The following is a 70034-nucleotide window of genomic DNA, read 5'->3' as shown; positions in this document are numbered from 1 at the left end:
TCAACACTGACTTCTGGTTCAAAACAAACTACCTCAATCTCATTAATACTACCGATCCAGACGTTTCGGGAACGTTCAAGTTCATGATCGACGAGCTTCAGGCTGCTGAGGATGCCGGCGAGCGAGTTTGGATCCTCGGTCACGTTTTGAGCGGTTGGGATGGATCGAACCCACTCGCGAACCCCACTGACCTGTTCTACCAAATTATTGATCGCTACTCCCCGCACGTCATCGCGAATACGCTCTGGGGCCATACTCACGAAGACCAAGTCATGATCTACTACGCCAACAACGGCACCGTGCGCAACTCTAGTACTGCCCTCACATCGGGTTGGATCGGGCCCTCGGTCACGCCTCTGACGAATCTCAATTCCGGGTTCAGGATGTATGAAGTTGACACCGGAAATTTCGAGATATATGAAGCGTACACTTTCTACTCGGACGTCAACTCATACTCGGCTCTGGATTCCACCGGCCCAACCTTCAGATATGAATACTCCACTCGAGAAGCATATGGAAAGGCGGTGGGGTGGCCAGCAGATGCCCCGCTCAATGCTACATTTTGGCACGGACTAACTGAGGCGATGGAGAAGAATAAGACCCTTGTGACGACTTTCAACACATATCAAGGCAAGATGAGCGTCAGGAGTCCTAACTGCACTAGTGACGCCTGTGCTGCTGCGAAGATCTGTTATATGAGATCTGGAAGCACGGCATTAGGGAAGCAGTGTCCGCAGGGATTTGCTTCAGTTCAGAGCCCATACACTGGGAAAAATTTCTAGGTGACGGGCTATCAGCTATGCTTTGGCAACTATTAAGTAATGAATAATGAAAGTTTTCACAACCACTTTATGTACTCTCCGCGAGTGAGGGCCCGTTTCGTACGAACGCACGTCTTTTGATTACTGGCGTTCGCCAATAACCAAATTCTAGCGTTCAATACTAGTGTTTGGGAGCTAGCTTTTAATAATTTAAAAGTGTTTTGCAAAATGCAAAAACTCAATAATGTGGGAGGGAAACTGCGACAAGACCAAAACCCATATAAAGTACACCAGAGCGCAAAACGTGACTTGACAGCAAAATAACAAGATCAAAGGCATAAATAGTAAAGCATAAATAGTATATAGTATGCAAAAGCTTAATTAATTAAATATAAAGAAGGGACTATTATCTAGAACTATAGAAAAGCCAGCTTTCTTATATAATTTCTGCAAGTTACATGCAAAAGGCCCCAGCCTTTATTATATAACTAAAACATTAAAACTATTAAAACAAAGCAATTTTAATAGAGTACGGCTTGCCATACCATATCCGACCCCCTATTTATTCGTACTTATTCCCTAAGTACCAAAAACTAATAGAAAATCCCTACTCAGAGCCCGAAATAACGAAATAGTTAGAATTCTCTTCTACTAGCATTTCTAATTTCTTTTTAATATACCTAAAATATAATCTATTATCCTCAAATAGTCTTATTTTATACTCTCGAACTTATTTAAAGGTAATCCGAACCCGCTTAACTGCATTCTTATATTAAATATAATATAGTTCTTCTTATTATTTAGTATCTGCCTTTAACTATTAATTAATTTTAGCCTTTATAGCTAGATACTAAAATGGCTTATTATAGTAAATTATATTATAAATTATACTAATATATTTCAAATAAATAGCTCTTTTAAATTTTATATTATTCTTAGTATCTTTAAATTAGCTATTAATAAAAGAGGAAAGCTTTTAATAAGAAGCTTTAATAACTTTATTAAAGACTCTATTCTTGTATATTCTGTCCTAAATAGTAACTAGACTTATTAGAATTATAATAAAAGGTTTTTCGAATAATAGATTATTATTAAGCTATTCTTTAACTACTATTTTATTCGAGAATTATTATTTAATTATAATTTCAGACTTATAAATTATCTAGTTAAAGGTATTTATCTATCTAGTTAAATATATTATATTTAAATACTTTCTTTCTGCTTTCTTTATTAGATACTTACTTAATTCCTTTATATCTTTCAAGTTAAAATTATTATAAATAGAGAAATAATTAATGCTTTTAAGAACTTTTTTACTAAGAGAAACTGCTTTTTTATAGTTTATAAAGAAAATATAGCTAATATTTCAATTTTTCTTACTAAGAAAGAACTTATTATTTAGAGCTTTAGTAATAATTAGATTATTAATATTTCCTTTATACTAATAATAATTAATATCTTTAAAAATATAGTATTAGGCTAACTAAAAGTAAATAACTAGATAAATAGAATATTTAGCTAATACTTTATAAAATCCAAGCTATATTAAGGAATCTGCTATTAAAAGTTAAAAGACTAAAATAAAATAGCTATTATTTAGATTTCTATATTTTAATACTTTATTCTTTTAAAAATAAAATTATAGTATCTCTATTTCCTTTATTAAAAGCTTTCGGATATTAAGTTTCTTAATCTATTTCAGGTAATCTTTCTTATAGATATAGCTATTTATATTTAGATTAGAAATACTAGACTCAGAAATAGAAGCTATAATATTGGATTAGAGCTATAAATTCGAGCGAAATTAATTAAAAACCCGATATTTATATTTATAGTTTATAATCTCTTTATTCTCTAAAAAGAAATCCCGTATTTCCTTATTTATTTAAGTAATAGAAATATATTTCTTATTCTTAATAACTTTATAGATCTTAATAACTATTTTTAAGATATCTATAAGCTTAATATTAATTATATAAATAGAGAAAAGATTAGTAAATTACTAAAAATATACTTTATAAAAAGCTTTAAAGAATCCGTTAATAATTCTATAATATTCTTATTTATAAATAAGTTCCAGAATACTATTATATAATTTTTTAAAAGTATAATTATTCTAATAACTAAGTATTAGCTTTTATTTAACTAGTATCTTATAAGTATAATATTTAAATATACTATTAATATTATTAGTTTTCTTTTTTTTAGTTTTAGGTATATTTCTCGGAATCTTTCTAAATAATATTTCTTTCTTGCTTTTCTTTACTTTATTTCCTAGTATATTATTAATTTTATACTTAAACTAGTATTTAGATCTATACTATTTATTGGAAGTTTTAGACTTAGTTTATTTCTCTTTCTTATTAGATTCTTAATTAGTTATACTAGCTCTATTAGTTTTACTAATAGTATTAGTAATAGGCTTTATTAAATTAGCTTTAGTTTTATTAGCTAAATTTAATTAAATTATTACTAAAATTATAATAGGGGCCCATTTTCTAGGCTTATTATAGAAGCCAAGAAAAGATTCGTTATTATAATATCCTTTAATAAGAATTCCGGAAGTATTAAAAGTATATTATTTAGCCTTAAGATTATTAGGTAATAGTAGCTTAAAAACTAATTTTTTAAGTTCTGAAATAGCTTTAGTATACTTAAATACCTTAATAATTAATTTAGTAAATATACTAGTATTTTAATACTTTTTATCTTTAATATATTCTAAAATAGCTTTATTAATTAACTAAATAGCCTTATATACTAAAGCTTTTATCTTAAAAAAAAAGTATAACTTCTTATAGATATTTTTACTAAAATTATTATAGATATTATTAATATATTAGCTAAAGGCTTTACTATATAATATAATTTTATTCTAACTCTTAATTTCCAGACTATTTACTATAGTCTTAATTTTATTAAGCTTCTCTTATTTGCTTTTAGTAATATCTTTAATAATATTCTCGAATTTCCTATTATTAGCTTAGTAGTTCTTTAGCTTATCTTTAATTAATTTTAGTCTAGTTCCGTCTCTAATAAAGGTTTTCTACTTTAAAAGCTTATTATATATATTACTTAGCTTATTAAAAACATTTGTATTAAATTCGGTAATTATAGCTATTTTTTCTAATATTAATAAATCTTCTATAACTATTTAAGCTTTCTTAATACTTTAAACTTTAATATTATTAATTTATAGGCTTTTAGTAATATTATAGCTTGCAAGAACTAGTTATTATATTTTACTAGATTAAGAAATTTATTCTTTAGCTATTTTATTATTCTTAAAAAAATTATATAAATATTATTAATATAATAATTATAGGTTATAAAATTAAAGATTTTAAATTTATAAGAATTTCTTTTAAATACTTCCTAAAATAAAAAGTAAATTAAAACAGACTTAAATTATATAAAAGTATTATATATATTCGAGTTTTCTTTTTTTCTAATAAGGAAATAAAGCTAAAATAATAATATATATAATAGAAAAAATAGATATAATAATTAGATATATTTAAAATAATATAATTACAAATTAGAAATAATTATAAAAGATAAAATATAGAATTAAGCTTTTATTATAGAAAAGAATACTAATATATATATTTAAGAAAATATAATCTAGAAAATAATTAAGGCGAATTAAACTAAATAGTAATAATAGAAAAATAAGAAAGTAATATAATAAAAATATAAATATAATAGTAATAATATTTGAAATATTAGAATATAGAAAAATATAATAGAATTTTTATAATATAAATAGATTCCGATTTTCTATTTATTTAGAAAAATTTCTATTAATTCAAAAAGTAATATAAAAAATAAAATATATAAATATACTAAAGATATTAGAAAAACATAAAATAAATATTAATAAAAAAGAAGCTAGAATAATAGAATTAAGAAATAATTTAGAATAGAATATTACTTCTTCCGAAACTAATTTATATCTCTTTCGAAAGCTAGTTATAATTATTTAATATTTATTAAAATCGATTTTATATAATAGAAAACTATTTAGTTAATTAGAACTTTAAAGTAGTATTTATATTAAAAAAGGTAATATTAAAAGAATTCTAAGACTATAAAAAAAAGAATTATAAAATAATATAAATAGAATTTATAGTATTATTATATTTAAAATAGTTAATATAAAAGTTAATATAATATATAGGAAAATTAGATATTTTAAATTAATATTAAAGATATAGAAATTAAAAATATTTTCTTAACTATTTAAATAATATTTAATAGTAAGAAATAGATTAATAATAAGAATTAATAAATTATACTAGCTTTTTAAAAAAGAAATAGATTTCTAATAAGGAAATAATATTATAATTAGGAAATAAGTTTTATATAAAAGAAGTTTCCTTTATATAAAAATAGAAATATATAATATATTAATTAAGTCTTAATATAAGTTTTAAATATAGCTATAATTATATAGAAAAGAAAATAAGTTTCTTAGTATAAAATAGGCTTTAAATAGGCAAATCTAGTTTATTTAATATTAAAGAAATTTTTAAAATTATATATTATTAAATATCTTCTGAAATAATTATTAGATTTAATAATATTTCTCTTTTCTTTTATAAGGCTTCTAGTTAGCTATTTTATTTATATATAACTTCTAATTAGAAAGTTTACTTAAATATTATAAATAAACTTATAATAGTAGTTTAAGTTAAAATTAAAATCTATAAGTATTATAATTAAGCTTTAGACTAGTATAAGCTATAAGAATAGCTAATAGAAAAAGCAAATAGAGCTTTTAAAAGGCTTCTAGTTTGGTATTTTTTTCTTTTTTAAAAATATATAAAAGGCTTTCTTTTTCTTCTTTTCTTTATATATTCTAATTATTTATATTACTAAAATATACTAAAAAGAATAGTATTTCGAAATTAAGAGTTTATAAAATAACTTCTCGATTCTCTATTTATTTTATATTAAAATAAAAGCTTTATTTTTAATTTCTAAGGCTCTAGTAATAGAATCTCCTATTAAGAATACTATCTAGTAAAGTATATAATAATAGTAATAACTAGATAATAATAAGAAATAAGTAATAATAAAACTCGTTTAATTTCTAAAATAAATAATTCAATAATAATACTTTTTAAAAGCTATAAATAATAGTTAAAAGATAGAAAATAAAAGATATATAAAGAATTAAAGGTAATAAGCTTTTTTTTAGATTAAAAAGAGCTCTTATTATTAAATGCTTTTTCTTAGTTTTCTATAAAGAAAATATATTTTACTTTTTCTAATTCTAGTAACTTTAAAATATATATAATAATATTAATAGCTTTCTCGATTTCTTGAATATTATTTTATTTATAGTATTCTATAACTATTTCCTTTTCTAATTTCATATTTATCTTAAAATATTTATTTATAAATATATATTTATTATTAATTTCATTTTTAGAAAAGTACTAGAATTTATTTCTTTTAATAAATTACTTAAGTTAATTCCCGGTATATATTTTCTAAAATATAATATTATTAAGCTCTTCTAGTATATAATATTTCTTTAGTTAATTCGTATATCTTATTTTATATAGGCCAAGCTAGTAATATAATAGCTTTATATTTCTTGACTTATTTTAATCTATTAATTTAATATTATATATAAGAACTAGATTCTTTTTAGAATTAGGCTTTAAATAAATCTAGTAAATAGTATTAAATTACTTCTTTTTCTCTTAGTATCTTTAGTTCTTTTTTATTCTAGCTTTTTTAATATTTTTATCTCTTATTTATATTTCCTTTATATATATCTCTAGAAGTATTTCTCTATTATAAGCTTTATTTTATTCAAGTATTCTCTAGATTAAAAAGTATATTTCTATAAATAATATAGCTTTTCTATTATAGATTATATAAAAGAAAGTAAATCTAGTTAATTTATATATAATAATTTAATTAGTAAATAGAATATATAGTAGTAAATCTATTTAGGGCTTTTTTCTATCTATTATAAAAGTAATAAATATTTAAATAATTAGTTAATATTTTCTTTTAATTATATTATTTCTCTTAAAATTATAAGCCAAAATAATAATTCTATTAATTTCTAGCTTATTAAATTCCTGAATTACTATTTCTTTAAATTTCGATTTGCTATTTATTTTAAACTATTTAAATAAACTATATTTATAAATAATTTCTTCCTAAATAAACTTAGTAATCTTTTTATTAGTCGGGTTCTTTAAAGATCTAGCTTTAATTTATTCTAAGAAATTATCTCTAATAATAATTAATAATTTATATTTCTTATAATCTAGTAATTTAATTATATTAATTTTAAAATAATAGAAAAGAAATATAGCTTTTATTAAATATAGAGCTTTTTTTATTTTTTTTTATTCTTATACTAATAGATTTTATAAGTACTAATATATCTTTATATATAATTATAGTAATTTTTCTAATAATAATAACTAGCTATTAAATAAAAAATGCTTTCTTTTTTAATATATCTAATCTTTTTTTGCTTTTAATTATTAATAATAAGCTAAGGTAAATATACTTTAAATATAACTTTCTATAGTAATTAATTTCTTATACTATAGTTTAAAGCTTTTTTATTTAACTTATAAAACTTGGCTTTTTAATATTTCTTTTAATCTAGAAAGTATTATAAGATATTATATAATATTCTAATATTATTCGAAATAGTTATTATCTAAAGATTTAATAAAATAGTCGGGTTATTAAATAAAATATAGGAGTTAGTATTACTATTTATGATTTTACCAGGAATTATATATAAAAGGCCGCGACCTTTATTATATAATTTCCGGATATTATTATTTCTTAATATTACTAATTTATTTCCAGATATAATAAAGCTTTAATTATTAACCTCTAATAACTAGATACTATTATCTAAATATCTAGTAAAGGTTTTAAAAATTTAATTTCTTAAAATAATATTAAATAACTAAATAGAAACCGCTTTCTTTAACTAAACTTTTTATTTAATAAATACTATTCTAATAATATTAAGCTCTATTACTAATTATTTATTAATATTCTTATTATTTTTAATATTATCTTCTTATTATAAGCGCCTAAATAATCTATTAGCTATAATATATTTAGTTCCCTTAATATACTTAACTTTAAAATCAAATAGTTAAATTTATATTAGCTAGTAAATAACTAAAGCTTTAGAAAGATTTATAGCTGCTTTATTTAGCTATATAATAAGTATATTAATATTTAGCTCAAGAATAAAATAAACTCTATATAGCTAGAATTATATTTTCTATAAATACTTTACTAGCTCTCGGTATTCTTTTTTAATAATATTATATTTTTATTTAATATTATTTCAGATTTCAGATTTATATTAGATATTTTTCTTTTTTTCTTTATTATTATATTAGCTAAAAGTTCTGCCCTATTTATTTAGGCTAGTATTTATTACTAATATAATTTATAAAATATTAGAATAATAATAAGCTTTTTTTAAAGAATTTATATAGCTTATATTTATTTATTACCCTATTTTTATATTATATCTTTCTTTATTAAGTAATAAATAGATTTAGTAATAATTATAGAGCCTTTAATTTAAATATAATAATAAATAATAATTTTAATAAATATTTTATTTTTAGTTATATTATTATAATATTTCTATTTTAAGACCTTAGTAATTCCTAAGCTTAAAGAACTTCTTTTAAGTATTCTATAAATAAAGCTAATAATAACTATTTTATTATAATAGAACTATAATTTTTCTCTAATATTAGCTCTAATTTATTTAATTTTATCTAAAATTATATTCAGGTTATAAAAGTATTTAAATATAAAATACTAAATACTAGATAAAATAAACTATTTATTATAGTTTATATAAGATTTCTTTACTCTAATATTATTAATAAATAATATAGTAATTTTGGGAAATAGATTTTCTAGAATAGTTATAATAACTTATATAAACTATATAATAGAATTAGTAGCTTCTTAAAATAGTATAGCTATTTTTAATAGCTCTAAAAGTATTATAAATATAATTAAATCTTTATTATAAATATCTAATATAAATTAATTATATCCGGAAAAGAAATTAATTAGAAAAATATAAATATATTTAATAAATTTCTTTGAGATCTTATTAGTAAATAGAAATAAATTAATATTTTATAGAATTACTAAATTTATTTTTATAGTAGTATTAATTAGTCTATAAGTTCTAGTAATCTTTTTAGTAATTAAGAACTATAAATTTTAGTAAGATTTATTATATTTCTTAAGAATTCTATAATTTAGATATTCTAATAATATTTTTACTATTATTAATACTAGAGCTTTAAAATATAGGAAATTCTTCTCTTATTAGGCTTTATATTTAATAGTTTTAATTAGAATAGATAAACTAATATTCTTATAAACTTTTTTTATTTATTTCTAATTAAATATAATTATATTTTCTTAATTAATTATTAATTCTCGGAATATAGCTAGTTCTTCTTTCTAGAACTAATTACTAATATCTAATTATTTAAAATATTCCGAAATAAATTATAAATCTCTTAAAATAGTTATTATTTTTAGTAAAAGGCAGTTCTTATATTTTCTAATATATTTCTATAAGTATTATCTAGCTTTAAATCTCTTAAACTAGTTTAAATATTTACTAAAACCTTCTCTAGTTCTATTATTAGTATTTACTAGTTAAATCTTTTTATTTTTTATTTTATATATTCTTATAACTAGAAATAAACTATAGTTATTTTCTCTAGTATTATTTTCGTTTAATTTCTAGAATTTATAACTTTTCTATTTAGTTTCTTTTTATTTAGATATAAAAAGCGCTTTTTTATCTAGTATTCTAAAATACCTTTCTTGAATTTTTATATATTTCAGAATTCTTTCTAGTTTTAGATTCTAGATTTTATAACTTTAAAAATATATTTTCTTATTATTAAAAGATATTATTTTATTTCTTTTTTAGAAATATCTTTATTTATTATTCTTTTTATTTCTTTTTCTATTAAATCCGGAATTACTTTTAATAATACTTTAACTAAAGCCTTTTCTATTTTAGTTTCTTTAAAAATATTATTAATTTCCTAAACTTTCGAATTTAAAATAAAAGAATTTATAAAAAATCCCGGTATTTTCCTATTTCCTCTAATATTACTATTAGTTATAATATTAGGCTTTATTTTTTCTTTATATTTTTAGTTTCCGGTTTTATATTATTTAATTCCTTAATTCTAGAAGCTTAATATTCTTAAATTATTTTTTTTTTCTGCTTTCTAGTATTCTTTAAAAATAAAATAATTATAATAGTATAAATATTCTAATTATTTTTAAAATTAGTAAATCTTCTATTCTATAAACTATTATTTTTATTTTTATTAAAAATAATTAACTAAATAAGATTTTTAGAATTTCTTTAATTAGAAAAAAAAAAATTTATATTCTATTTTATTTATAACTTTAATTCTAAGCTTTATTATTTTTATAAATTCAAATTTAGTACTAGTAATAATAAATATTTAATAATCTATAATATTATATACTATTTTACTAATATTTCTAGAGATTCTTTCGGGAAAAATATTAATTTTAGCTCTAGTATTAATTATTTCTTTATATTTAATATTATTTTATAGTTCTCGAAATATAAATTAAAGATATAGAAATTATATAATATATTTATAATATAATATATATAGGGTTATATATAACTTAAGAATATATAATAAACCTCGGATATTATAGGTATTAATTAAAGAAATTAGTGGCCCTTTAATATTATAACTAATTACTATTTATATTATATATATTAGGCTTATAAATTACTAATTATATATATATTATCGGGGCTTTCTATTTAGAAGAGGCTTCCCTAAACCTTATAAAAGAAATAGAGATTAGTTCTATACTAAATTTAATATTATAGTTTTATAACTCACTAATTTATTCTATTATCTTATTATCTACTAATAAATACCTTATAAGCTAATCTCTTTACTCTTAAAGGAAATAGTTTAATAAGTAATTATATCTCGAAATCTGCAAAATATATAATTTCTTACTAGAGCTATTTCTATAGAGGAAGTTAACTAGATTAATTCTAATACGGGTAATAATAAAGGCTTGTCTAATACTTTTAATAGAGCCTCTTAAAAGCTTCTAAAAGCCAGTAATAATAATAGAAATAATTCTAGTAATAATTAAGATACTAAGATTAATACTTAAGTTAATATTACCTAAACTATAGAATAAAGCTTATATACTAAAGTTAAAGTACTCTAATAAAAGCAAGAATTAGTAAATATAATTAATTAGTATATTTTATAATTAGAGTAATATAAAAATACTTTTAGAAATATCTTATAGTTTACTATATTTTATAGAAACTCTATTTATAAATCTATTTTATTTTCTTTAGTAATTCTTACTAAAAAACTTCCTGAAATAGAATTAGAACTTATTTTCTTTCCTAATATAATAAGCTTTAAAAGTAATCTTAATACTATTTATTAGAAGCTATTATATAATATTCTAAAGATATATTTAAACCAAAAAAAGCTTCTTAAAATCCGGATATCTAACTTATATTATAGAAAGTTCTTTAAGAAATAGAAAACATTTATATCTTTTTAAAAAGTAGTTTTAGAACCTAATCTTAGACTTATAATAAATACTTTTCTAGAGTTAATTCTATTATAAGTACTTTTAGAAACGAATCTTATAATACTTAAAAAGCTATAATAAAATAAAGCCTACTATTATATAAGGTTTATTAGAAGTAATTTAAGGCCTATTTAGCTAATATATTTCAAATACTTTAAACTCATTAATAAAATACTTTTAAGGAACTCCGAAATCTTTATTAGAAAAATAGTAAAATAGTTACTAAGTTATATATTCAGATAATTAGTTTTAAAGTTAACTAGAACCTATATTCTAAAAGAGACCGAATTCGGACTTTTAATACTATTTTATCTAATTATAAAATTTATTAGATATTTATATTTATTCTTTTAGGAAATAAAGTAATATCTGTTTCTAAATAGCTTAAAAAGCTTAGAAAGCAGAATATACTACTTATCTCAAATTAAGAAAAATAAAGGCAGGAAAGTCTAGTAAAGGCAATTCTATTTCTAAGAACTTTAATTTAGTAAATTTTAATTTATAAGGCTATTAAAAAAGAAAGAATAAATTCCGGAAATTATATAAGAAAACCTCAGATAATACTTTAGTCTTTTTAAAGCCTTAATAGAATACTAGTTCTATTTCAGATATAGTTTATTAGACTTATAAATAGAAAGAATATTTTTTAGGAAATATAAAGTATTTCAAGTATATTAAATAGATTTAGTAAAACCCTAATAAGGCTAAAACTATAGAAAAGTTAAGATATTTATAAAAGCAAATTAATACTATTATTATAGAGAAGTATTTTAGAGGAAACTCTTCTAAGAAATAAAGAAAAGAAAAGGCTAAATCTTAAATATTAATAATTTTAGCTATAATAAAAAAGATATATTATTTTATATAACTATTTAAATAAGATTAATATAGCTAGAAATAGATATTTTAAAAATATATAATAGATTTAATAATACCGGATTAGACTATAACTTCCTTAATAATAATTAGACTTAAAGCTAGGGCTTTATTACTTTAGCTAAATATAATTAAGAATTTGTAATCTTTTATAAAAATCGATTTAAAATCTATTAAGTCTATAATCTTAAAGTATTTATTATAAATAATTATAATAAGATATATTTTTTTAAGCTTTAATTCTATAAATATAAGAATATTAGCTCTTATAGTCTCGTTTTTAGTATAGAATTTTATAAAATAACTCTTATATAATATATAAACTATATTAAGAAATAATAAATATATATATTTATATAGCCTAATAATATTAAGATTCTAATATTAAAAGAATTCGGTAAGAAGCTTAATTAGTATCTTAAGCTAGTATTTTAAGTCTTATTATTAATTAAAGGCAAATATAACTATTCTAGATAATAGGCTTTATATATTTATAATAGTTACTAGATCTCTATTTTATTATATAATTTTAGTAATACTAAATAGAAGTTTTTAATATAGTAAATTAATATTTTCTGGAAAGAAATCTTAGAAATATTTATTTATTTCCGGAATAATAAATATAAAGACTTTTTAAAAGTTTTTAATTTTAATAAAGCTTTAGAACTTCCTAATTTTAGTAGTATTAAATACTCTATTAATATAGATAGTATAGTTCCGTATAGACTTTTATATAATCTATTAGAGACCTAACTAGAAGTATTATATTTATATTTATAAAATATACTTTATAAATATTAAATAAGGCCTAATAAAAGCTTAGTAGAAATATTTATTCTTTTTATTTCTAAGAAAAATAAAAGACTATATCTTTATATTAATTATTATAGACTTAATTAAATTATAATTAAGAATTAGTATCTGCTTTCTCTTATTAATAAGACTCTTAACCGGCTTCGAGAAACTAAGATCTTTATAAAGCTAGATCTTAAGAATATATATTATTAAATAAGAATTTATAAAAAATATAAATAGAAAATAGCTTTTAGAACTTATTATAACTATTTTAAATATCTTATAATATTTTTTAGGCTAGCTAATATACTAGCTATATTTTAAATATATATTAATATTATATTTATAGAACTTCTAAATTATTTTATAATTATTTATTTAAATAATATTCTTATTTATTCTCGAAATAAAAATAAATATTATAATTATATTTACTAGATATTTATTAGGCTATATAAAAATAACTTATTTTATAAACTTAGTAAATACAAGTTTAATATTAAGAAAGTCGAATTTTTAGGCTTTCTTATTAGAATAGAAAATATTTATATAGATTCTAAATAGATTTATAATATTATTAAATAGCTAGAACCAGAATTATTCTATAATATTTAAGTATTTCTTAGATTTATTAATTTCTATTATAGATTTATTTATTATTATTCTCAGATAATTATAGGCTTAATAGATTTTTTAAAAGAAATAGAAAAGGGCCAGAAATCCGGTTTCTTTATATAAATAAATAAAGTAGCTAAAAGCTTTAAAACTTTAAAAAAAGCTTTTATTATAATATTTATTCTAGTCTATTTTAATTCTTCTAAGAGAATTTATATTAAAACTAATATATTAAAATTCGTAATTACTAGTACTATTTTATAATAAATTAATTCTAGTAATAGCCCGAAAAAATACTAGTATTTAGTAATATTCTAGTTCCGGAAACTTTCTAGAACTAAATATAACTATAATATTTATAATAAGGAACTACTTATAATTATTAAAGTCTTTAAATATTAGTACTATTATTTTAAAGAGTCCAGATTTATAATCGAAGTTATTATAGACTATAATAACCTCTAATACTTTATAGAAATAAAGTATCTAGAAAGCTATTAAATATATTAAATAATATATCTTATAATATATAATTTTAATATTATTTATTATAGAGGCATCTCAAATCTAGTAAATAGATCTAATAAAAGGCCTAATTATAAAAAAGGTTCTATTAATATAACTTAGCTTTTAATCTTTTAGAATAAACTAAAGAAAGCTTTTATAATTATAATTTAAAAGTTCTTATAAATATCTAAAAAGTTTCCTTTTTAAAATAAGTATTATTTAATATTTATTATATTTATAATAGCTAAAAAAAGATATTTATTATAAAACAAGTAAATAGATTATCTTATAGATTCCTTAATTATAGAATTAGTTAAGAAATAAGATATAAGAAAATGCCTTAAAAGCTTTATTACTATAGCTAAAATAATAAAAGTATTTATAATTATATTATTTAATAAAATTAAAGATTTCTTAGTTTCCCGAGTTTTTAAATTAGATAGTTATAAATATCTAATTCCCTATATATAAATATATATAGCTACTAAAAGAGCTATAATACTAGCTTTTTTATCTAAATTCCTTCTAGATATTATTTAGATAGCTTAGAGAAATAATTCTCGATATTAGAATATTATAAAATAAAGGCTTAGTAAAAGAATTACTAAAAAAAAAGAAATCTAGAAAAATAATTCGGGCCTATTTAGATATTATTTAAAAATTATTATATCTAATAATTCTGCTCTATATTAAGAAGTTATAAAGCTTTATTATAATAATCTAATAGCCAAATATTATAGAATAGAAAAGACTTTCGAGCTTCTTAAAAAATTCTAATATTAGAAGAATATAAAAAGAGATATTTATAATTATTATTAAAAATATAATATTTATTAGAGAGTTAAGATAAAGAGGTATTTACTATATAATCTACTTAGTAGTTTATTATAGCTTAAGAAATCCTGAAATAAAATTTCTATAAATTTTATTATAGGTTTACTTTTATATAAGAATCTAGTAAAAGATTCCGATTTTAATATAATTCTTATAGTTATTAATTAGTACTCTAAAATAGTAAGATATATTATATATTATAAAACTATTAATTTTCTAAAGCTTACTAAAATTATATAAGAATATATTTTTTTAATTTTTAGCTTCTCTAATAAAATTATTTCTAATTAAGAAATAGTATTTACTAGCTAATTCTAGTCTGTTTTTTATTTCTATTTAATATATAAATAGTATTTAAATATAGCTTATTATTCTTAGATAAATAATTAGATAAAAAAGTAAAATTAGATTCTGAAATACTATTTAAAATATTATTATAATACTAAAAAAAATAACTAGTTTAAGAAATTATTTTTTATAGAATTTATATATAATAACTTAAAATATTAGGTTTTATAAAATATATCTTTTTATATATATTATAAATATTATTTTTAACTTTTATAAAATCCTAAAAACAGAATTATAAGAGAAATACTAGCTATATATAAGAGGCTAGAAACCCTTAAAATAGAATAGAAAAAGCTTAAGAATTTATAGTATTATATATAAAATAATCGGGAAATCTATTATAATAAATACTAATTAGCTAAATATTATTCTAAAAAAGCTTAAGCTAAAATTTATAAATCTATTTAGAATTCTTAAATATATTAGTAATTTAATATATAAATTAGAACTACTAAATATATATAATTATTTATATTTAACTTTTTATATTTCTCTTTTTAAAAAATATATAATAAAAAAAAGTTAGAAGCTATATTAGTATTTTTCTAAAGAACTTCCGGAATTAGTAAATAATAATAAAAAATAAGAATAAGAAATAGAGGCTATTATTAATTACTAATAAAATAATGGAAATAAGAAGTAATAGTATTTAATTAAATAAAAAGCCTAGCCTAAAAATTATAATATCTAGTTATTTACTTTCTCTAATCTTGAAAATTTCAAGAAATTTCTGAAATTATATAACTAAAATTATAGCTTAGAATCCGAAATTATCTTTTAATAATCTTTTAAGATTAAAAAGAATTCTGAATTACTAAGAAAAAGGCTATTTAAAAAAAAAAGAACCTAAATAATTAAGAAAAAGTCCGAAATAATAATAGAAATATTCTTTTTCTAGATTTTTTTACTTATAAAAGTTTTTTAGAATTTTATTAAAGCTTATAAAAATTATATTTAAATTATTAGAAAAAGATTTAGAATTAAGAAAGATTTATTATAAGTAAACTAGCTATAGATATCTCAAATAAATAAACTCTAATTCTTATAAATTTCTAATTTCTAAAATAAAAATACTAAATACTAGTTTTATTTAGAATTTAGTAAAGAATTAGCTAATATTTTCCGGAATCTACTTATCTCTTAATAGAATATAATTATATTATAATAATATTAGTATTAAAAATATTAAGAAAAGTGAATAAAGAACTTATAATAGCTATATATATTTTATAGAAAACCCGAACTTCTAAAATCAAGTTCTAAATAGCTATAAATATTATATTATTAATATTTAAAATATTAGTAATAAACTATTTAGTAATCTCGGTAGTAGTTTTGGTAATAAAATTAATATCTTAAAAATAGACTTTATAGTATTTCTTTAAGGAATTAGTAAGTATCTAAATATATTAGAAAAAACTTATTTTTAGAATACTAATCTAAATAGTATTATTCTCTGCCTTATTAAGACAGAAAAAAGAATTTCAAAGCTTACTAGTATTTTTCTAGTTTTCGAAAATCTAATTAATAGTATTATTTATATTAATATAATACTATTTAGAATATTCTTTAAGAAATTTCTTAAAAATTATAATAATATCTTTCTAGAACTAGTAAGCTTCTAATAAATAGTAAGGAATCTGAAATTATATTAGCTTTAATAGATATTAAAGCTAAAGAACTTACTAATATATAAGATTTAGAATTCTTATTATAATAGTTATAATTCTTTTTACTAGATATTATAATATATAAGATAAAAGAATTAATAAGTAAATACTTAAAGTATTTCAAATATCTACTAGTAATAGAAAAGAAGGCTATAAAATCACTTTTATATTTGTAATTATATTAGTAAATAATAAAGCTAGAAAAAGATATTATAGAATTAATTAAAAATAATTAAAAAAGACTTGAAAAAAAATAGAAGAAAAAGCTAGAAAGTAATAATAGAAGAAGTTATTATATATATAATTATTAGAAAAAAAGAAAATATATAGTAATATAAAAAGATTCTTTTATAGAAATAGAAAACTACCTGAATTAATTACTAGTTTTTATACTAGTTCTAATCGGAATTTAGTATAACTAATTAATATATACTTTTAGAAGTCTATAAATAATTTCTAGAACCTGAGAAATATTTATATAGGTTTCTTATATAAATATTTATTAAATTCTTTCTATATAGCTATTTAGATTATTCTAATACAAGATTTAATAAATAGTATTAATTTTATAGAATAGTATTTTAATACTTTAGATTAAGCTAATTAGAATATTTAGATCCTAAACGAAATTATAATTACTAGCTAGCTCTTATATCTAGTATATAATTACTTTTCTTTCTTACTTATTTAGCTCTAATCTAATTAGATAATTTTTATATCTATTATTTAAATTATATTAGTAAAACTACTTCCTAAAATACTAGAAGTTTATCTTAATTAAATAATTAATTAATTAAATATTTACTAGAATAAATTAATAGATCTTAGAAATAAGATTCTAGAAAGAGGATATAGTTATAATATATATAGAATTATATATAACTTAAAGGCATATAATAAACCTCGAATATTACAGGTATTAATTAGAGAAATCGGCGGCCCTTTAATATTATAATTAATTACTATTTATATTATATATATTAGACTTATAAATTACTAATTATATATATACTATTAGGGCCTTCTATTTAGAAAGGGCTTCTCTAAACCTTATAGAAGAAATAGAAATTAGTTCTATACTAAATTTAATATTATAGTTTTATTACTTACTAATAAATACCTTATATATAAGCTAGTAATATCCGAATATTAATACTATTGCCTTTAAATTAAATAATTCTATTAGTATTAAATATTTAAATTAATATCTTTAATTCCATAAATATTTTATTTATTATATAAATTATAATTACTAGTTTTATAGATTTTCTAGTCTATTTAACTATATTTAATATAATAGTATTTCTTATTTATAAGATAATAAAATAGAAAGTATTATTCTTAATTTATTAGTTTTAAAATATAATAACCGGATCTAGTATTTTTAAGATATTAATAAATATTCTTATTTTCTTTTAAATCTTTAGAAATAAAATAGTTATTTTCTTAAATAGTTTTATTAAAATATTATTAATTTTAGAAATCCTATACTTATTATAATTAAGGATATACTAGATTTCTAATTTGTTTTATTTATTTCTAAAAGCATTAATATTTATATCTTTAGCTAAATTATTTCCTTATTTATTATTTCTTAAAATAGTATTTTTCTGGCCTTTTATATAAAATAGCTTTTCTTTAGCTTTAGTTTGTTTTTAGAAAATCTCTTTAGCTATTTCTATTTCTTTTCTCTTTCTTTTTAATAAAAACCCTATTATAATATTAATAAAAATCCTATTTATAGCCAAATTTTAATACTATTTACTAATTCCAGAATCTAAAATATTAGTAATTCTAATATAATTTCCTTTAAAGCAAAGCGGTTATTTAGATTTCCTAGATATAGTTTATTTGCTTTTATATATAAATTCCGATTAGCTAGTTCTCTTATTTCTTTTTTATCTAATAAATTAGATATCTTCTATTTCTTTCTTATCTAATAAACTAGATATCTTCTATTATTTTCTAGATATTTCTAGATTATACTTTTAAGTTATAATTAAATTTTTCTTTTCGGACTTAGAAAATAATTTAATTAAACTACCGGTATTTACTAGTAAAAAAAAAGGAAATACTTTTTTATTTAGGCTTAAATAAGCTTTTATACTATCTTCTATTAAACTAGTAAATATATCTATAATTTATAAGATCTTCTATTAATAAATAATAAAACTAAGAAATATAAATATATTTTGAATTAATATTATTATTATTATTTCTATTATAGTATCTATAACAAATTTATTCTTTTAGTTCTGGATCTATATTATAGGCTATATTAATTTAAATAGTATTCTCTAATTATATTTAAAACTAAACTTTTTCTAGAATATAATTATCTAAATTCTTTATTTATTTTAGCTTATTTATTATAGCTATTATAGTATTCTTTATAACTTTTATTATAACTTTTAGTATATTTTCCTTAAAGATTTAAATTATATTTACTAGATTATTAATACTATTATTTCTATTATAATTAGCTAGTTTATATAAATAGGCTATAGATATTTTCTCGAATTATAATAGTAGCTATATTGAGTTATTTTTATAAGTTCTCTTAAGTTATAATAGTAATAGATAGTTTTTTCGGATTCTTTACTAACTAATTAATATTATTTCTTTTGGATTTATTACTTTTAATAGGCTTTATATAATTAGTTATAAATTAGATTCTCTTTTTACTTATATTTATAATAGCTTTAGAAAGTATAATAAAAGAGACTAGTAAAATATAATTATTTTCTGGTTTAGAAATTATATTATAAACTATTATATTTAAGTATTCTTATCTAAATCTAGATATATTTGAATTATTAGTAATATTAAAATAAAATAAAAAAAATTTATATTAATAAAATATTATTATCTTTTTATATATCTTATTATATTTATAAATAGAAATATTTATAGGCTTAAAATTCATATCCTTAAGAATATAATCTTTTATTAGAATAAATAATTCCCTTATAAATTCTCGGTATTAACTAATTTTATCTATTTTTTTTCTTTTTAGTAATTTCTTTAATATTTTATTAAATATATTAATATAAGACTTAGAAGAGATTTCTTTATTCTAGACTTATATAATAATCTAATTAAGAAAGTTATAGCTAATTTTAAGTATTTTCTAGTTATATTCTCGAAATTTCTTTAATAAAGCTTTAAAGAACTTGGTTTTCTAGTAACTTTCTAGATTATTAGTATAATACTTTAGTATAGCCTTAATCTAATTCTTATAAATAGAAGAAATATAATAGATAATTCTTTCTTTTTTAATATTATTAGAAATATAATAGTTTTTATATATATCTATATATTATTTCAAGAATATAGAAATATTACTTCCCTAAAACTATAGTATTCTAGAAGTTTCTATAAGTAATAGATTTAAATCCGGTACTAGTATATATTTATTTTTAGTTATATTAATCTTAATAATTTCTTTTATAATTAATTATAGAGTTTCTATATCTAAAACTTCTATTAATAAGATTCCTAAAAAAACTAACTTTTTATTTAAGTATATTTTTTAGTTTAGAAACCGGAATTTAAAAGAAACTAGTTAATAATAATAGATATAATCTAGATTTAAGTTCTAATACTAGTAATAATAAAATAATAACTTTTCTAGTTTTATTTCTATTACTTATATTTTCTTTTCTATTCTATTAGCTTAATATCTATAGTATTTTTTCTTAATTTTACTAAACTAGATATATTTAATAGTATTATTAATAATAATAATAATAATAATAAATATAATTTCGCTAATTTCTCTAAATTTTCTAAATTTTCTTTTTTATTTCTATTTAGTATCTTTTTCTTTTCTAGAAGTTTCTTTAGATTATTTATATAATTTCTTATTTCCGATTTCTTTTTAATTCTTATTTCCGGTTTCTATTTATTATTTTATTTAAAATTAAGAGTATTTCCCTTTTTAGATATTTTTTCCGGACTTAAAAACAAGCTTTATTACTAAAACTAAAGCTATTTTTATTTCGGTTATTATTATAACTAAAAATAATATATAAATTAATAGTATAATTTTATTTCTATATATTAAAGTCTATTTCTAACTAAGATCTAATTCGTACTATTTTAGTATAATATTTTCTATTTTTACTATTTCTATATATTATACTAGTAATTATATCTTATAGCTAACCTATATTCAAATTACTAAATATATTAGAAATTAATATAAAATACTAAAATTAATATTTATATATTCTTAATATTTTAGCTTTAGGCTTAATATATTATAATAGCCCTTTTTTCTCTAAACTTACTAAGCTAATAATCCGCCTTATAGAAATCTCTTAGAATTTTATAAAAGTATTACCTTAACTATAAAGTTTTAATTTTCCTATATTACTTATTATAAAATATATAAAAGAGAAACTATAATAAAATAAAAACTTATATAAAATATATTAAAGTATAAAATATAACTTAATAGTAAAATAATAAGATTAAAGATATAAATAGTAAAATATAAATAATAAAATATAAATAGTAAAATATAAATAGTATATAATATATAAAAGCTTAATTAATTAAATATAAAAGAGAGATTATTATCTAGAACTATATAAAAGCCAGCTTTCTTATATAATTTCCGCAAGTTATATATAAAAGACTCTAGCCTTTATTATATAACTAAAATATTAAAACTATTAAAACAAAGCAATTTTAATAAAGTACGGCTTGCTATACTATAATAATTATTGCAATTACGAAAGTTTTAGAATAATCTCTAATAATCTTAAATCTTAAGTCTTATTTTTTTAGTAACTTCTTTCTATAATTATAAGATATTATAGTCTAATATTTATTTCTCTTCTAAGACGAAAGTAATTAATTAATTAATTACTTTATTATAGCTTTCTTACTAAGAAAAAATTTATAATTGAAATTATACGAGAAGTGTAATATTTATATAATAATTAAAATTTTATACTTTAAGAAGTGCTATAAAGGTAGTTAAAAGCCAGTATTCAAAAGCCAGCATTTTTAGAGCCACTTACTATAGGTGGTTCTGAAAAAACTACGATTTGTATGGGAGTAAATGCTAGTAATTAAATCCTAGTATTTGGTTGCTAGCATATAAAAAAATGCGAAACACTTATTTTCGTAATAACTAAAAGCTAGTGTTTGATTACTGACAAATGCTGGTGTTTGAAGTTTACGAAACGGGCCCTGACTTCCTCATCCATCCTATCATTCCCCCTTTCTTGTTCAAACTCCCATTCGCCTCCAATACCCCGTCTATCCTACAAGTATTAAATGAGTATTAACATACAACCCCACCGTATCACTAGAACCGGTTGGATTCCTTCACAGGGAAATGGAGTATTGAATATTCACATCGAGATTTCCTGAGACAAGATCCACAGACAAAGTATCCATGTATACAATTCCAATAGGTGAACTCTCCACCCGCTGTGCCAAATGGGGATTAATGCACAGACAAGAAAAGGCCCAAACAGGAAGGAGCTAGCTAAAGTTCCCACCCCGGCACCCTAAAGCGAGTGCCGAACTCGCGGGGTTCTTACCCCGAAATCCCACATCCAACTTCATCCCTTCCCCGACATCCCTTCCCCGACATCCCTTCTTGACATTTTTTTGTCTCACAACACAGCAGCAATGCCTGATCCACAACTACTCTCAGCTATAGGTTTCGGGGTCAATATCGAAAATAACCCCGAACTATTGACCCCGACTTCAACCACGATAGCAGCACCAATCCGCAAACGCCGCAACGGCCTCACGCCCGCCTGCGAACCCTGCCGCAAGGCCAAGGTGCGATGTGATACTGACGCCCCCGGGTCGTTGTGTGGGAGATGCAGGAAAAGGAAGACGCCGGAGAAGTGTATTTTTCTAGGTGCGCCAATGCCCAGGCGGTTTCACGAATTCTCCAATGATGCAGCTGGTTCCTTGTCGACACCAAAGTCACCCACCCGAACGGCGCAGGGGCCGACGGGACAGGCTTCATCAAGCTCTGTTATCAGTCCGGGTTCTGGGGCCAGCCCTGGGCTGAGCAGGAAGGTAGCCGGCCCGTCGGGGTTCCTCGGGTCAACGAGTTTTTCCGCTACGATTCATGACCATGAAGCTGATACTTCCGACAATGAATTCGAGGAGATGGATGCTGTTCCTAATATAGATCTAGTCCAGATTGCGATGGGACTCAATGTTCTAAAGGTTTTGCCCGGACATGAGGACTGCCAGAGCTTAGTCAAACGCTACCTTGATGGTCCAGGCGAAGTTGGCTTTCTGAAGGCAAGTATACAGAAGGTTCTTGACTCACTATTTGCTACCTCTCCGTATCGCGAGTACCTGAAAGAACCGAGAGAGGATCATTATTTGGAGAATTTGTCTGAAGATATATGCAGGCGCAGTGTCGATGGGCTGGTCCTGCCTGATGATGCAGTGGGCTGGATGGCAGCTTTCTCTGGACGGAACACCAGATGGGAATCCATGGGCATCCTCCACACTGCCGTTGCCCATGGTGTCTTAGCAGTGCCCGACAGGGAATATTGGTTTCTTAGACTTTCGAAGGTTTATCCGGAGAAGAAAAGGGCTGTTTTGGCCATCAAGGAAGCGATCGAAGGGTGCCTGGAGCTTTGCAAGCATTCTCTCAATACTTTGGTGTGCAATTTATTGTATAAGAACTTCTTACTAGAGACAGTGCTGCATGGAAACTCGAGTAAGTGGTTCCTGAACTTACATAATCGATGCATTAGCTGATGTACTACAGGTTTATCAGTCTGGAGATTGCATCACGATCTCATTGCTGTCGCATCTGCCATCGGTTTGCATTGCTACAACCCCAATAATCCGCGACGGGAACCAGGTGCACTTACTGAGTACTGGCACTTGATTAGTCCCAAAGATCCTCGCGTCCCCGAAGTTACTCTCCGGACCGAAATGAGAAAGCGGCTGAGTGCGAGCTGTTTCTGGAGCGATAAGGAGCTTGCGATGTTCACGGGTAGACCGCCAGCCTGGAGTCATCGATATCATTCTTGCCCTTTGCCGCTTGATCTAAGCGATGAGGTGTTGACGGAAGGGGGCGAGAGACTGAGATGTGAAATCAGGGAGCTTGATGAGAATGGATGGAATAGGAAGTGGGATGTGCACGACGCTACGATCTGTCGCACTATGGTCCTCACGGCAATTATTATTGATGAGATCATGGAAGTGTTCATTGGAAATGCCAACCAGTGGTCGGTGGAACGTGTCAGGTATGTTCTCATTATGCAATAATTATCATTTGCTCATCTTCTTTCCGGAAACTTGAAACTTAAAGCACAAGAAACGTACTCCCATATTCCTCAAATCATGCAAATCACAAAAGAGAGCCTGAAGCTTTGCAGCGAGGATGTGAAGATGTGGAAACTGATGTTTATGCGACTCGACTACCTTCGAATGAACTTTCTTCTCGAGAGACTCTCTGCTGAGAGAGGTGGAGAAGGCAGGCAAAAGCTGGTTGATGTTGCTCGAGAGATCTTGGACATGGTTGTGTTCTTATGGCTTGAGCGAGACCGTTCCGGACGTCGTTACTACGATTATGATTACATTATAAGTTGACAATCATCTAGCTCCATGAGTTTGCAGAAGCGCTTGGAAAGAGATTTGTAGCTGATAAATGGTGACAGATTATGTGCTACGGCATGCCATCCACTGGGATCCTCTGCACGGAACTTCTCAAACAAACGAAGCAGCCAAACGACGTGGACGTCCGGATGCCAGTCTCGGAAGTGGTGCAGAACTTGAGCCTCGTGATTGGATTTCTGGACTGGACACGACCCATAGCTGGCAACTGCAAGCTCTGCCGTCGGATGTCCCAAGTCATCAAGCGAGTCCTCGACCAAGTCTTCACTCCGGGTGAGAAGGGGAGCACACTAGACAGCAAGGTTCCTCTGACTCAAGACACGTTGACAGATTTTCTTTCATTCAATGGCTGGACGATTTTGAATGATTGAGCAGCATTGATTGGGGCCGGGGTCCATATGTTGACATGATTCACCTGAACTGAGGAAAGCGAAGCGAGGTCGTCGCCGACTCAGGACAACAAAGGGGCTAACACCACCAAGATAAAGCGGCACGGATTTCTGCTCCCAAATCGCATGCTTCAGAGAAATGATATCAGCGAGAAGGGAAATGACGCTAAGGAATCCCGCCCGAAGAGGGCACGAAGACAAAAGCCCGTCTCGCATCTTTTCCAGGATTTCCTCCTTCAACACCATCCACCTTCACGACAAAGAAACCTGCATCAACAACAAGACAGAACAAGATGTCTGACTCCAGCAGCATTAAGATGAAGGAAATCCCTGAGAATGAACTCCTTGGGTACGTCCATGACCTGTCCTATTGCCCTTTATGCTCTCCCCACGGCGTGCACGCTTGAAGACGATCCCCTGACAATTGATGTTGTAGCAACGAGGTGCCCATGAGATACACATGCACTCTTCTCTTCTTCGCATTCACGACTACGGCCTTGATTGCGACCGTCTGCTTGACCACTTTCCTCGTCGTTTTGGCGGCCCAGCACTCCTCCCTCGTAACCAATCTCGTTGGACAAAATGCTACAACCCACCATGGCCTCCCGTCCATCACCTTCCCACGCCTTCACCGCAACCCGACTGAGGTCATCGCTCCTCGATCAGACACGGCCTTGTCTCTCTCGGACACAGCTCTCATTGACACAATCTTGAATGACCTCAATACCACCGCTTCTCGTATTCACTCCGCCTCCAAGGACCTGAACGCTACCGCCTCGCTCTCCCCTCGCGGTTTCCCACCCACCGTTGCCGACTGCACTCCAAACGGCCCCGTCTGCCGTCTCAGTGTCCTCACTTGGGATAGTCCCGGCCACAATACCGCTGTCCTCGGCATCTTCGACTACTACTGCAACTTAATCGGCTACTACGATCATGCTCCTTACGGCCAAATCGTCGACTTCTACTCTCAGCTCCCGTACACGGTCGTCACTCGGGTCAATGGTGTGAACGATGTCGTTTTCAAATACGATGGAGTTCAGTTTGGCACTGGTTGGTCTGAGGCAATTTGTTGGGAGGATCCTGCTCCGCAGTTCGGTAAGTCCAATCCCTCCTGTAGCAATGCCCAACCGCTCTTGGGACAATCAGCTGACTCCGTTAACAGGTTTCCCGGCCTACTGTGTCGTCCCTTTCTGGTGCCCACCCAAGTGATGGTACGTTGACGGCATTGTGGACTCTGTTTCGGATGGTGGGATGCGGATCGAGTTCCTTTGCAGCATGCTGCCGGTGGAGATTCATACATGGTAGATTTCGATAGGTGGCAGATTGAGCCTGGCTCTCTGATACTTTAGCGTTGATTCCGTTCGGGGTAGACAAATGGCATAAATTGCAGCGGCATCCAACTTTTCTCGCATGACTGTGACAATAGTGATCCTTCTTGACTGAAATTTTGAATGGTTCGTGATCGGCCGATGATCCGGTGGAAGCAGGGATATCGCAGAATCCTCAATCGTGAATGGTCTACAGGTCGAGGGACGTTCAATGTTTCCAGGCTGCAGCATTCCAAGCAGCTCCAACGGCTCGATCTTCAATATTTCAAGGCAATTTTAGGAGGTTGCCGAGTTCTAAATTTGCAGTCTTCCAGGATAGTGTGGCATGTTGTGAAAGATATTGACGGCTTCATGTATTGCTGCAATGCTGAAAAGGGTATCTATCACAAACACAACCTCATTTGTCTCCTTCCCCGGTGCGCGACGCAAACTGTGCTGCATTTTCTGCCCGTATGCTCTCTCTCTGACCCATAACATCATCTCTCCCTTACAGCTGCCTTCCCCATCAGTCCATCCAAGCCTTCATGTCCTTCGCATGCAGCCATGCTTACCCTAACCACCCAAGGTCCCCTTGACACACTTCTCGCAGACGCGGTGTCCGCACTTCTTGCACTCCTTATGCAACCTATGATTTTCGGTCTCGCACTATTGTCTGTCAGCCCCCACCCCTTTCTCACCCGTTCGCTTCCTCTCCCCTCCCCCACCGAACCCCCTCATAACGAGAGCAGCGAGGCCGAAAAGGAATATGGAAAAGAATACATACCTCCGCACCGTTTACCAAACCACAACAGTACCACTGCGTCCACGGCATCTCGCCCTTCTTCACGTGATCGAGGACGAATTTGCCATACTTCATCGCTGAATCCTTTGCTCCCGCAAACGACGTCGGCATTGCTCCCTTAGCCTGCTGCAAAAGTGAACCAATGGGCTTTGGGGGACCCCGTGGATCGGCTGTGGGAACGGGTTTCCGTGGCATGTGGTCGGAAGCTGAGGTTGAGGGCTGCGTTGGAGAGCGTGGGGGAAAAGGTGAAGAGGTTGAGGCTTGCGTGGCAGTTCGCGGTGGAAGCAGTGGTTTGATTGCAGCAGCGCTTTGCTCGGCTTCAACGGATTCGTCTTCGACGGTTGGTCGAGGAGGGTGTTGTGCCAGGGCCGAGGTTGCGGTCTCAGTATACTTTGGTGGTGGAGACGTTGGGGTTGGTTTTGATTCGTCGGCCATCTTTTCTGTCTCCTTGGTTCGGCTTTGTGAAGATGCGCAAGGTGGGCTGGGCGTGAATGAATGTTGAAACGTTTCTTGGTAGAGAGATCGCCTCGTGGTGTTGACTGATTGAATGGAGAGCGTGATGTGACGTTGTTGTGCCTCGTTTGCTTTTATAAAGTTTTTCGCGGGGCGGAGTCAATCAACGTGGCGTGGTGGCAGCGGGAGTGACGAATCAGGGGCTGTGCATTAGCGAGGTACCCCTTTTCCCCTTGTTGACATCCGGAATCTAAAGATCACGATTATATCTTCATCGTGTAATAGATTTAATGTGTATCCTGCTTCATAAGACTGTCGGTGGCCAGATGCTAGTGAGTGGTGCAGTAGCAGGCGCAAGGATAAGGTTCGGCTTCATACAGCCGAAATTTCCGAAAACAGGAGTGGAGTTTGTTCTAGCGGCAGATATTGCATCCCATAACATTGCATTTGAGCCCTGCCATAATGGCTCCTTTCGTGCCTTTTATTAGAGTCATGTTGCCTTTTATCTCTACTTCATCCCCTCTAACGAGAATGTTAAGTTGTTCAGTATAAATCGCTCGGCTTCAAACTCGGCTCACTTAGGCAACTGCAATAGGACACGTCCACAATGCCAGTTACTCGCTATGGAATCTGTGACGCAGACCCCAGCCATCTTTGGCAACCTCTTGACTTTGCATTTTCTAAGAGAACAGCCAAGAACCGGATCCTGAAAGCAGCAATGGAAGAGCGACTCTCAACGTGGGATGATAAAATCCTAGAAAACCGAGGCGTTCCAACAAAGGAACTCATCACTTTATATCAACGGTATATTCAAGCCTCTTCCCCTACCTTTCTACACTCAGTGGCGGTCCTTTATTGATTATTCTATTTCTTGCTATAGTTGGGGAGAGCACAAAAACAACTGGGGCATCATAGTAACAGGCAATATAACCATCTCCTACACGCACATCGCTGCCTCCGGAGACGCCATCATTACTCCATCATCGCCACTCCACGGAACGCGTTTTGAAGGATTCAAATCCCTCGCTACAGCTGCAAAAGTGAACGGAAGTCTAATAATCGGACAAGTGAACCATCCCGGTCGACAGGTGAGAGAGAAATATAGTGGGGAAGCGATTTCTTCCTCCGCTGTACCATTAGGTACGTCTCTTTCCATTAACGCATCAACCCAGAAGGATGTTTCGCGGATTGATGGGACCACAGGCCCTCTATTCGAGAACTGGACATTCGGCACTCCTCACGCTGCAACACAAGAAGAAATAACAAACATCTTGGAAGGTTTCGCCCACGCAGCAGACTATCTGGAGAAAGCTGGGTTCGACGGTATCAATCTACACGCTGCACACGGCTACCTGCTCGCACAATTCCTCTCTCCAAGAACCAATAAACGAACTGATGCTTACGGTGGCTCATTGGTAAACCGCATGCGTTTGATCATGGAAATCTGCCAAGGGATTCGCCGCCGCGTGCAACCGGACTTCATACTGAGCATCAAGTTAAACTCTACAGATTTTCAAGAAGATGGCTTCAAGCTGGCCGAAGCGCGGGAGCTCGTACGAGTTCTACAAGATGATATAGGGTTAGATTTCGTGGAGTTAAGTGGAGGAACGTATGAGCATCTTGGTTTGCAATGGACAAAAGATAGCACGCGGGAAAGGGAGGCATTTTTCCTTGAGTTCGCGGAGATGATCGTTCCTGTACTTGGGAAGGAAGAGGAGAGGAAGACGAAGGTACTTATTACGGGGGGGCTGAGGAGTGTGGGTGCGATGGTTAAGGCGTTGAGAGTTGTGGATGGTGTTGGGTTGGGGAGACCGGCGACTCAGGAACCTGATCTTGCAAGGGATATTCTCCAATGGAAGGTAAGCGGGGCTGTGAAGCCGAAAGAGCCATTTGATAATAGAAGTGGGCTAGGGATGTTGGCAGCGGGGATGCAGATTAGGATGCTAGCGGAGGGGAGGGAGCCATTTGATTTGAGTGATAGAGAGGATGTTGAAGTGCTTTGGGAGGTTATAAATGGTTTGAAAGAGGGAAGCGAAAAGGAAGAAGAGAAAGAGGTGGTGGGATTCCCGGAATGGAAGAGAAGGCCCAAGGCTTTGGAGACTGTGGAGTCTTAATGTTGGCCGTGTTGAAGGAACAGTACAAGGGAAAAGTTTACAAACGAATTACTAGACGGGAACTTGCCACCTGACCCGCGTTCAACTTCGCCATGGCTGAGACAGGAATCGCGTTGAACACCTGACCCAACAAAATTCGCAGCGCAGAATTTATAATGACTTGACCAGGAGACGGATCGTATGTTACAACCCGCAGCTCACAACCCAATTAACTCCATTCCACTAAATCCCTCAAGATTTCTTCTTTTAAGCTTGTCGTGCAGCCCGACTGCCGCTGAAATTTTCCCAACCTAGAGCAGCCAATGTCGAAAACACACAAACAGCCTCAAACTCCGCAACTTGCAGCCACGGCCCTCCATGTCCCAGGAAGATAGGTATCGCAATAACGCGTCCAAGTATCATCCAACATATCGCGATTTTGTCTCCACGAAAAGCTGCATTGAGGTAGAAGGTCCTAGTGAAGGATTCAGTTCGGGAAACATGTGGTGAGGATGAGCAATGAGAAGAGGGCTCAGTAACCCACCCGATTGTTAGAGAGCCAAGAGCTATAGCATGCAATGCAGGTAGTGAAGTCATGTGTAGGGTGGCCATATCTTTCTCTGCTATGGACGGAATGAGCAGATATCTGGCACCGTTGAGAATGCCGAGGAGGCCTTGGATGGCGACTATGATTGATGGGAGGGGTAGCATGGCTGTTGTGTTTGCTGTCCTGGCTAGGGAAGAGATTGGGAATGAGGGAGGTGGATAATAGAGCAGGAAGTTGGAGGTACGATGTGGGTTGATTACTGATCAGTGGAAGGCAGCCCGAAATTCTCCGGTGCGGGAATGAGCCGAGCTGCAGTTCATTGGGAATTTAAGAGCCTTGCTCTCCTAATTCGGGTTGCTCATAGAACAGACAGTATCTGAAGTATTGAATATGCATCCATTCTCCGCGAGACCATCTAGTCTGGGTATCATGACTCCGAACACCAAATCAACTTGCATCTGCTACCTCAACTCCGGCTCTCCCATCCAATCCGGTTCCACGACCCAACCCCTCTCCAGCCCGTTACTGTCGGCCCTTACAACGACAGCTTTCCTCTTCTCCATCTCTTCACGGCCCAGATCCAAATCGCCAAGCATACCCCTCACCCTCTCGTCCCTTGCATAAACCTTCAAACCCCTGACATGTGTATCTTTTCCATTTTGATGATTCTCTACAACTCTGACCTGGACAAGGAATGCCCTGAGTGTTTTGCCATCCTCACCGCCTCCTACATGGTCGAGCGGGACGTCGATCCAGCCTTTCGGTTGTGCAAACTCGAGGGCAGAGAAAGGTATTAGGTCGTGGTAGCCTGTGCCAGCTAGAAGGGTGATGCGTGTTGGGGTGTACGATTCGTCGGCTTCGAAATCGAGGAAGATGCGTATTGAGACAATGGAGACGAGCCGCGAGAAGTGGATGTTTAAGTGATGGGGTTGAGGGCCGTCAGATCTGCTTTCATCAGCATCCCGCCCACCTTGGATCATTGCCTTAGAACTCACTGCCAAAACAGCCCTGTATCTTCGTCCCTCAATGCCTCAATACCACACCCAGGTTTACAGCTGCTGACGGTCCAGCTCGCCAGGTTCCCAATCTCCTTCAATCCTAAAGCTGACGGGTCGAACGGGGTATCGATTTCCATGGGCACTGGACGACGACGAAAGAGTCCGTTAGCAAGCTCTACAACGCTGCGGGCAACGGCTTCTCGATTTGGACCAAGGCGGAGTTGAGGGATTCCTCGGACAATGCGGTCCCGCCTGGTGGCAGCAGGGACCAGATTGACGGCCGCAGGAGGTGTACGGTCCATTCTGGTGGAGAAAAGATGCATGCAAAGGAGGTGTAGGAGAAATGCAGACAAACCGTCTTCGATGCCGCCTTCCTCCTCATCTTCTCCGTCGTTTCCATCTTCGTCGAGGTTACTGCCTTCATCCTCATCCGCTCCTTCTTCACCTTCCTCGTCTACGTCTTCATCCTCGATTTCTGCATCCGCGCCTTCGTCCACGAGTGGAGTTACGGCTGTTTGTGAGGGCGGTGTCGCGTTGTTTGATGCATCGTATGGGATTGCATTTCGCGATCTCCGGAATCTGAAATGCGAGAAGGAAGTATTGGACGGCGGTGTGGGCGTCATTTTGTGATCAAGAGATGCTGTAATCTTTCCTGGGGAGACGCGGCTGGGTTCGGACAAGGAAATGTTCGCGCCTCAGATGCAAGGCCGCCGGCGGGGTTGATGAGTAATCCATTCTCCTCGGGATGCGGCCGGGAAAGTGAAACTTCCCACTTCACTCCAACCTTCTCATGACGTCTGCTCACTTTCAGATATCACTATCACTATTCCCATTGCCTTGACCACCACCACACGTCGTTCTCAAAGGTAGAGGGTTCAGTATTCTTCAAACTCAATGTCCAATCTCAGGAAGTTTTCTGCGCACCCCCGCCCAGGTTGAAAAACATCTCTTTTCCTTCCTCCCTCAAGTGCGGGAACTTGGGGACGAAGTGCAATACTCGCACGATACCTACAGAAACTCGGGAAGATGGAGATCCTGCATGGTCCCCTGATCTCTCTCGATCCCCTCGTAGGCTCACACGTATTCCCGGCCAGGTCATCCTTCTCATTTCCGGGGATGATCCCACTGCTTCTGCAGATTTCCGTCTTACCTTGTAGATCCTTCCTCAAATAGGTCGCAACCCAACCTAAAGCAGCCCACGCTTAACCTACGGTCCTCAGGAACCATACGTTTTCGCTTCCGCCGTTTCCGTGGGACGGCTCTGAGATTGGCTGAGGTGTGCTGAGTCAAGCAAATATGGTTTAGTTTGCAGTGGAATCGACCAATGCCGGCTTTGACGGAGAAGCAGCAGAGTAAACTCTGTGGAGTCTCCACTATTTTCGAGGTCTTGGTGACGTCTCACCTGATTTGAAATGAAGTACGACGAGAGGTAATATATCACCGAAGGGTCATCCGCATACGCAGTTCGTTTCCTTTCCATCTTTGAAGGTGGAAAGCGGAATCAGCTGCAGTAACCATTCTCAACACTCGTTTAAGACACTTCAGCACAATAAATAGCCACCAATATCCTTCGATACCCCACATCTCCTATGTCAATATCCGCTTGAGATATTTTTACGTCTTCCCTTATCAGCAACTCCCAGTATGGTTCTCAAGAAGTGGAGACAACGCCGGGCCTCAATCCGCGAGCTACGAGCCAACTCCGACGACATGTACAAAGAGTACCTCAAGCTCTGCGCACAAGACAAGCAGCTGCGAGCAAATCAACCACCCCAATACGATGGCGCTCTGAGGGGAAGCGGGACCTCATTGTCCAGTGATGGCAGTGGCAGTCGAATTAATGAGCTTCAAACCCAGGCCAGGAGGAGTCGAGGGTCAACAGCCTGTAGCATGATGGGGAACTCGAGACCGGCGATTTTGATGGAGGAACCTCTGTGAAGACTGTCTGCAGGAGAGCGGACAGAGATCATTATGGTGCAAGAACTAGATGAGCAAGCCAAGAGCATTTGGGTTGGAATTGCAAACAGAAGCAAAATACTTTCGAGGCGGTGGACAGACGGAGAGCAGTGCTGACAGCGGCATACTCGGAGCAGCAGTGAAGCTGCCTGCGGATTGGAAAATGCGTAAGCCGAAGACACGTGAAAGTGTGGGGCACATCCCATGTACTGTATTTATTTTTCTTGCACGATATTTGTATTCGTCTCAGCAATTCATGGATCCCAGTAAGCATCTCTGGTGCAGGAACGCAATTCCATACTGTCTCAAGCCTCATTCTGTAATCATCCGTGTGCACTTCCAGTTAACCCATCATTCCCAGTCCTTCGACAATCGCCGGTTCCATCCTCACAAATGTCTGCTGGTGCTAGCGCACTAATACCGTCTACAGTCTCTCAGTCTTTGTTACACTGCTCCACCTGGTGTGGTGTTCGACTGTGCGAGTTTGACACAATGTCTGCAGTCGATGTGCTTCCAGTAGTTCGCATATTTCGTGCTGTATGTCCAGCAACTGTTTCAGAACGTCAATATTAGGTTCAATGCTGCTTCTGCAAAGCAACCTACTCTCGAGCATAGAAGAAGATGAAGCCAATCTCTAGGAGAAACAAAGACCATCGTAGACGTCTTGGGTATGGATCTTTTTCTCTGATGGCAAGAAGCAGCATAACGATGCAGGCGCCGGTGGTGGCCAGGAGAAGAACAGCATTGAGAATAAATAAGATACGAATGAGGGCCAACTCGCTCGGATATGGGAGCCAGGAGAGGTGGCAGTGGTGCCGTTGTGGTCGTCGCTTCAAGGATTCTAGTTGCGGGTCCCTGACGTATGAAGGTGGTTGGACATCTGCAGCAGCAGGCGGTGCTGGTCGTCTCTCTGGATTCTCTGGTGAAGCTTTCATTGCAATCTAGACGAGCACGCAGCGTCAGATATATGCATGGCCTGATGATGGAATCGGGGGTAGCTTGCATCCGTCTGTGGTAAATCTGCAACTGCGGCAGCAGTCTTTTCATGATCTGGCTGTGGCGGCTGCTTCGGAGCCTGGATGAAAAAGGCAAGTCAGCTTCAAGGCTTTGCCACTAAATGCAGTGGCGAGGGCGGGCATACCTCAACCTGTTGGCCTTCTCCAGCAAGGGTAGAAACTTCAGCAGTGGAGGTAAGAAGGCCTGATTCGAGGTCTTGATGCGCTGCAGGACACTCAGGACAAGTGGCGTGCTCGACGGTTGCAGACATCTTGCCGCCGATGATATTTGAATGAGGATGCTGCGGATGGAAATACTGGTATAGAATTGATAATTTTGGGAAGAAGTGGAGAAGCATCTGCGAAGACGATGTTTTGTTGATGTTGGCTGCTGCAAATGGAAAGCGCAGCCAGCAGCCGCTGCTGGGAACAGGCTGCATCAACAAGAAGGTGCGCACCTTCCCTCCGTTTCCCGAGAAGAGTGGGGCTGATCCATTACTGCGTCCCAATCGATTTCTCTTGATTGCTCTTTCCTTCTCTCCAACATCTTGAGGTGTTCCATACCGGACTATCCAACAAAATGGGCAACCTCCACAAAGTGGACTCTTGTCTTGCTCCCCATGTCTGCAAATCCTCTAGTACCAATGTATGGTCAGCCCAACGTAAACTGATTCTTCACCTTGACCTTCCTCGTCTCCGTTCCCCTGATCCACCAGGTTCGTCTTCTTTCTCACTGCTTTCATATCCCCCATTTTTGGTCCTCGTCCTCTCCATCTTGTTTCTTCCTATCCGTCCCGTATTCTTCTTTATCCACGGCCAAGTTCTTTTCCAACTCCTCGGTGACACGCCTGCTCTCGACCTCCCGAGTCTGGAACTGCTCCTCACTCCTCGTAACCTGCCACATATCACGAATCATAAACCAAAGGTTAACTGTGGAAGAGGCAGCCCAAAGCCCTAAAATCCGGGACTTTGGATACGTAAGGTCTCAATCCAGTAGTCAGTTGCAGATGGATAAGATCCAATCAGCCGGGAAGAAAGATAATGCACGGTTTTTGCGGGTTCGTTGGAATGGTATGGACTGTGTGGTAGGAAGCTGGATCCATTGATATGTTAACCCCTGAGCTTGGAAGCGTGTTTAGCCAGGCAACGTGCGCGGGAAAAGCTCTCAGGAAAAGATATTCTTTGTCTTGGCATTCCTCTTTGCAAATACAACCATGAAGGAAAATCTTTTTCCCCGAATTACTGCATTTTCACAAACCCCATTTGTAACATGATAACTGGGAGCAAGGGAGGAGCGGGGACTTGGAGTGTATCATCAACCAACAAGTCCTTGAACCTGGGGTTTTCCATCAGTTGATGAATGTTCAGCTAAATTGCCCCAATAGTAAGAACTAGCAGGACCATCTCACCTGCGAAACCTCTGATTGCAAGCCTAGTGAGCTGTCTGTTCCAATTTGCCATGTCTGGAGGACTTTCGACCATAATTGAAGTACCAACGAAGAGCCTATGTTGCCACAATGTTATGAACAATCCCCAGAACAATACCGTATCGGAGAACAGCTTCAAGGCAAGCAACATCATAACACAATTGATTCCAGATGCCCTCGAGTTATATTCAGGACCTGTAATTCTTATTAAATATCATCTCTATCTCAAGAGTGCAGTACCGAGAGAGATTTGCGGGGGTGAAGCTTGCCCCTTTTTAAGCGATCACGTGTTCCGTTCAAATAGTAGGAAAATGTTGGAACTGAGTGTACGCTGGTACACTGTAGTTTATATACCAGATGTATATATGGAGTGCTTACCCCGCGTGAGCTGAAAAATCAAGTCGTCAACCTCCAAAACATTGCAACAGAAAACTCAAGATTGAGGTTTGAAGAAAGTCTCGAACCAAATAGATTGCAAGTAACAACTGTATTTCCGGGACATCTGCATGCCAAATGCTAATCGTTTCTATCCTCTACGAGGACATAGCTACCAAACAAACGAAAATCAAATCTCCAAAATCTATCCCTCAAGATGCCTCTGCCAATTCTCTCAGAGCAGCCGCATCGCAAACCCATCTATATGCATGGTACCAAAATATTCTGACCAAGGTTCATTATTGACGCCCATATTGTGTTCCGACTCTCGATTCTTATCTATCTCATATTTCACCTGTCCATTCCACCAACAATCCCACTCATACACGCCGAGAGCAGCCCCGTGCATCACGACCCAAGCAGGGAGGAAGATATTAATACCCAACAACCATAACGGTTTGCTCAAGCTCTCTTGGCCATCCAAGATCGAGATCGTAATCACGATACAAAAGCCGGGAGTGCCAGAATTGCTGCGAGGCAGAGCAGGCGCAAGTCGAGGAAGAAGGCTTGGGAAACACTGCGAGGCTTGACACGGGACTCGTCCAGGTTGTGATAAATCAGGACAGGCGCTCCAGCACAGACAAGCGCCTTATATCTTTTTCTTCGGGACATCCTCGGACCTCTCTGTGTGACGTCTGATGTAATCGTCTGTATCCCCTATGTGCAAGCAGTGTGTAGCGAACCTATCCATGCTTGCTCAGCCGAATATCAAACCATTCTTAATGAGATAGTCCAGATCCAGTAATGCTACAATCCCCGGGGGTTTGCCACATACGTATGCATAGACGGGCGGGAATTCCACGAACTTATTGTATGGTTATACAACGGACGGATAGACATACGAAGCAGCTGATTTGGGGTGTTGGATCTCTGTCCAGCTCGAAAGTGAGTGGTGTTTTGAAACGACGAACTGGGAGAGAAGGGTAGTGTATCTTGACAGTTGATTGGTCGATGGTAACTGATGCCGATCCGGTGTCTGTGGTTCCCACAAGTGGGATTCCGCCTAGGGTGAAGAGTCTGGTACCTGAATTCGAGTTGAGAGGATTCATAAGATGAACTTTGGTCATCGCACCGAAGCCGACCTGTAAGCCATAATGAAATCAAGCAAAATTTGGTTACGAAGTCATTATTATTTATACCGAAGCCACAATTCCACAAGAGATCTATTAGTCCTCTCTGGATCGTAAACGACGACTGGCGACCGCTGTCCAGACCGCTGTCCATTCTGGCACAAAACGCATGCTATGCGGCAAATTATCACACTAGAGAGCCATGTCTGTCGACTAACCTATTCCAAAACTCTTCCTCTCGTCTCGCGTCCCTGATGTGGATCTGGATAGCTACTAGAGATGCCAATCCCCAGGTCAAAAGAAAGATATCAATACCTAACAAGTATTGTTCCTTCATCAAAATACCCCAACCATGTACTACTATAGCATAGATCTCCATGTAAAAGATGGTTAATGCTAGCGCGAGAGCCAGGGTAAGAAGGCGACTATCGAGGAGGAGAGCGTGCAAGGCATTGCGTGGCTGAATGGCCCTCATTCGTTTCTCCACGATCTGTGGAATGGAGGCATCCTTGGGCTTCAATGTATGCAGATAAACGGGTTGCACCTCCACTTGATGGAAATGCCGGTTGGGATGTTTCATTTCACCCAGACCAAGCTCGACGTCGAGGAGCTGGCTCAGCGGCTACTTCTCCGAATCCGTTCTCGCACGCTGTAGGTCCGCCCTCCAAGAGACACTCTTTAGATGTATTTGTGAATCACCGTCGCTGTGTATCCTGTAAGTGTTGATTGTTTAAGAGGTGTGGGACGTCAGATAATGCTGCGTTTCGAGGAGGATAACCTGGAAGGAAGGTGGAGGAGGTAAGAGAGCTTATAAAGCTAAGGGTAGCATTGTTAGATATTTCGGCATTGTTCTCTCAAAATCATTGTAATCTATAGAAGCGCAATTTTGAATTTCTTTGAGCTATGCTGTGGGAGCCTTCTCGAAACAAGGTTTTGTCTGAATCGCCGCTTTCCCACTCACTGTACTGTTCCGCTCATCTCTACCCCTGTCCTTGTTCTTCGAACTTTTTGAGTGAGTACCTGATTAATCAATGATCTCAAAATTAGACAAGCCCAAAGAAGCCTCCAATCATGAATTTTAATATTCTACACAGTTTACATGGACAAACATAATGGTATCACGTATTCTCATATCACATTATCCCAGCCCTGTTTCTCATCACGAAAACTCACTCGCCCCATCCATCAGTGCTCTATTGTTTTTATCCCCAGGCACCACATCAACGACCCATCTAACCCTACCATCCTCCTCCCGTCTCCACCAATAAGCATAGCTCTTCTCCAAGTCCCTGATGGCTCGGTCGCGCTCCTTCCTCTTCAGCTGCTCCAGCCCGTTGAAGTCTCTCGTCATGCTCGTGCCCGCCACATAAGTCATGACTGCCGCAATGCTTTCTGGTGCTCGTGGTAGGTGAGGAAGTTTGCGTCGCCAGATCGCGAGAATAATCAGTTGAATGATCATGATTGTAAGAATAGCGAGGCAGGTGATGCCCCAGAAGAGGAATTCGCCCCGTGATTGTCCGGTTCGGTAAGGGAGTCCTGATAGGGCCACGATGAGGAGTTCAGCAATCAAGCCGATGAATGCTACCATTGCGGGGGTGTAGTGGCAGTGCCAAAGTAAAGGAAAGAATGCTGTAAGTGGTATGCTGTGCCGTCTGAGGAGGATGGTGGCATCTGGGTTCGAGGAACCACGGGCAAGGTCGATATAAGGGGCAAACGTTTGAGCGTCTAGGTGAGTTAGCACGAATATTGTGGGTTTGGAAGGGAAAGTAAATATACCTTGGAAGATTTGCCCCCAATAGTAGGAAACGATGACGCCCAAAAGTGCTGTGAAGATTCGCCATCCTGTGCCGTTCGCCGAAGCAGTCGCAAGGAAGACGACCTGTGTCTTATTGTACCGGCTCACCGCATCAATCGTAAGGCCGAGAAGAGCGATAAGCAGCATGACGAAAAGTATATCGAACAAGAACCGATTGTTCTTCCAGTTGTGCAGCCAAGCAAACTTGGTTTGAAAATTCGTCCACCAGCTACCGATTTTGTCCTTAATTCCTTCCTTCTTATTCGGGTCATTCTCTTCGTCTCCTACTGGCATGATACCATATTTGACAATACCTCTCTCTGTGGCAAACTGCCCTAATCTGAACTTCTTTCCTCTCAAACGTTTCTTCAGCGCCGCGTAAGTGATTTCGGTTGGGATCTGAACAAACTCTTGCTCGATTTCCGGGTGGCCCATGAATGCTGCTATGCCAGCCACGCTCGTTGGGTCAGCTGAGAAACCACCAGGTTTCTTCCACCACTGAGAGATCACATATATAATGGTCAGGACCTGAAGAACAAGTGTGACGATGACTACGTCACAGACCCAGGGATTGACGCTCAGTTTTGGCGGACAAATGATTGGGTTATTCGTGTTTTCAGCGTTGCAATAACCGGTGTCGAAAAATGTGAGCCCTGCGGAGAAAGCTGTCCCAATGTGCGCTGAGATGATAGCAATTCGGAGTGGTGTTAAGACGGAAGAATCGACGAGGGATCCACCTCCAGGGGTAAGCATTTGACGAATAGGCTCCCATGTTAGAAGCTGTTCATACATTGTTCTAAGGAGCATGTGAAATGCTCGGCTCATGACAAGGGGCGTGTAGTCGCCAAGAATTGTTTGCGTTATGGGCCAGATGTCGGGGACTGCATCGAACTTCTTTGGATTGTCTGTTTGGGATGGACCACCTCCGCCTCCTCCACCGCCACCACCACCTCCGGTTCCTGTTGGGGCCAGATTTCCAGTGGCTTCAATGGATTGAAGGATGCCCGATGAAGCAGAAATCAGGGAAGAGGCTTGGCTTCCAGATGCCGTTGTCGCAGATCCGGACGGAACGGAATCTGATGGAACACTGCTACCACTTGGTACCGTTACTAGCGTGCTTGGAGATATAGGAGGGATCGTCGGAGAAGGACTGATCGATGGTGTTTTCAAGACACCGCCGACGGGAAGTGGTATGGAAGACCCTGGAGCGCTTGATATACTGACTGGAATCGCGGGGACTGATGTGGCTGGCGGTAGAGAAGTCGATCCAGAAACAGGAGGAAGCGGGAGAGAAGAGCTCGACGGAAAACCTGCTGGTGGGGAAATTGTTGATGCTGGTATGGATGATGGTGGCCCAGATGGTGTAATGACCGCGAGAATAGGAAGCGAGCTTGACGAGGTTGATGACCCAGAAATAGGAATTGTAACCGGTCCTGTGGGTATCAACGAGCTGGAGACAACCACGACTGGAACATTCGAAGAAGAAGTGGGGAGTGAGGAGGGTGGACCTGTTGGTGGAGACGTCGGAGAGGAAGAGGACGAGCCGTCGGTAGTTACACTAAGTGGCACAGTTGCTGGACCGGAGCTCGAAGAACTCCCAAGCGGAGAGCTGGTTGTAGAAGATGAGCTGCTGTTGGCCGTCACCACTGCTGGTCCAGAACTCGAAGAATGTCCTGTGGTAGAGCTGCTCAAGGAAGATGAACTGTTTGTGCTTATGCTAACTGGGTCGATGACAGCACTTGGACTCGAAGAAGACGAGCGGGGGCTCGTTATCGGTGGTGTGGTTGGCGTGGTGCTCGATGAGTTCGAGGTTGTAATCCCACAGGCGGAGATCGTTGAGGTTGAAGTGTCGCAGGATGAGACAGTCCCCAACTCTACGTCAATTCTTGTTATGCAGGATACTTCGGTTGCGATACACGAATTGCTGCTGACCGTAACCGACGGTGTTGTAGTAACTCCACAGCCAGAGATTGTTGAAGTTGAAGTATCGCAGAATGAGATGGTCCCCAACTCTACGTCTATTGATGTCATGCAAGATACATCAGTTGCAATACAAGAATTGCTGCTGACTGCAACTGAAGGCGTCGGAGTACTTGACGAATTCGAGGAAGTTGTCGATCCACAGCCGTCGATCTTAGAGTAAGAAGTGGTGCAGAAAGTGTCAGTAAAAGTGGTTGTGCAGGAAACTGTCGTTCCCATGCAAGAGTCACTGCTGACAGAAACTGGGGGAGTCGTTGTTACCCCACATCCAGGTATCGAAGTCGAGGAAGTAGCACAAGAAGTTTCGAATCCTCTGTCGACATCCCCGACAGTAATACACGAAGTTGAAGTGGCCATGCAGGAATTGCTACTGACTGTAGGAGAAGGAGTGGTGGTGATTCCGCACCCAGGAATTGACGTTGAAGTAGTACCACACGAGGTTTCGAATCCTCTATCAACATCCCCGACAGTAATACACGAAGTTGAAGTTGCCATGCAAGAATTTGTTGTAATTCCACAACCGGGGATCGAAGAAGATGAAGTTGCACACGAGATTCCAATTTCACTATCGACATTCCTTGTAGTAGTACATGAAGTCTCGGTTGTCATGCAAGAGTTTGTTGTAATTCCACATCCGGGGATCGAAGAAGATGAAGTTGCACACGAGATTCCAATTTCACTATCGACATTCCTCGTAGTAGTACATGAAGTCTCGGTTGCCATGCACGAATTGCTGCTGATTGTTGGAGTCGGTGTGCTTGTAGTTAAGATACACCCACTTTGGGTAGTCGTCGAATTTGAGCACACTTGCTGAGGGCCGATATCGACATTCAAGACGGTATAACTGCACTCCTCGAGGATCGAGACGCAAGAATTGACTGGGATAATGGTAACAGGCGGCGGTGTCGGAGTGGGTGTGCTTGTGTTTAAGGTGCAACTAGGTTCGGTAATAGTAGAATTTGAGCACACTTGCTGGGGACCAAGATCGACGTTTATTTCCGTAAAAGTGCATTGTTCGAGAATCACGCTGCAAGAATCAACTGTGATGGTCGAAGTCGTAGGGCAATCCCCAAGAATGGTCGTATTGCAACTGGTATCTGGTGTCAATTCCTGTCTCTTTGCCTTCTCGAAAATAATCGGGGTGACAGTGCATTCGATGTCCATACTCGTCCCGTTGATACATGTTGTTCCCGTGGGAGTTGGAAATGTGGTGGCGAAATGTATTCCTGTAAGAACTTCGATGGGCGCACTGCCGCCAAACCTGCCTTGCCGCTCAACGATTGGTGCTATTGTTGGAGTCGGTGCGACTGTCAGAGGTGGCGCGAACCTTCCTCTGCGTTGGATTGGAGCGGCGGGTATTCTCATCCCCTCTGTTTACTGTAAGCTAGGGGAATTGAACGAGGATGACGAAATCACCTTTCAGAACATCTTCTCGGCGCTCAAGAACTGAACTTTCTACTTCTCTTCGTACGGGGATATGAAAATTCGAAGCGGCTCCAGATGGTAACTTCTTTTGGAGAACAATAAGAAGTGCAATCAGTGCGAGACTGACGATCAGGCAACCAACCATGCCATATATGCGAGTCAAAATCGGTCGCTTTTCGGGATCACCACGTTCTGAAGTAGTTGCGGTAAGTATATGTAGGAGATAGAAGAAGCTCACGGTTGGCACTCACGGGAAAGTTTCAGTTTCCTCCCCTTAGCATCCCGGCTGTCCCTCGAGAAAGCAAATGAGGACCGCATCGTAAACACAATACGATCAAAAACGAACGTCACTGACAGTCGGAACCAAATGAATGTCTGCTGAGATGTACAGCTCAAAGGAACGGATTATCGACACATCGCAGTCCAGTTTTCGAGGCAAAAGAGTGACGAATAGAGAAATAGTTCAGGTGAGGCTGCACCGGCAGTGCCAAACATATATATGGCCTGGACCGGACGTGGACTGGAAGGGTGCACCCAGATACCAGCATTTGATTGGCTAGGCACCGAAAAGGAGGCTTGAATTTCTAGGAAGGGCTTGAAAATTTCCCGCACTTGCATCAGGAACAACAACAAAGGGGGCTGTGTCTGGAAGCACCACCTGTGGATTTCATGCAGCAATCGCAGCCAGCCAAGTCTCCAGGGCCAAGAGGAGGCTTCCGAATTTACGCTTTCTTTTTGCAATCCTCCAAAACAACGCTCTTTCTACTTGGGCGACAATTTCGACCCAAGATGAAGACTAATTATTGACGAACGATGACGGCCATTGGAAGCAGCCGTTGACATGCTACACGTCGGTCAGAATTTCCACATCTCAGCGCAAAACTCGCAAGTTCCACGAAAGAGCGTATTCCGTATTCGAACCTCGGAAACTCGAAATACGCAGGTATTCGGAGAATGGCGTTCTTTCACCAGGCACCACGGCAGCTTCTCACACAAGCGAGCCACTCCCCATGCTCGACCCGAGAAGTTCAGGACAGTTGGTGCGCCCATGTTCTCAGCCTTACCGGTCCGGGGAGATCTGGATCACCATTGGGCGGCGCGGCATCGAAGGTTATCTTTATCGGCCAATCGTTGCGGGCTGGGGCCTGGGCTGGCTGCAGGTTGTCGGACTTAGATGCACCCAAAAGGGTGGCTCGATACTCTCCGCCGAGGAGTGAAATTGCATTGGCGGCTGCACAGGCTGTCTGGAGTTTGCATAACAGAATCGAGACCCCGTGGTCCCTTGGGGGCTTGGGCGGACCGTGGAAGCTTGTAAAGCTGAGATCTGATCTGATTAGAGTGGCCTTCTTGGTTGGCCGACACCTGCATCTGAGAATGTCTCGACGCTTTTAACGCCATGATGTTTCGAAATGGGCCAGCATAAGAAATGCTTCTGCGTTGTGATAGGGCAGTTGCAGGAGTTTGGAACCCCCTTTTTGTCTTCACAAGTGCTTCGTCGGAGAGGGACTGCCAAGGATCGCGCGGTTGCTTAAATGCACCTCCGCCAAGCGATTCACAGCCCAAGCTCTCCCGTGTCCACCAATAAAGTGCTGTCGCGCCAGTAGTACTAGCCTTCTGTAGAAGCTGATTTGGTCAACACCAAAAATGTGTATCGATGGTGGAAGTTGTTTGGATGGCTCAGCACGTAAAAGATGTTAGAATCAAAACAAAGGGGTGGAAACAGGAGTAGAGTAGTGTGCTTGTTGTGGGGGTGTTGAACTTTTGCCTCACAGACATGGTGATGCTCATTCTTGAACTGTTCAAGGACTCGTCGGTCGCAACTTGGCCTCACACTGTTTCCATCCATATCTCCCACGCCAGCAACTTATCGGATATGATAGCCAAACACAGGGATGTTTCGTCGAATCGCACGGCCCAGGGAAGGGGAAAGGGGGAGATGGAAATGATTTGAAATTCTGAACATCAACATGACTCTCGATTTGGTATTTCCTGTGATCCGCTTTCCCAATCCCAATCTTTTCGCGCCACCAATGCTATGCCTGCGCCCACTAATGCATTTCCAACACCTGACTGTTACGCCTTCAGCCTCAGTGCTCGAATATCTGATCCATCTCTTGTCTCTGCAATTCTGCCAAAACTTTTAAACCTTCTCTACAGCCTCATTCCTCACAGCTTGTTCCCTCGTACTCCTCTGTCTCTCCAACTCCACAAGCTCAGCAGCTTTCTTCTCCTTCAAAAATGTACAGAATCGACTCCCATCCCTCAGCCTCTGTCCCTGCCAGCTGAAGACCCAAGGAATAAAACACATTGCCAAACTCAAGAACCCAAGCAGACTGCTCGCCCAAGGCACACCCAGCTTGTTATACATCGGCTTCGCCGCAAACGGCAGAACTGCGCCTGCTAAGCTTCGAGAACAAGACGTAGCCGCCATCGCACTCGCTGCGAAGATTTCGTATGCGTCGGTGAGATAGTTGAGCAGCGCCATGAAGATGAGGATGTAGCCGGCGCCGAAGGGGATTCCTGCAAGCATGGGAACGTAGAAAGGGATCGAGGGCCGAGATGTCCAGCCTAGCCAGAAGAGGCCGATGACCAGAAGAGGACCACCAAGGAAGGCGAGAGGTAAGCGACGAGACTCTTCTCTCTGTGTCCAAGGTTTGCGCTGCGCTTGCGCTCGACGTAAGAAGCCGTCATACCAGAGAAATACACCGATCGAAAGCAGGGCTCCCCCGCCGATAGGCAAGAACATCAATCCTGAGATGCCGGGTGATTGCAGGTAGATGGCTTCAAAGACGAAAGCAACCTTACAAGCTAATATTCTGCTATTCCCATATCATATCTACGCTAGAGTGTATGCACATTTTAAGAATGACTTTTCCGACTACCTACAGGTCTTCTACCTCTAAGTCTTCTACTTCTTGACCGGCGTTATAACGATGCGTAATCTTCTGAGCTTCTTCTGTACTCAGACTATGGATTCCCCTCATCAAGTGACGTGTCAAGTCTGCGCCCCTCTTGAAAACTTTCGAGCAAGCTGGTGAACCCCCAATAGGGCATGTGGTTGATTGGAAAGAAGCAGCCGATCTCTTGACATCCGATACGTTTGCGGGTAAGTACGGCTTCTGCGCCGCTACAAACACGAGGTGGTGGCGAAGTTTGAGATGCTCCTTGTAGTTATGCATCTGGTCCCACATCGTTGTGGATGCGCATTCGGGAAAGGAGCAGCGCATAGGCGGCTCGATAGGGTTATGGTAGTACTGCATGTGGTTGGCAAGTCGAACCTGTGTTTCAAAAACCCGATCACTTGTGCATCCCGGAATGGTACACTTTCTAGGTTTCCACTCACGGAGATGGACGTTGTCAATGTGTACCTGGAGAAGTCGAGCGGTTGTAAAAGGTACTCTGCAATCGCCACGGTCACAGATGAAGAGCTTCTCCTTTTCCTCCTTGTTCTCCTTCAGCTTACAGCTGAGTTGGTGAGCGCGTAGATAAAATTGCGACTGAGTGCTGTAGGCATTACATATGTCGCAACTGAACATGAAAAGAGTCGGATAGTCTCTTGAATTCCCCGTCGGACAATGGACCGGGATGAGCTCATGGACTGATGTAATGTATTGCTGGAGAACACTGTTTCGAACAACGTTGATTCGAGACAGTCCTTCAATGAACTCTCGACCTGGTGCTGACAAGACGCTGGTGCTCCTGCTCTGGCCGTTTGCGTTTTCCAGGAAGACATCCAAACCCATGGCTTCGTCCTGATCTTCTAGATCCTCAGTGCGGTCATATAGAATTGTATCAAGTCTCTGTGCCGTGGCGTCGTCCATCACCGCGTCGCCTCCATCAAGGAGAAGAAGACGCGGATCAATGAGTGTATCGGATGTCGTGCTCACTGAAGACGTTGTCGAGGCCGGTGTTGCGATGATAGGGGATGCAGATGCGGTCGCAGACCTTTTGGAAGTCGTACTTGGAGTGGACACCGATGTCTGCGATGGATTGGACGCCGTCCAATCCCGACCTTTCTCGGACTCCATCCATTCTACCTTCCTCTGGCGATGGAGTGCCTCGCTTGCTCTCTGTCTCCCATTCTTGGATGCAGGATCAATGTCATTTTCTTCGCAGTAGGTGGTGATCTCGCTATTCGCTAGTCGTCTCTTTTTGTATGGGGTTCCAATAGTAGGCGCTTTCCGACTCATGAACAGCTGCTCAGCTCTCGTAGTATAGGTGTCCTGCTCGACCTCCCCTACATAATCGTCCGTCATACCGTTCGCGAAGCTGATAGCGGAATGTCCCGTCACTTGGGCTACCTCCTTCGTAGCAACGCCGATCGGGTGTTTAGAGATTGGTATGAGATTTGCAAGATCTCGGGCTGCACCACGACGAATATCGTGCGAAATGATATGCGCTAGAAGACCAGCTACCTGTCCCAACACTTTCGTGGTCCTTTTGATTTGTCCGGGTGCAGCAGGTAGATTCCAGGCTATAAAAGCACTGCATTTGTTGAGTTGAGGTATGACAGGGCGTTCTGGATATAACCACTGGATCGTTCGGTCACGTCTGAGAGATGCCTGCGTCAAAGCATCATCGAGGGACGAAAGGTTTCCTGACCGGAGAGCCTGGATAAAGAGTAGCTTGACGGGGCAGATAACATTTCGTAAAGGATCGCGCAAAGTTTGTAGAGGGATATCCCGATTGTTATTCAGATCGCGTCTGAAAGTTTGGTTAGCTCTAATTGGACTCGATCGAGAACAAGAGAAGATCGGTCTTACTTCTTGTTCTTTTCGAACTCGAGGGTGCAGGTAAGTTGGACGCCGTCGATCGTGTTCTCACCCGGTAGAAGCTTCATCTCCAAATGGCTCCATCGCATAAACTCCACGGAATACAATTTGCTCTTTGACATATCCCCGGCCCGACAAGCCAAGGCAGATTGTAGAACAACCGTCAGAGCTTTGTGGATGACAATATCCCATGATAAGCAGCCCTCATCGAGTGCGGTTTGGAGCCAACACCGGGACATCTTTTCGACCAGGGCAACACCAATCCATTCCAACTTTTTCCGTCGTCGGCCTCGATCCAGCTTCCCTTCATCGGAGAGCGCGTCAACGAGTGCATCTATTCTGCTACATTCGTGTGTGCTCAATTTAAATTTGGGGTATTCGAAGGTCAAAGCCGAGAAGAGAGTTATAATTCCTTTCCTGATGGATGAGCGTAAGGGGACCACTCCTTCAGCCCCGCGGCCTTGGATATGCTTGACTACGGTATCGACGAAACGAAGGATGGTGACGTGATCTGGGCCGGTCTCTGGATCGATCCTAGGTGACCATTATTAGCTTAGAGTAAGGAAGTTGGACGTCGTCTATCTAGGCTAATTAAAAGGGGGAAAAAAGATCGATCAATTTACCGGGTACTATTCTGTTTTGTGTAGCTCTCAATCCGGTTGAGCCAGAGGGAACGTGCATAGCGAGTTGCCGGTGCTCCCCGACTGTCCGTCAGGCCGCGAACTCTCTTCTTGGAGGATATGCGATCTTCAAATAACTGCTCCTGCATCGAAGCGATGCTGGTTGAACCTGCATTGGCATACCTCTTCTGTACCGGGGAGAATTCGATGTCGGAAGAATTGAATGGCTCGTGCTCTTGCTCGTCCATCTCTAGAGCTTCTAGGAGACAAAAGAAAGGAAAAAAGAAAGATGAAGTTGATCTTCTGAGAAGTTGCAGGTGACGATGAAAGAAAGACGAAGTTGAGCTTCCGAGAAGTTGGAGGAAGACGGAGGAGAGAGAAGGAAAGTTGAAGGAAAGACGGAGAAGGAAAATGTTGAAGGAAAGACAGAGATTAAGGAAAGAGCGGAGGGGTTTGAGGGGTACATACTGAATTGGGAAGGAAGCGAGGAAGCGACGACGGACGCACACAGGCAACGTGTGCGAGGTCACGTGATGTCTTCTGAGGATGGAAACTTCTACTTCCCTTACGATGCCTGATTGTATCGGGCTTCGAAGTACATGTAGAAGATCCCATAGATGAGGCTTAGGTAGATGCATGTTGAGCTGACGATTAACTCAAATATCAGCATCCTCAATGGACGAGTCAAGGTGACGGTGGCCATCTGCTTCCAGCCTTTCTTTTCGAGGTCGAAAGGAGCGAAGATATTGGGGTTTTGGGTACTTTTGCGGAGGGCAGCGGCGCGTTTTGAGAGTAGGACTGGCCCGTAGGTTTCGGGGAGCCAGAGGAGGGGAGCCCAGGACACGCCGGCGAAGATAAGGCCGATCCAAAAGACCCACCGCCAGTTTAAAGCTGGGGCTATGAAGCCGGATATTAGAGGGGCTGCGAGGGGACCAATGCATGTTCCCTAGATATTGTCAATATGATTTTGAGACCGGGGCAGAAAAGCATACACCCATGAACAGCGCCATTGCCCTCCCTCTTGTGACTGGATCATCATATATATCCGCGAATATACCACCAGTGACCGAGATCGGGCTGCTCGCGTTTATGCCCACTAATATTCTGAAGATCAAAAGGGCAGGGAAGTTCGGAGAGAGTGCGCATGCCATGGTAAAGATGGTGAAGAAGAAGAATGACCCGATCATGATTGACCTTCTCCCGTATGATTCTGAAAGCGGACCAAAGAGCAAGGGGCCCAGCACATACCCGAAGAGGTACATTGATATTGGGAGGATCTGAGCGGCCGGAGAGGCGACATGGAAGTATTCGCTGATTATCGGGATTGCGTTCGAGGGGAGAGAAGAGCCCATTGTGCTATTGACAACCACGAGCATGCCCACAGCCACGATGCTGACTTTCCGAGTCTATTTTGGAGTCCGTTAGCTAAATACTCAAGCATTTCGAGCAGTGGCTCAATGGCGTACGGTTGACCAGTTGTAGGGATTTTCTGGATCCCCATCTTTCCAAGATATGATTTTCCTTGGCAGCGAAACACTCGATACACTAGAATTCGGGGACGCAGCCTTGTTGTCTTTTCCTTCCAGATCATATCTCGCCGTGGCATCAGCTTGATCTATCCCAGAGACTATTCTTGAAAGGAAGCTTTGAGGTTCTAGAATTCTGTCAAATTTGGGATTTTCCCGGGGTTGTCGGGCTCACTACTTGAAGGTGGGGTTTCGATCAACCCCGCATCGATTGTCTGCCGGCCCTTTGGCAGGACAGGACTGCTTCTGCCAGAAGACAACATTCTGAAGCACCTGGAGTCTGTAGCAATGATTTGGAGCCATTGCCCTTATGTATAATCCTCAGGTGTGAGTGGGTGATTAAACTCATGACCTAGGTTTAAAGTGGGCCCCCTCTGGCGCAAAATGGGGGAGTTGCCGGTAAGGCTAAGAAAAAAAGTTACAACTAGGACCTCATTCGCCAATTATTGGAGTTATCCCCGCAGGCGAGGCCAGAACGAATCATTCGGACGAGGATCGACAACTTTGTCTGGCCCTTCATTGGTGACAGAAATCTTGGGAACTGCACGGTGCCGATAGCCGTGGACGGAACGGCAACGGGCAAGGTTGCAGAAATGGGGTGTGCTTCAGCCGTTGAGGTCGAAAGGGAAAAGGAGCAAAGGACTCAGAAGCGAGCAATGATTGGAGCTTTTTGGCCAAGTAGAGAACAATATTAGTTGTCTGAAGTGTCGTGTTGTACAGCATCTCCACCACTACAGGCTGCAAAGCAGAACACAGGATTCGGGGATATGACAATATAACTCGGACAAGAAGTCCGTCCTCGACACAACAGGTCCCGTGCATCATCAGACCTCCAATGCAGTTGAAAGAGCATGGAGTTGACCCGACATCGGGGCCGTCGAGATTCCCAATCGGTCCCATGGTGCATATCATCGGATCCTCAAGCCATACGCCCTTCGAACGACTCTCGTGCTCTCGAGGCAATTGTCTTTGTTGGTTATCATTGTATTGAGCAGTGCTATGTCTCCAAGTTGATGCTCCGGCCAAATCTTGCATAAAGTTCGACTTTCAATTCTGACATTTCCTCTCTAACTGTGGCAATCTTCCCCTCCAGCACCGAGACTTCTTCTTCTATCTTGGTTGTGTTGGTCGACAGCATTTCTTGGGCTTCGGGCAGGGGTAAGGAGATGAAAGAGTCGCCAACTCTGTAACTGCTTGCTGTTAGCTCCGTATTACAGGAAGGGTATGTAGGTAGATGTACGGGATCTTGTCGTCTTCGTCTGCGAGCTCTAGCTCGCTCGAGATATCGTCAAGGTCTTCTTTCTCTTTCTGAACGCACGACAGAGTCAGCATTGGCAGACTCGTAGGTAGAGGATATGTAGACGAACATGTTTCAGCTTCAACTCGTCTTCAAGGCCAATCTCTCGTTGGTGCAGTCGACTGAATTTGTTGATCTTGTCTTGGTCCTCTCTCCGGACCTCAATCTCGTCGCTGCCGGTTGCAGCCTCATCTTCTTTGGATAGCTGAAGGCACGGTTAGCTTTTACCACAGGATTAGGTGAATTGGTGGATCAAAGACATACCATACGACGCTGCATCTTGTGTGGTTGTGGTGTTGATAATCGCGTGGTGCCTTGCGGTTTTCCATTCCAAAGCCTCGCGATTCCCGTAGCAAACAAAGCAAACTGGGCACGTGACCACGACCCAACTCCTGAGTTCCCTTATCGATCCCCGCATCAACTAAACGAGTCCTCAAAGCAGAGTTTGCATTGAATTCTGAGTGTTGCGCTTTTAATCTCCCCTATCCTTCTGTTACTTCTCCGTACGATTTCTGGTCTGTCAAGGACATACCAAGAAGACTCCGCCAATACACATAGTTCAATCAGCTTTGGGCGCCGCTGCCTGTAAGTACCGGGCACTTTTCACATTGGCGAGTTGCTTCACAGGATTTACTGGGTTTACCGCGGGCGGACCGTTGTATTCAAAAGACTTTACGCTGAAAGATCGCTGGCTTCGGCTTTTCAGGCCCGTAAATTGCGCTGTATTGGATGTTCTCCTGCCACCCGTTGCCCGGAGATGGAACAATATTTCGGCTTGGGCAAAGGTTCTGAAACCTCAGTTACATCGCATAACCTTGCAAAGCTCGGCCAATTGATAGAGGGAGGGATCGCTGGAACTCTCCCTTCAAGTCACTCGGGCGACATATTTCTACGAAGACTTTTCAACGTTCTTTTTTCAAAGCTCCCGTTCGCTGGCTCATGGAATTCTGGGTACTATCCAAAGATACCCGAGCCACTCCCAGGGCCAGGTTGGCCAGCGGGGCTAGTTGCGTTCCTCCTCGCCATCACCGCCAGTCATATTTTTGAATTTTTGGATTCGCACTTATCTTCGACTTCGACATCTTCTAGGACCTCGAATCACTGGATTCTCAAAGATATGACTGCTTCGAATATCTTTCGGTGGTCGTTTCAGCTTCATAACATAGACGTGTGTGTGAAATACGGTTCGGAACCGAATCTTCCATCCGCCAGGAGGAATTCAGCACACCTCAAATCTAGGGCCAATCTTGCAAATTGGTCCAAGCGAGCTCGTTACCAACGATATTGAGGCCCTGAAAAGGAAATGCGCCGTTCGATCACCATATCCCTGATCCAATTGGCATGATTGTTTGCGCTTACTCCGGAGCGCAACAATGTACTTTCTGGGGGAGACAAGGAGATGCACAGTGCCCTTCGAGCGAAGCGCTGAAGGTGGTGGCAGCTGTACGGTACACACGACCTCTCAATGGCGGACTTGCTAAAATCCTAACTTGGAATAGTACTCGGGAAAGGAGACAACACTTTAGAACAATCCCTTGATGCAAATATTGAACACCTCATCTAACTTTTAGAATCAAAATGTCTTTCGGCTGTTGAGAGTTACAGCCCGGTCGACCTAGCTCCAGAGATCCAGTACTTCACCTTAGATGTGATCCCAGATATTGCTTTCAGAAAACCATTCGGAAGTCATCGGGCTGATCGAGATGTTCTCCTCCTACGTCCGAACAGTCCAGGAAGTTGTCCCTCTGGTGATTTTCCTTGCTACGGTTTCCTAGATTATGTCAAGTCTTTTTCTCGGGCATTTCCAAAGCGATTTTGCCCGAAGTACACAGATAAAGTTGGTGTGGGTAAGTTGATGGGGTGTTCCCTCTTCTATCTCGTTGGGCCAAGTTTTCTAATTTGTATCTGTCGCTAGCATGCAAGGAAGCAGTTGCTGAACCCCTCGGACCCAGCAAGAAGACCCGACGCAACACGTCGGGCTCATTTATTCGCCACGGTCTCACACAACCCGAAGCAGAAGCAGAAGCCCTTCTGCAAATGTATCTACCCTATCCAACCCTCTACTGAATACCCCCACAGTTTCGCAGGCGCCGAAACTTCCGCAGCGGCAGTCTGTGCCGCTCTCCTTTACATCTTCACAAACCCACACATCTATAACACCTTCTTTGCTGAGCTCTCCAGCTCCATAATCTCACACCCTATCACCAACGAAGAGGCACGGAAACTGTCCTACCTGCAAGCAGCTATCAAGGAAGGACGCGAAGGTGTTTAGGTCAGAACGATGGTTAGAAGGGAGCTAGATGTGGATATGGTGTTTGAGTATGGGAGGTGTTTGTGTTTAAGGAGGAATGTTGCGGTTATAGAGTTAAATAAGGTTTTCGTGCAGGCATGTTTGTTTAACAGCAAGTGTGAGGAGATGGAGTGAGTGCTAGTCAGTGGTAACTAACCTTTTCCAGCTGCGTCGCAATTTTGAGTTCGCAGTTGTAGATCCGTCGCAGGCTTGGAAGTCGTCCAACGTAGTTTGTTCCTGCAGAGTGATGTGTGGATGAGGTTGACGAAGCGTGTCCTGAGTTTTTGATCCGATTTACCTGGTCAAGTATGGCTCTGACGGATATGACCTGCTGCATAGTCACCTGTGGTCAACGATCATAGATCCCCAGTGGGTATTTTCCGTTCGCCCCATGGATTTCGCCCTCTTCGGCAATGGCTGCATTCTTTAACGCATGTCGCAATACTCGCTTCGAGTCATGTGAGAACATGAGGTCCTATCAACTTGACTCAAGGGACCCGGCCCGCTTTCATCACAGAATATTGGACCACTTTTCAGCACGACGGACAGATTCCGCTGTTCCTGCAACCAAACGACAATCGATGCTTGATCAAGGCAATGCTTCGGCCGGACCTCCGCCCACTTTTGATAAGGAGGGGCTGGGCAGCACGTGACAAGTGCGGATGTTTTCTCCGCATCGAGCTTCGCAAGGTGCGCCACTATCCGTCGTCCTCTCTCTCTCGAACTGTACCTAACCAATCAAAACTGCCCCCTCCAGTTACTCCTCAGAACTCATCCTACGAGACGGTCTCACGGAAAGCATGGGCACAGTGGCCCACCGGCGTTTGCCAGATGCAACCGTTCGTTCGAAAAACATGCCATTTTATGTCTTGATAGCGTTCACCATTCCCATCGTAGGTCTTTTATCAATTTCTTATCAAGGATGGCGAGCTTCGAATAAGCTTTCTTGCCCGTGGCACCCCGGTCCCATTCCTGTGATGACAGTTTGCTATCGCTATGCAGCGCTTATCTTCCCAAGCTGCATATTTTTTATGACACATGACCCACGTCCAATAGAGAGATGAAACAGTCTGCTGGGTTGGTGATATCAAGACGGGAGCTCCGAGCTGGGAGGTTGGTAGCAGGGATCCCGCATGTCTGAAGCGTAAGCTCGATGCTAACTTATATCAACCTCTTGTGTTACAAAGATATCTATTTCCTCCTCAGAATTTCTCCTCAAAAATTGTTTGAAGATATATCATATACCTTTAAGAAGTAGAAATCATGACGACAACTGGAGGAACTGGAGTCCAGCCGGACCTGGAGAAGACAGTCAGCAGACGATCCCATTCAAATGTCCCCCCACAGGAGTTGCTCGCAAATGAGGCAGATACCGAGCTGTTGGGTAAGTAACTGAAGCTCTGGAAGCGGATGAGTGTGGTTAACGAAGAGGTCCAGCCAAGCTAGGATACAAACAAGAACTACGTCGCAACTTCACCATGCTCGAAGTGTTTGGAATTGCCTTTAGTATTATGGGACTTCTTCCATCCATCGCGTCAACACTCGCTTTTTCCATCCCTGCTGGCCCGGCTGGCATGGTCTGGGGTTGGTTTCTAGCTTCCATGTTCATCTTCGTCGTTGGGGTTGCAATGGCAGACCTTGGTTCTGCCATGCCTACATCTGGGGGATTATATTGGTGGTGAGCTCTTTCTCGCATCCTAGAAAGTGCACATCTAAATTTGTGAAGGACGCATTACTTCGCGTCTCCGAAGACCCGAAACGCTTTGAGCTTCCTGGTTGGGTATTCTAACAGCTTGGGTCTGATCGGTGGGCTTTGCAGCATCGACTATGGATTCGCCTTAATGTTCTGCTCTGTGTAGGCCCCCACGCCCACGGAAGCTTGCTTCCACTTACATCCCTCAGTATTGTCATTGCACGTGATGGAAACTGGACCCCCAGTAACGGAGTAGTCTACGCCGTCTTCCTCTGCTGTGTCTTGCTCCACGGGGTCCTGGCCTCCACTCTCTCTAAGGTCATGGGAAAGCTGCAAACCGTCTTCGTTGCAATGAACATCATTCTCATCGTCGCCACAATTATCGCCCTTCCCGTCGGAAAGCATCTCTCCAGCGAACGCAACGATGCACACTACATCTTCGCCCAGACCGAGAACCTTACCACTTGGCCAACGGGATGGGCTTTCATGCTCTCCTGGCTCAGTCCTATCTGGACCATCGGTGCCTTCGACTCCTGCGTGCACATGAGCGAAGAGGCCGCCAACGCAGCAAAAGCCGTCCCGTACGGAATCATGATGTCCATCGGCTGCTGCTGGTTTCTAGGCTTCATAATCATGATTGTGATCGCAGCTTGCATCAACCCCGACCTCGAATCTGTCCTGGGGTCTTCCTTCGGCCAGCCAATGGCCCAAATCTACTACGACGCCATCGGCAAAAGCGGCACTCTAGGCTTGATGTCCCTCCTTTTCATCGTTCAATTCGTTATGGGTCTCTCTATCCTCGTTGCCGCGTCCAGACAAACCTGGGCATTCTCTCGCGATGGCGCCCTCCCATTCTCGGGTTCTTCCGGCCAATCTCAAAGAGAATGGGATACATTCCCTTCCGCACAATATGGGGCTGCGTCTTACTAGCCGCCATCCTCGGCCTCCTCTGCCTCATCGCGCCCGCCGCGGCAGCAGCACTCTTCTCCCTTGCTGTAGCAGGTAACAACCTAGCCTGGGGCCTCCCAATCTTCTGCCGTGTGGTCTGGGGCCAGCACAAATTCGTTCCCGGCCCATTTTATACCGGTGATCGCTTCTCTAAACCAATTGCCTGGGTAGCGATCATCTTCCTCGTTTTCGGCATCGTGCTAGCTATGTTCCCGGATGGAGGCCCAAACCCGACACCTCAGTCAATGAACTATACTGCTGTGATCAATATGGCGGTTTGGGGGGGCGCGATGCTGTATTATTTTGTTGATGCGAGGAAGTGGTTCACTGGACCAAAGATCACGATTGATGTTGAGGGGCTCACGGAAGAACAGCAAGCGGCGCTAGCAGCGGAGGGGCTGGATTTGGGGCTCGGAGAGGGGATTGCGCCTGGTGGGGGGTTGACTGAGCGAGGGGTTGAGGGGGTGAGTGAGAAAGTTGGGGAGAAAGGGGATATGGACTCGTGCTGAAGAGGAGGTTTGCGGGCATGCTTGAAATCCAGGATGAGTAGGATGTTTGGTTATGATAATAGCGTTTCGATTTCTCAAATCTATAAATCTACAAGGCTCTGGAATCGCTATAACCTGGCTTCATTTATTGTCCGCAATGCAGCCCATACAGTCCCTTTTTGGCGACCCCTCGCTTACCGTTATTTATACCCCCAATACTTTGAAAATTCAACCCTTTCCTATGGTTCAAAATTGATATAGTTTATCACAGCATGGTCTGGGTGGATTTAGAATGATGTTGTCTGACCGTCATAATGTCGAAGTCGATCCGCGGTTGGAATTCTTTAAATGTTATGAGATACCTAAAATGACTCAACTTAGAATAAGACAGTTAGTGCGCCCCTTCTGTCCACCGCGATCTAGTATTACAGCTATAATCTGCGCCGAAGCTGTACCTCTCCAAAGCCCGCTTCCGTCTTTGGACCTGAGTAATCATTACTCTAACTTGAGCTGGTCCTGAGTCCTGGGCACGCTAATAAGTCAGTTAGATTATGTTTAAGTAAAGAGTAATACAAGAACTATAGCTAATATATAATGCCCTTATAAAGTACTTTCAATTCTCATAATCTGGCTCTCGAATAATAAACGTTTATTAGTAAGCAATATATAACTCAGTTACACATTCGAACAATAGTGTGCAACCTGATTATTTAAGGTTACAGACTCCAAGAAAAACCCACAAATTCTCCCCCTCATCGCAGAACAATCAATCTTCAGTACAGTGACCAAAACCCCCCTATAGCGCCATGTGTTAAATATCAGGAGCGTAACCAATTGAGATATCACAAACGGAAAGGAGATCCGTAAATGAACAAAGGCTACAAGAGCCAGACGCACTGCTTCCTCTCCGGCCACTTCTGCACAGCCTCACCGTCCATGACGCCCTGCAAGTAGCAGTCGCCCACGAGGAGGAACGAGTTGGACCCATCCGCTCTAGTAAACCCTGCAGCAGCCACAGCGTCTCGCCGCCGGAGCACGAACGGGACAAAGCTACCCTTTAGGACAAACACTTCGTCGCCGGGCTGAGCATTCGGAGACCCCACACCCATATACCCGCTCTCCGTCATGTAGAAGCGGCGTTCGTCGCAGGTGTTCGGGATGGTCAGCGTGAAGCCAAACGACGGGTCCGTGGCCGGGTCGCCGTGGTCGCACCGGTTGGGCTGGACGGCTTTGATGCGGGCCAGCCAGCGCGAAAACAGCCCCCAATCCTCGGGGCCGGACCGCCTGGTCTCAAACTCCAGTGGATCTGGATCTGAGGTCCAGCACAATAGGCTCGATATGGAGCCCTTGACGAGGCTCCATACTCCGCTCCAAAAGGACCTTGAAAGCCAACTCGCCGCGAGCTGCCGGTGCTGAATGACTAAATTGTTCGTCGCGATCAATTCGCCCGTCACTGTTCGAATGAAGGCCTCTTCCCTTGTCCCTCCAGTAACGTACGGCTCGTCCGCCACCCCATGAGTAACCATCAAATCGTGCCACGACTGGATCATGGCACCAGTCCTGCCCCAGCCGTTATGCATCGTCAACTGCTCCCCCACGACAGCAATCCTATCCACCCGGATTCCAGACACTGACATTACCCGATTATCATGCACCCGGGCATTTGTATACCAGTTCCACGCACGGTAAAACTCATAGAGGCTACTCCGTGCCTCGACATCACCAACCGTCTCAAACGCAGCGAGGTCAGGGACCCAGGATGGAAAATCGGGCCGTCCGCTGGTGATGTCGACGAGCATGTGCAGCGCGTACAGGCTGTCGATGCAGTTTTTGACCAGCCGGGCATACACTTCGATGGTAGGGCTTGTATAGTCGGGTTGGATGTCGCAGTCGGCGTACGAGTCGGAGGGCAGCAGCCCCAGCAGCCCGTAGACCTTGTCGCGGTCGTCCGTCGCCGCGCGGCAGCGGAACATCTCCACTGCGCGCTCGATGCCGAGCTGCTTCTGCGCCCGGAGCGTGCGCGCCAAGAAAATCCCCTGCATGATGCTCGCAAAGCGAACGAAGGGGCGCTGTTCTGCGGAGAGTTGTCAGTAACGTAGCAAACCCCTTCCTCTTCTCTTTTAGAGCTATGCCTCAGGCGCGCTAAGCAATAGGGGGGAGGGGGGGAGGAGGAGCAGTACGTGCTTACGATCCTGGGGAATAGAACCAAACGACAATCTACAGCAAGACTGGCAGTGCTGCACCCAGTTCCTCGCCGCATCGCCCAGGACAATCCACGGCACGACTTGCGACCCGATGACGACGAGGACATCACGCGGCAGCACCGTCTCCTGTACGACCCAGATGCGGTTCCACCACCGCCGTTTGAGCAGCAGCTTCATCCCATCCGACACGGCCTTTGCCAGCTCCCAGTCCTCCGATGCCTCACCCCAACGGATATATGGCACCTGGCCCGCATGCTTCCCTCCCGCCACATCCCTCAGCATATCGAGCGCAGCACAAATTCGCTCCCAATCGGACATCTCACCACCCTCAAGGACCTTCCCCACAAGGACTGCATCATTCTTCCGCCGCCGAGAGACCCTCGCACGGTTGCGCGGATCCGCCTCAGCCTGCTCCACCGTCATCCCACCGGCGCCGAGCTCAGAGTCAAACTCGGGGCTCTCTACCTCGTCCCCAAGCCATACCACCACCCTCTGCGCCGCTTCGTAGATAAGGCCCATGTGCCCTACTTGCACCGCCTTCTCGGCGTCATCGGACTGGCTGATGCACAACTGGTCGATCCAGACGGTCCTCTCGCGGTCTGCACAGCGGAGTCGCCGCAGCGCCGTGTGCAAGCCGGTGGTCACACTGAAGGCGCGGCCGTCGAGCTGTATCGTGGTTGTGATTTCGGGGGGTCCCCATGCATAACTTAGGGCTTCGAAGGGGGCTGATGGGGATGGGGATGGGGATGGGGATGGGGATAAGGGGTGGGTGCTTAGCGTGCATTCTATGGTGTCTGTGTAGTTGCCGGGGAGGATGTGGGCGAGGCGAAAGCAGTTCCCTTCGGAGAGCTGAGTATATTTGTAGGTGGTGAAATTAGCCGTAGAGGTTCGTTTGAGTTGCTCCATTTCAGTGAGGACATTGATTTGTTATTACCCCTGAATTACAACAGCGTTGACGGGTTCAGTCGTGCCCACGTCTCGCGGCTCGCTGTAAGTTGGGCGAGCTGAAGCGCTTCCCCGAGACCTAGAGAGAGTATGTCAGCTCTTTGTAGTACTCCACTTCATTATTCACGAGGAGCTGACTGATATTGTATGTATCTCCAAGGTGAACTTTTTCGCCTTCGTTGGCTTGAATGTGCTGGTATGGACGGCCGGGCAAGATTTGTCTGTGTGGGTTGCTGGCTGGAATTGGCGTATGGATCCTACTGCTCGGATGAATCGAATGGATCGTCGGAAAGGTCAGGGCTGTTCATCGGACAACAGCGTTCCGGAGCCGGAGGGGTCCTGCGACAGGAAGATTGCTGGCAGCCGCCGATGCCGTAGACTGGCTGTCCAATCCTGTGTCATCATGCGTACTGTAGGTTGATAGACCGTCACCTTGCAAATCAGAATTTGGCGATGAAGGCACGCTGGCAGCGTGCGGTAGACCGTCCAAGCCTATCTCATCATAAGTAGGTCGTTAGAAACGTCATCTTCACAAGCCATGACTTGCCAATGAACCTAGGCCCTCAATCGATAGTGTTACAATAATATTAGGGGGATAAATAGCCCGAGTCGACGGTATCACGGCAATAGTTAAGGGGAGTAGAACTTGCAACTCAGAGCTAGACTCTGGAATGTTCTATACGGCCGATTCTTGTCCTTAGGCAGAAGTTCATATCTCTCACGTGACACAATAGAGCCCGATATTTGCCGGTTTCTGTAACGTGTGAGAATTAGGCTCGCATCACAGTTCACTGGACCAAAAGACCACAGTATTCACCGCACGGTGAATACGCCTAATTACGGTTAAATGGCTGGATCATAGTCACGTGACCGCCACACGTGACAGTTTCAACAAATCCTGAGGCAGAAATCTAGCCTATATTTCACATGCATTACCTCAGAGCAAGAAAAGGAGGTATTATTCGTACTTATATAATATTAATGGGCCTTTTTGGCCTTATATTAATAAACCCTTATAAGACTTAATTAAATATATAACATTTATTAAGACTTTATAATTAGAAACCTTAAGGTTATAAATTAATTTCTTATAAGCAAGTTTAGTTCTATTTTTATAATAAGAAGTTATAATATTAAGACTGCTTTACTAAAATTAAAACCTGGTAGCCTTATAAAAGCTCCGGAACTAGTTTTAATTTTGCTTTAATCTCCATTCGAGATTAAGAGATTATATAACTTTCTCTCTCTTTATATATTTCATAACGGTATAACTCGAGGAAGTAATAAAACCCCTTACTAATCCCAAATTCATAGACCGCACGGCAGACACGCTACACTTCTAAAAAGGTACTCTCATGTGCCTGCTCCAGTCGATCTTTCCACAATCTCGTTCAGCGGGCCCTTATTCCCATGCTCATCCCTTTGGGCCACCGGACTACTGACTGGTGGGGATTGAGCCCAACTATCACTTTTCCAATCCGGCAAATTTCTAAACACTTCGGCAATTTCTTCGGGCGTTGGATCTTGAGGCTCGTATGGACAACTCCCTTTAGATTTTTTCCCCATACAAAAACAATATTTCCATTTGCAGTGGCCTTTCTCGGCCTATGATAAACTAAGAACTTAGATAATAGGGAAGGGAAGGATGTCAAACCCCTACACAGCGGAATAATCCTTCTTCTCTGTCATATATCTGGCCCCCACATTCATTGCAGTCGAGATCTTCTTGTTCGGGGCATTCTGAGGTGTCCTGTAGCTTGGCGTCTGCAGTTTTAGTGTTTTCGGTATCTGGGACTTGGTTCTTCTCGATGGGAGGCAATGATTTTGTAGTGTTCTCTGTAGCAAAGGTGGCTAGAGATGGGCCTGTTAGGGTCACCAGAAGCTGAGCTAACATGAACGACTGGGGATGTTTGTTTTCGGCATTACTTATGTGATAGCTTAATAGAGATACAGAAGTAAGACCTTTTTATGCATTAGTATAGGGTAAAAAAGCAAGGAGGCGGTAAAGATATATTAGATAAAGTATAGAGGCTAGGTAGAATAAAGTTTATTATAAGATAGGGAAAAACTAAAACGACTCCCCCCCCCCCTAACAGGTATTAATTAGGGATATTAATGACCTGTAATTGGTTATCTAAACTCTTTATAAATCTTAAGTTAGATTTTTTAATATAAGTATAAGCTAGTATATTATTTCTTTATCTGGCGAGATATAGTTTATATTAATAAAAGAGCCTAGCTTAGACTATTATAGGTATAGTATTTAGGGCTTGAAAAGCAAGATAGAAGGTCTCTTATAAAAACGATTTAAAGCTAAAGAAGAAAAAACTAGAATATAAGAGGCTATAAAGAAGTATATATATCCTATAATATATTAGTTCCAAAAGAGCTTAGCCTTCTAAATATCTCTAGTATATTTCAAGTATACTTTTCTAGTAAAGTAGCTATATTATATATATCTAGAAGATATTTAATATCTGGCCAGATATCTCAGATACTAGATATCTGGAAGTTATAATATTACTTCTCTTTTTAGAATAAGCTTATTCCCGAGCTTTATAAAAGCTATTAATTTATCTAATTTCGTACTATTCTTCTTTCTAAAATAAACTAGTATTTCGGATATAGATATTATATATAAAAGGCAAATATCTTTAATATATAACTTAGAAGAATTTATTATTATTTCTATATAGTTCTAAATAAGTATTATTTTTTATATAGTCTAGCTAGTATTATAGGTTTTATAAAGGTTCTAATATATTAATATTATTATTATAAAAACTTTATAAAACCAGAAAACTATTATTTAATATTAAAGCTAGATATTATACTAGATTCTTATTCTAACTAATTTATTAGATTTTATATTTTAGTTTATTTCTTATTAGCTTAACTATAATAACCCGTTTAATATTATATTTTTATTTACTATTTTCTAATACTAATAGAGGCGGTTTTAGATTTACTTAATTTAATAAAGAATTCTAGAAGTTCTTTTATAGCTTCTCTATATAAAAAACTAGATATATTTTTATAATTTCCGGTAGCTTTAAAAGAAATAAATAGCTATATTATTCTAGAATCTCAAATAGGTTCTTTATTTAATTCTTTAGCTTTTAGTTCAGATAATTAGATTTCTAGTATTTTATAGTAACTTATATTTTATTTCTGACTTTAAAATTAATTAAACGGTAGTATTTATTAGCTTATATTATATATTATTTCTATATTTACTCTATATAACCTTAAATAAATTACTATAATTTATATAATTAATTTACTAATATTTTAGTTTTATTTCTATTTAGTTTCTTTTTAGATAAGCTAGCTTTAATAAAAAAGTTCTAATTTAGAGAAATATAAGGCTTATAGCTCTTTTTAGTTATAAATAGAAACTAGCTAATAGTTTTATACTAAAAAAAGACTTATTAATAATTAATTATAATAACTTATTTATTTTAGTTATTCTAGTAATAATTAATATATAATTATAATTACTAATTAAAATACTAATTAATAATTTCTATTTATTTATTTATTTAAAAGTAATTAGCTATTAAGAGCTTAAGCTTTATACTAATTCTTATATAGAATTCGCTTTAAAAATCAAATATAAATTAAAATTCTTAATCTAATATAATTATTTCTAGAATATTTATTTAATATATTATATAAAATAAAAATAAAAATATTAGCTATTTAGCTATAATTATATTTTATATAGAAATTATAATTAGATATTTAAATAAATAATTCACGAATATAATAATTATATTATAGCCCGATTTGCTTTCTAAATAGCTTTTAAAGTTTATAGTAATATATTATTAAAAGTAATTAGAAACTAAAAGGAAATAAAGGAAATTAAACTTCTTATTTCTAGATTATAAGGCATATAATAGCAGAGTAATATATAAGTAGTTAAGATAAGTAAGCTATAAAGTAATATTTATAAGTATAACTAATTCCAAGAATTAATTCTAATAAAAGACTAATTAATATCTTTTTCTAAAGCTAGAAGTATCTTCCTATATATTCCCTAGTATTTAGCCAGATATATAAAGCCCTTTACTTAATTAGGAAATCTTATATAATTTATATAATTCTAATTATAAGCTATATCTAAAATAGAAAACTAGATCTATAATATCTAATACCTATTTATATACTATTATATATATCTATTATATTAATTCTTTCTCTAGGCCCTTATTTCTAAGAGGCCTAAGAAAACTATAAATAGCTTTATAAATATTTCCCTAAAACTTTCCTGGCTACTAGCTTTCCCTAAAACTTTCCTAGCTATTAGCTTTCCCTAAAGATTTCCTATAATTACCCTATTATTATACTAGGTAATAAGGTTAAGAATATAGTTTACTAATCTTATCTAGCTAGCTTGTAAATTACCTCTAGTAATTTCCTCTTATAAAGATAATATAAATATAGTATATATTATTAGATATAAAGCTTATCTAATTTTCTAATTAGTTTATAAATCCTAACTTAGCCTCTATTTATAAATAAATTATTACTTTATAGGCCTAAGAGCTTAGAAAAGTTAATTTAATCTTCTAGTTTATTTATAAATTTCTTTTTTGGAATTTTCTGGGTATTTCTAATATAGAGCCGGTTCCGAATTTATAATTACTATTCGGGAAAAAGATATTATAAAAAGGCTTTCTTTTTTCTACTAATTAATCTTCTTTTTCTTTAACTATAATACTATATCTAGCTTTTTCTTATTTCTTACTTTTCTTTTCCAAGCCTTTTTTAAGCCTTTTTTAAGCTTCCTTTAAGCTTTTTTTTAAGCTTCTTTCTAATTTCTTTTTCTATTTCTTTATTTATTAAGATAAATCTTTCTCTTAGTACTTATTAGCCTATTACTAACTATTTGGCTAATACTTCTATATCTTTAATTTACTTTTATTATCTTTAATATTTCAAGAATATTACTAAGTTTCCCGACCTTACTTATATTAAGAGTAATAATTACTCGATATATAATTACTACTATTTCAAGAATAAGAAATATAATTCTATAAGTTATAACTTTCTTCTTTTATTTTCTATTCTAATATTATCTAAAATTCCTTAAGTATATATAATATAATTAAACTGCCTTCTCTAAGCTATTAATATATATAAGTATCTTACCTAACCTTTACCTAAAAGAAAGAAGGCTATTATAGTTCTTTATTTATACTAAACTATATATACTTCTTATATTAAAGCTATTATTTGAGGCTAACGGATTTCTCTAATAATTTAAGAAATAGGTTAAGTAATTCTTACTAGCTTAGTATAAGTATAAAGTACTCTTAAAGATATAATTAATATTCTTTAGTATTAAGTAAGCTTATTTTCTTCTTATTTCTTATTAATAACTAATAGCTTTCTAAGCTAATTTATTATTTATTTCTCGAGAGAATTCTAATAAGAATAATAATAAGAATAGTAAAAAGTAATTATAAGAATAGAATATTTATAGAATATAGAAATTAGAGTTTTTAATAATTTTTATATAGCTTTTCTAAGAATAAATATATAGTTTTTTAATAGTTTCCTAATAAAAGTATTTATCTTTTATATCTCTATTTAGCTAATAGTATTATAATATTACTTTTTTCCAAGTATTCTTATAATTCTTGAGCTATATTCTCTAGATTACTTAGTAGTTCTTATATATTATTTACTAGTAAATAGCCCTTCTAATAAATAAGATACTTTTTTTTTTTTTGCTTTTCCTATAAGCTATAATAAATTCTATCTCGAATTCCTCTTTATTCTTAATCTCGACTAGTTCTAGTTCTATTATAATACTAGCTTGCGGGTACTATAGTTCTAAAAAAGAAATATAGAAAATATTATAAATCTAATATAATAATAGTAATTTCAAGTAATATATTTATCTATATATTTCTATAATTCTTAGAACTTTAAAGAGGCCAAGATATCTATTTGCTAGCTTTATACTAGATTATAGCTATTAAATATTCTTTATATAAAGTATAACTTTATTATATATCTTAAACTTTTTATTAATATATTTTTTATTATAATACTTTTTTTATATATTTATTATTTCTTACTATTATTTCTCTAGTATCTTCCGTTTTACTTAAATTCTTTATATTCTTTCTTATATTACTAGTATTTCTTTCTTAGAAATATTATTCTTAATATATAGTTTAATACTAGAATAAAATTTATATAATATATAAAATAGAAATATTTCTATTATTAAATATATAAAGTTATTATATATAAATTCTATAAAAGCAAGCTTTACTATTTAGTTATTCTGCTAGTAACTAGTATAGTATTTTAAGTATTATTCTAAAGTTTAATTTAGATTCTTTATTTATTTATTAGTTTATAAGTAAAATATTATATTTAGCTATTATTAAATCTTTAAGTAAAAATATAGACTTAATTAGAACTTATTTATAAAAATAGATTCTTTATTAGAAATTATATTTATAAGTATACTAAAGTCTTTAATAATATAGTATATAAATAGCTTTACTAGCTTAGGAGCCAAGATCTCTTTAATAATTAGAATATATTATATTATTTTTATATATTTATTAATAATAATAAATATAGAATTATATATTTTACTATAAAATCTAGAAAGAAATAGCCCTATAATAAAGTCTATAGTAATTTCTTATTATAGCTTAGAGGAAAAGAGAAATAAACTAAATATACTATATAGTAAATATCTTTTTATCTTAGTTTATTAATATATAGAACAAGTTCTAATATAGTTTTTTATATTCTTTCTTATATTTTATTAGAAGTACTTTCTTTAGAGAATCTCTAATATCTTATTAGTACTAAAATACCTACTTATAGGATTATTATAATTAGCTTATAGTAATTCTTTTTTGGGAGCCGGCTTATTTAGTATATAGATAATACCCTAATATCTTAATAATTCAGATATATTAAGTTCCTAAGTTTTAATAGCTCTAGTAAAGATTTCTTTTAAGAACTATTTATATTACTAGTATTATACTAATAAATTAAGCCTTTAATACTATAATAATAATTTAAGTAATATTTCTTTACTTTTCTGATATACTATTTCAGACCTAGCTATTTATTATAGAAAGGAAACTATAATAAGACAAAAACCCATATAAAGTATACCAGAGTATAAAACGTAACTTAATAATAAAATAATAAATTAAAAGTATAAATAGTAAAGTATAAATAGTATATAGTATATAAAAGCTCAATTAATTAAATATTTATAAAGAATTATTTTCTAAGTCTATAGAAAAACCAGCTTTCTTATATAATTTCCGCAAGTTATATATAAAAGGCCGCGGCCTTTACTATATAACCTAAACCTTAAAACCACTAAAATAATATAATTTTTAACGAGTATGGCCTGCCGTATTATACTATATAGCTAGAATTTATAGTATATACTATTTATAACTAGCTATACTAGTAATAGACTCAAGTAATAGTATTTCTAGTACTATTTTATTACTAAAATAGATTTCCTTTTCGGAATTCCTTAATATCTCACTAATTAAGAAGTGCCTATTTTCTCTTTTCTAGGCCTTATATTATAGTATTATAGGAATAATATAGTATTCTATTACTACTATTTATAGGGCTCTTTATTCTATATTCTATAGCTTATTATAAAATATAGATAATAAAGTATTTTTATTTATATCTACTATAAAATCTAGCTTTTTTAATAGCCTATTAGTAGGGTTACTATATTCTGGCTAATATTCTAAAATAAAGTTAAAAATAGCTAGCTTTTTTATCTATCTTATTTATTAATTATTTAGTTTTCTCTTAGTTATAAAGTATTTCAGGTTATTTTAATTTATCTTAATAATAATAGTATACCGGATATATACTAGATAATACTACTAAATATAAAATACTAGAATAATAGCTAAGAGTTTAGAATTATATGTTTTATATCTGCTTTTAATTATAGTTATTTTTTTTAAATAGAAAATAATAGAATATTATCTGGCTTTTACTTTCTTACTAAAAAGCTAGAAAATTATATTTATAATTCTAAATTCTAAAGTATTTATTTCTATATAAATCTTTAAGGCTAGGTTAAAATAATAAAGAATTAGTACTATTATAAATATAATTTATAACTTTCTAAAAGCCTTATTTGCCTTATTTATCTAGCTAAACTAATATAGTAGTTTTTTACTAGTTTTTAGTAAATTAGTTAATCTTTTTACTATTATAAAATATTTATAGATAAATCTCTAGTAAAAGTTAATAAAACCTAGAAATACTTAGATTTCCCGGATATTATTTTTTAAAGCTAGCTATTCTCTAATAACTATAACTCGGCTAGCTTCTATTTTTATGCTATCTAGGCTAATTATAAATTCTAAGAACTTTATTCTTTTTATATTAAACTTATATTTTATTAAGTTTATAAAAAGCTAGTATTATTATAATTACTCGAGTATATATTAGACTATTACTATATATTATTCTGGGTTCTCGAAATAAATTAAAATATTATTTAAATAAACTATATAAATAATATTTATAAAGCTTACTAGTATATAGTTAATATATACCTGAAATATTACTAGAATATTAGAAAGTCTAAAGAATATAATATAGTACTTAAAATATTTATAGTATATTTAGAATACTATCTTTTATTTATTATTCTTCCGGATTTATAACTAATAGTAAGTATTCTTTAAGTCTAGCTTTATATATATTTTTGCTTTATAAAGCCTATTTATTATTTTACTAATAAGTAATAATAGTATTTAGTTTTTAATAATAATCCTATTTAGACTCTAGTAATTAATATATAAATATAGGCCGCTTTCTTTCTTTAGAATAAATATAATTAAAGTACTAGCTAGGCTAGTAAAATAATAGATCTATTTCTTCTTTAAGCTAGTATTAAGATATTTCCGAAGAACTTTAAGTTCTTTTTCTAATAAAGTATATATAGGACTATATAATAGTTAGGATTCTGGTTTTAGATTTATATAATACTTTATTATATAATAGTTAGGTAATATACTTATAGCTTTTATAAAAAATATTCAGAAAAGGTTTTAATATTTCTTAGGAAATATAACTATTTCATTTATAGTAATAGTAGTAATTCTTTAGCTATCTATTATAAAATAGGTAATTAATAAAAAAATATATGCCTTATACTTTATTATTTTAGTAAACTTTCTAGTATTTAAAACTTTAATCTTTTATAATTAAATCTAGTATTTCTATATTACTTTCCTAAAGAAATTAGGGAATTAATCTAATAAAGCTATAGGAATTCAAGTATTATATTAATATAATTTAGATTAAAATTATATAATATAAAGTATATATTAGCCTTCTTTTAGTTTTCTAGTATATTCTTAGTAATAATTCTAAAAATATAATCTTTATATAAATAAATTCTTCTTTTCTCTAGTAAGATTAAAAGAATTATTTTTAATATTAATAAAATACTTATATCTAAAGCTAGCCTTCTTTTTATATAATTAGCTTTTATATCCGAATTAATTAATATTCTAATTCTATACTTATTTTTTCTTATTTTAATAATAACCTTAATTATTATTCTCGTCTTAGGGGCTTTACTTTCTATAGTATAAATAAGTATAACTACTATAGAATATATCTATTTCCTGGCTTTTTTAGTTCTGGGTATTTATATGCCTTATAGCCAGACTTATTATAGTTATAGTAAGTTAGTTTTCTCTAATTTAGGCAAGTAATAATATAATAATTCTTTTTCTAGTAAATAAAGCAAATTATACCCGGTTTTATAGATTCTAATATAGGTATTATATTAAATTCTATTACTATATCTTTATTACTCTAGTTATATAAACCTTATAATAGAGATATATATTTTTTCTATTTCTCTTTATTATTTCCTTTCTCTTTTCTCTAATTTCCTTTCTTTTATTAACCCGTTAGCTTATTATTATATTTCTATTAAGTAAATAGATTCAAGTTATTCTTAACTCTTATAGCTATAGAAATAAGCTTTTCTTTTTCTTATAAAGTATTTCCTTAATAATTAATCTCGTTCTAAATCTTCTATCTTAAGTTACTAAATAAGTTATCTTATTTTTATAGCAAACCCGTATATCTCAAGTTATCTAATAGGCTATCTAAATAGAATATAAAGCTTTAGATACTTTAATCTAGCTACTATTTTATATTCTTAAACTTAGTAAGAATATTATTATTACGGTTTTCCGAATTTAAGATAGAATTCTTTATAAATTTAATAAAGGTTTCCTAATCTATAATATTAATACTTACTAATTACTTTCTATATTTCTAGATATTTCTGGCTATATTCTTAAAGCAGGAAGTATAATATATAACTTTTACTATATTTATAACTCAGATAATTCCGCTATCTTTATACTATTTTAGCTCCGCCTAATAAAAGAAGTTCTGGGCTTCTTTAATACTCTTTCTTCTATAAGTTAGTAGTTTTCGGGTTTTTAAAGCCTTATAAACCAAATATATTACTAGTAGTATAATAGGTTCTATAATAGATACTCGAATATTTTTAAGATAGCAAATCTAAGCTTCTAGATTCTCTAGATTCTTCCTTTATTATATCTCTACTTCTAACTTAGTAATATAATAATAAGCCGCTACTAGCTTCTCTATTATTATTATTTTGCTAGCTAGTTCTAGGGATATCTAAGTTCTACTTTCTTCTTCTAATTAGATAGTAGCTAGAGTAGCTAACTAGGCGCTTCTCTAAGTATCTAACTAGATTACTTTAGTAATAATAGAGGCATTTCTTCTAGTTAATATTCTAGCTATTAGTAATTTTATTTATTAATAGCTTAATTACCTTATAATAAACTATTTC

General features: G+C 36.1%; 16 protein-coding genes across 16 annotated transcripts in view; 7 read left to right on the top strand and 9 right to left on the bottom strand.

The window, feature by feature from the left end:
* K444DRAFT_562373 (sphingomyelin phosphodiesteras-like protein) overlaps nt 1-846 on the top strand; it is a 2612-nt gene extending 1766 nt beyond the window's left edge. The window contains exon 2 of the mRNA XM_024876980.1: nt 1-846. This exon is cut by the window's left edge and continues 428 nt beyond it. Coding sequence (XP_024736389.1) covers nt 1-782 — 782 coding nt within the window. The 3' untranslated portion in view covers nt 783-846.
* Nucleotides 847-22732: 21886 nt separating this feature from the next.
* On the top strand, nt 22733-25068 carry K444DRAFT_630259 (uncharacterized protein; the record flags this gene model as incomplete). The annotated part of the gene is made up of 4 exons (XM_024883180.1): nt 22733-23792; nt 23844-24327; nt 24460-24601; nt 24742-25068. 4 exons carry the CDS (start codon nt 22733-22735, stop codon nt 25066-25068), a joined length of 2013 nt encoding a protein of 670 aa, XP_024736388.1.
* K444DRAFT_412675 (uncharacterized protein) lies at nt 24999-26486 on the top strand. The gene is made up of 3 exons (XM_024872624.1): nt 24999-25435; nt 25523-26181; nt 26249-26486. The coding sequence occupies exons 1-3, from the start codon at nt 25380-25382 to the stop codon at nt 26293-26295; spliced, it is 762 nt and encodes a 253-aa protein (XP_024736387.1). The 5' UTR covers nt 24999-25379; the 3' UTR covers nt 26296-26486.
* Nucleotides 26487-26721: 235 nt separating this feature from the next.
* K444DRAFT_613441 (uncharacterized protein) lies at nt 26722-27922 on the bottom strand. Its single transcript, XM_024880348.1, has 2 exons — nt 27178-27922; nt 26722-27059 (listed from the first exon to the last, which is right to left on the bottom strand). The coding sequence occupies exons 1-2, from the start codon at nt 27628-27630 to the stop codon at nt 26967-26969; spliced, it is 546 nt and encodes a 181-aa protein (XP_024736386.1). The 5' UTR covers nt 27631-27922; the 3' UTR covers nt 26722-26966.
* Nucleotides 27923-28255: 333 nt separating this feature from the next.
* Nucleotides 28256-29762, top strand: K444DRAFT_530099 (NADH oxidase; the record flags this gene model as incomplete). The annotated part of the gene is made up of 3 exons (XM_024874874.1): nt 28256-28452; nt 28529-28788; nt 28852-29762. The coding sequence occupies 3 exons, from the start codon at nt 28256-28258 to the stop codon at nt 29760-29762; spliced, it is 1368 nt and encodes a 455-aa protein (XP_024736385.1).
* Nucleotides 29763-29908: 146 nt separating this feature from the next.
* On the bottom strand, nt 29909-30518 carry K444DRAFT_613439 (uncharacterized protein). The gene has a single exon (XM_024880347.1). The coding sequence runs from the start codon at nt 30450-30452 to the stop codon at nt 30009-30011; it is 444 nt and encodes a 147-aa protein (XP_024736384.1). The 5' UTR covers nt 30453-30518; the 3' UTR covers nt 29909-30008.
* Nucleotides 30519-30908: 390 nt separating this feature from the next.
* On the bottom strand, nt 30909-31387 carry K444DRAFT_504723 (galactose-binding like protein; the record flags this gene model as incomplete). The annotated part of the gene is made up of 2 exons (XM_024873384.1): nt 30909-31233; nt 31284-31387. Coding segments are annotated over 2 exons (429 nt in total), but the record flags the coding sequence as incomplete, so codon positions are not given.
* A 2299-nt stretch (nt 31388-33686) lies between these two features.
* On the bottom strand, nt 33687-35011 carry K444DRAFT_630254 (uncharacterized protein; the record flags this gene model as incomplete). The annotated part of the gene is made up of 4 exons (XM_024883179.1): nt 33687-33792; nt 33846-34183; nt 34384-34861; nt 34917-35011. 4 exons carry the CDS (start codon nt 35009-35011, stop codon nt 33687-33689), a joined length of 1017 nt encoding a protein of 338 aa, XP_024736382.1.
* Nucleotides 35012-38288: 3277 nt separating this feature from the next.
* K444DRAFT_590346 (uncharacterized protein) lies at nt 38289-40995 on the bottom strand (the record flags this gene model as incomplete). Its single annotated transcript, XM_024878146.1, has 3 exons — nt 38289-38894; nt 38946-39858; nt 40432-40995. The coding sequence occupies 3 exons, from the start codon at nt 40993-40995 to the stop codon at nt 38329-38331; spliced, it is 2043 nt and encodes a 680-aa protein (XP_024736381.1). The 3' UTR covers nt 38289-38328.
* A 628-nt stretch (nt 40996-41623) lies between these two features.
* Nucleotides 41624-42687, bottom strand: K444DRAFT_630250 (uncharacterized protein; the record flags this gene model as incomplete). The annotated part of the gene is made up of 4 exons (XM_024883178.1): nt 41624-41881; nt 41914-42314; nt 42361-42561; nt 42621-42687. 4 exons carry the CDS (start codon nt 42685-42687, stop codon nt 41624-41626), a joined length of 927 nt encoding a protein of 308 aa, XP_024736380.1.
* A 1822-nt stretch (nt 42688-44509) lies between these two features.
* On the bottom strand, nt 44510-49728 carry K444DRAFT_663872 (uncharacterized protein; the record flags this gene model as incomplete). The annotated part of the gene is made up of 8 exons (XM_024886895.1): nt 49466-49728; nt 49228-49415; nt 48754-49167; nt 48331-48707; nt 47765-48061; nt 47133-47675; nt 45256-47073; nt 44510-45185 (listed from the first exon to the last, which is right to left on the bottom strand). Exons 1-8 carry the CDS (start codon nt 49548-49550, stop codon nt 44510-44512), a joined length of 4398 nt encoding a protein of 1465 aa, XP_024736379.1. The 5' UTR covers nt 49551-49728.
* A 556-nt stretch (nt 49729-50284) lies between these two features.
* K444DRAFT_530252 (prefoldin subunit 4) lies at nt 50285-50792 on the bottom strand (the record flags this gene model as incomplete). Its single annotated transcript, XM_024874887.1, has 3 exons — nt 50285-50477; nt 50528-50595; nt 50628-50792. Coding segments are annotated over 3 exons (426 nt in total), but the record flags the coding sequence as incomplete, so codon positions are not given.
* A 398-nt stretch (nt 50793-51190) lies between these two features.
* K444DRAFT_412414 (uncharacterized protein) lies at nt 51191-52145 on the top strand. The gene is made up of 2 exons (XM_024872623.1): nt 51191-52027; nt 52084-52145. The coding sequence occupies exon 1, from the start codon at nt 51342-51344 to the stop codon at nt 51870-51872; it is 531 nt and encodes a 176-aa protein (XP_024736377.1). The 5' UTR covers nt 51191-51341; the 3' UTR covers nt 51873-52027; nt 52084-52145.
* A 3-nt stretch (nt 52146-52148) lies between these two features.
* On the top strand, nt 52149-52856 carry K444DRAFT_530312 (uncharacterized protein; the record flags this gene model as incomplete). The annotated part of the gene is made up of 3 exons (XM_024874891.1): nt 52149-52446; nt 52500-52623; nt 52664-52856. Coding segments are annotated over 3 exons (615 nt in total), but the record flags the coding sequence as incomplete, so codon positions are not given.
* An 847-nt stretch (nt 52857-53703) lies between these two features.
* On the top strand, nt 53704-56426 carry K444DRAFT_653037 (gaba permease; the record flags this gene model as incomplete). The annotated part of the gene is made up of 6 exons (XM_024885851.1): nt 53704-54258; nt 54312-54552; nt 54601-54729; nt 54777-55426; nt 55498-55979; nt 56385-56426. The coding sequence occupies exons 1-6, from the start codon at nt 54138-54140 to the stop codon at nt 56424-56426; spliced, it is 1665 nt and encodes a 554-aa protein (XP_024736375.1). The 5' UTR covers nt 53704-54137.
* A 101-nt stretch (nt 56427-56527) lies between these two features.
* On the bottom strand, nt 56528-59309 carry K444DRAFT_412377 (HET-domain-containing protein). The gene is made up of 3 exons (XM_024872622.1): nt 59291-59309; nt 58192-59231; nt 56528-58077 (listed from the first exon to the last, which is right to left on the bottom strand). The coding sequence occupies exons 2-3, from the start codon at nt 59111-59113 to the stop codon at nt 56882-56884; spliced, it is 2118 nt and encodes a 705-aa protein (XP_024736374.1). The 5' UTR covers nt 59114-59231; nt 59291-59309; the 3' UTR covers nt 56528-56881.
* Between the last annotated feature and the right edge of the window lie 10725 nt (nt 59310-70034).

Source organism: Hyaloscypha bicolor, assembly GCF_002865645.1.
Source record: "Hyaloscypha bicolor E unplaced genomic scaffold K444scaffold_86, whole genome shotgun sequence".
NCBI lineage: Eukaryota > Fungi > Ascomycota > Leotiomycetes > Helotiales > Hyaloscyphaceae > Hyaloscypha > Hyaloscypha bicolor.
This window is presented reverse-complemented; position numbering and strand designations above follow the sequence as displayed.

Coding starts and splice junctions, on each gene's coding strand:
- K444DRAFT_412675 (XM_024872624.1), top strand. CDS start 25,380: ATGTCTGACTCCAGCAGCATTAAGATGAAGGAAATCCCTGAGAATGAA. Junction 25,436..25,522: donor CCTGAGAATGAACTCCTTGG/GTACGTCCATGA, acceptor TTGATGTTGTAG/CAACGAGGTGCCCATGAGAT. Junction 26,182..26,248: donor GGATCCTGCTCCGCAGTTCG/GTAAGTCCAATC, acceptor CTCCGTTAACAG/GTTTCCCGGCCTACTGTGTC.
- K444DRAFT_613441 (XM_024880348.1), bottom strand. CDS start 27,630: ATGGCCGACGAATCAAAACCAACCCCAACGTCTCCACCACCAAAGTAT. Junction 27,060..27,177: donor GTTTGGTAAACGGTGCGGAG/GTATGTATTCTT, acceptor GACAGACAATAG/TGCGAGACCGAAAATCATAG.
- K444DRAFT_613439 (XM_024880347.1), bottom strand. CDS start 30,452: ATGCTACCCCTCCCATCAATCATAGTCGCCATCCAAGGCCTCCTCGGC.
- K444DRAFT_412414 (XM_024872623.1), top strand. CDS start 51,342: ATGGAACAATATTTCGGCTTGGGCAAAGGTTCTGAAACCTCAGTTACA.
- K444DRAFT_412377 (XM_024872622.1), bottom strand. CDS start 59,113: ATGGAGCAACTCAAACGAACCTCTACGGCTAATTTCACCACCTACAAA. Junction 58,078..58,191: donor TGGTTCTATTCCCCAGGATC/GTAAGCACGTAC, acceptor AACTCTCCGCAG/AACAGCGCCCCTTCGTTCGC.